Source organism: Pelodiscus sinensis, chromosome 1 (genome assembly GCF_052426305.1).
Source record: "Pelodiscus sinensis isolate ZL-2025 chromosome 1, ASM5242630v1, whole genome shotgun sequence".
Taxonomy (NCBI): Eukaryota; Metazoa; Chordata; order Testudines; family Trionychidae; genus Pelodiscus; species Pelodiscus sinensis.
This window is the reverse complement of record NC_143052.1, coordinates 225,063,242-225,135,330: the sequence shown is the minus strand read 5'-3', so window position 1 is coordinate 225,135,330 and position 72,089 is coordinate 225,063,242.

Here is a 72,089-nt window from a genome sequence, read left to right as displayed (position 1 = left end):
TTACCGCCGTTGACAAAACTGCCACGTTTTGTTGACTTACTGTCAGAACACGGTGGTAGTGTAGATACAGGTATAGTTTTGTTCACAAAAGTCCACTTTTGTCGACAAAACCCTGTAGTCTAGACACACCCTAAGAGACCTAGGAGAGATAGGAGCGACAGGCATCTGTTGATACCATTCAGCCATCGTATTTTAGGTCTTCTGGTTTCATAAGGTTAGAGTCACAGACAATAATTGCATAGACCTTGGTAGGTATTCAGAGCCAAGGGCTAGAGACAGTTTTTTCTCACAAGTACAAAATAATTAGAAATAAAGCACAAAGCAACATTTTAATAAATGAAAAAAGTCCTGGTAGGGCTCAGATCCCAGCTCATTTCCCTCAGTAACTGCCATCACCATTTCTGCTGCCTTTGGGGCAGCAACTGCAAGAGAGCAGCCACCATTGTATCCATGTCTTCTCTTTGGTGAAGGAATGATTAAACACTTCTGCTGCATATGACCCTACAATTGATGGACTTCTGGTTGAGGAAGAGGGTGGAAGCCGATAATCAGAAGAAGGAAGTATCCAAGCTTCCAAGTCCTCTCCTTTTCCCCTCCCATGGGGCTGTGCTGAATGATACCAGGTGGGTGCACTGGATAAACTGAAGTTTGGGCAGAAGTCTGAGCCCCTCTAGCAGGTCACAGCACCCAGTTTCCCTATCCAGAATGGGCAGTGGGAGCTCAGACAGGATGTGGCCTCTCTCTCTTTTTCTCTCTCTCTGGATATGTCTAGACTTTCAGAAGAAGCTTTTCTGGAAGAGATCTTGAGAAAAAACTTCTTCCAAAAGACAGCGTCCACACTGAGAAAGTAAGTCCACACTGAATGAATGTTATCTCGCATGTAAGATGTGATTACCATGGACGGAGTGGCCACCAGGGCACCTGTGCATTCTCCTCTTTCCTCTTCTTGTGAAAGAACTCCCTCTTCCCCATCTGCACGTGCCTTTTTCCTGAAAGAGCTCTTTCAGAAAAAGGCTTCTTCCTCATAGAAAGAGGTTTACCAATGTTGGAAAAACCCCTCAGTTCTTTTGATTGTTCTTTTTTCAAAAGAACGTGATTGCAGTGTGGAAGTAATTGAAGTTGTTTTCAGAAAAACAGCCATTTTTCTGAAAAAACTCTGTAGTGTAGACATACCCTCTCTCTCTCTTTCTCTCTCTCTCTCTCTCTCACACACACACATACACACACACATACATACAAATACACATACAGAAGTGGCAGAAGTTAGTGGAGAAGGCACAATAACACAAAATTCTTGAAAAACGAACATACAATTAAAATTGTAAGAACTAAAACCAATGTAACAGGGAACTACAACTAAACATTCCACCTTAGAAAGTGTTGGGCATCCATTTGAGCGAGTGAGACATGTTTAGTTACAAACCCCTACAAATGGACAAGGATCATTTTGTGCTAATAAGAATACAAAACAAAAAGGGTCCTTTTTCCCTAAGGAGCCTACAATCTATGCTTTATCTAAATTGCTTAAATGCTTTGCCCAGTAAGGGCCAACTACACCAAACAAACAACACGAAGAGATAGGCATTTAAACCCTGATTCTGCAACATTGTGATGTGTGCACAGGCTCTTCTGTGAAATCTCTTCAAAGTCACTGGCGCTCTTCAAAATTGCATGGGTCCAAGCTATGCATTGCAAATTGCAGTTGCAGGGTTTAAAATTGCAGCTTCAGAAAAATTGTATTAATTGATACTATCAAGAAAACTTAAGAGAGGGCAGTAAGCAGAGCAATCTTGCTTCAACCATTCTTAATGTGGTGTTGTAGAACTATGACATTTGGATCATAGGATTTGAATTTTAAACAAGGTTTGAACTGCAAGGCTCCTAAGAATACATATTTTGGCAATAAAACTGGTTAAAATACATACATTATAGAAATTGGTAACATAAAGCACATATATTGTATTTTATATTTCCTTACTAATTCATGCCTATACAAGGTTTCCCTGATAATGTATACCTTCACATGCAACATGGGTAAAATTTCTCTCAGTCATGACACAAGGGTTATTAAATCCAATTTATACCCTATTTTGAGGGATTAAATTGGATTTATGGTACAGAAACCTGGTGCTGTCTCTCTGTAGATACATGTTTTTCAATTCATATGCTTCTTATTCAGACACACAGCCCTTTGTATTTGAGTATCTGAACACAACGCTTTGGCAAGCCATCTGTCAGGTGCAGACCTTAACTTAAAAATGTCATTAGTCAAAGCCCAGACAGACTGGAGGCTTTCCTATGTTCTGACCTGTGCAATGTCCTCTGAGATACATAGCCTTAATATCAGTGTGTATAATCTGTATGAGTAAAAGAGTCATTGCTGAAAATTTGCCTCTATCTATACAGTAATTCTCCCTCTCAATCCACACTGTTAAAATATTCAAACTATGAATGTGTGATTTCTGAAAGCCATGTTTTCATGTACTGTATCTTTTAAAATATATTTAAAACCCTTTATAGTCTATGTAAACATTTTGTTCTTCATATTGTGTTTATTCCTATCAGTGATAAGACATTTGCTTCCCTGAGTCATTTGCAGTGAAATATAACCTATTGCTTTGTCTCAGCATGGGCACATCCATATGAATATAGCATCTCCAAAGTTATCTAATCTCAAAGAACATTCAGTAAAGAACATTCAGCCCAGATATTTGGCCACTATGTCATTCAGATTAATTTAGATCTTCAATTCTCTTGAGAAAACAATCACATTGAAGTCAAACTCCTGAGCAGTTTATTAGTGTTTAAACCACAGGTGCAACAAATCTTTTTAGCCTGGCACAGAAAGATCTTTGAACACATTCTTATTCATTTCAGTTCCAGTAATTGGTTTGTAATAGCAGATTTGGCTAAAATATTCACAAAATCTTGAAAGCAATCAAAAAAATTCAATTTCTGCTATTTAGTTAATGATCCTGCTTAAAGAAAACTCACTGAATTGTAAACCTAAATGATTGTGAATGTAAGACATTTATGTAATTTTACTGTAACATCCAAAGTTGTATATACAGGAGAGTCTTGGAGTCTTGTGCAGAAAAGTTATTATGTTATAATGCTTTTCTTTCCCCTCACTAATCTTATTGGAAAGACCTTACCTTTTGCAATGTTTTTAAGGGATGCCACAGACTCAGAGGTTGCACACAACAGATTTAGTTTCATGGTGAAGGTGTATATAGGGGAAGTAGTTACATTATAGTGTTATCTTTATCTTTAATCTTCTTCTGCAATGTATTTAACAGCAGAGTTTGTCAGACTTTGTACTAGCTACCTTAGGAAAAGGAAAGACATGCAGGCAACTTAGTTATTGATGTTTTCTTTAAAGTGGCAGATATAATGTAAAGAACCAAATAGAAAAACATCTCCGTTTTCTTATTAATAAAGTGGAAATACTATGTAAATTCCTGAAAAATTGTCAATGGAAGAATCCTAAATATAGGGAATTTGCACTTTTCCCCCTTCTTATTAATCTCTGGGACAAATTTTAGTCAAAACCTCTAATTATGAGCATCCAAATTTGCATGAGCAACTCACTAAATCCTAGAAATGGGTTCACAATCTTTTCACTGGAAGCCATTTGACATATGATTACCTACTTAGTAGGTGTATGCCACTTTCTGCACTTGCAATTAGCTACTCAAGCAAAAGTGGCCATGTAAAATTGAGGGCCAGAGCTGAAAAATGGGTACTTCATTGCGGTTGAATCAGGAGGTTGGAGGCAGGTGCATTTGGACCATTGTTTTGTAGCATGTTTTCATTGGGACATGTCACAGAATCATAGAACTAAAAGGAACACCAAGAGGTCAGTCCCCTGCATTCATGGTAGGATCAAGCACCATCTAGACATTCCCTGACAAGTGTTTGTCTAACTTGCTCTTAAAAATCTCCAGTAAAGGTGATTTTATAACCTACATAGGCAATTTATTGCAGTGCTTAACCATCCTGACAGCTAGGAAGTTTTTTTCCACTGACATCCAACTTAAACCTCCCTTGTTGCATTTTAAGACTATTGCTTCTTGTCCTCTCAGAGGTTAAGGAGAATATTTTTCCTCCCATCCCCTTGTAACAAAGTTCAGGTACTTCAAAGCTGTTATGCCACCTCTCAATTTGCTCTTTTGTAGACTAAACAAACCCTATTCGTTCAATCTTTCCTCTTAGGTCATGTTTTCTAGACCTTTAATTATTTATGTTGCTCTTCAGGACTTTTTTCAATTTGTTTACATCTTTCCCAAAATGTGGTGCCCAGAACTAGACAAAATACTCCATTTGAGACCCAATCAACACAGAGTCAAGCAGAATTACTTGTTTATCTTGCTTACACACTTACAACATTCCTGATAATACACACCAGAATGTTTGCTTTTTTAGAAACAGTGTCACATTGTTGACTCATGTTTGTTTTCCACTACGATCTCTAGATCAATTTCCTCAGTAATCATTTCCTATTTTGCATGTTGAAAATGATTGTTCCATCCCAATTGGAGTAATCTGCATTTGTCCTTATTGGATTTCATCCTATTTACTTCAGGCCATTTTTCCAGTTTGTCAAGATTATTTTGAATTGTAATCCCATCCTCCAAAGCTTTTGAAACCCCTCCCCATCCACAGACTTCATAAGTACACTCTGTAAACCTTTATCTAAATAACTGATGAAGATACTAAACAGAACCAGATCCAAAGCTGATTTCTGTGGGACCCCACTTGTTATGCCCAGACAGCATGACTGTGAACCAATGATAAGTATTCTGTGGAAAAGGTTATCCAGCCAGTTACACAGTTACATTATCAGAAAACACCATAACATATCTGCAAATAATTAGAGAAGTTCTTCAAGCTAGAATCCTTGCTCTCCTCTCTGCTGCTAAAATAAGATTGCATACACAGTATTACCATTAGTGGTAACAGTATTATATTAGTGCATAATCATTTATTCATAGATTAGGACCTCACTGTGTAAGGCGCTATACACGCGTTAAAAAGAGAGTGCCTGTCTATAAGGGCTTATGATTTAGATTGCAATGGACACACAACAATGAGAATTAGGGAGGAATGGGAGCATGGAAATTTTTCAATAAAATAAGCATATCTTAACACAATGAACATTAGCCCTGGTTTATCTCCTGCCTTGTCACTATCTGCTGCAAGGTATTGTAGGCATCATGTCAGAGCTGACCTTTAAGAAAAGGTTGGAAGAATAAGGCAATGACCAAACAAATAATTAGGGATTTTTTATCAAGTACACAAAGTAGCATGTGGGGAAAAGCTGTCTGGTAGGTGGTGAAAGCATTGTAAACTATGGCTGGCATGAAAACAAGAATTTTGTTTGTCTGAAAATCTTAAGGTTTTCATACTTGTTTTAGTTACACACTGGAATAAAAAATATATATTTCCATCTCTCTCCTCCACCCTGACAAAAGGGAAAATATCAAGAGAAACACATTCCAGACCAGCTAATGGTTAGGATGCTCACTTGGATGTGGGAGACCTAAGTTCTGTTTGTTTTGGTCAGGCAAAGATACAGGCAAAGATAAACATATATCTTTTCTGTCAAAGACAAATGCCTTAATTACTGAACTGTTATCTGTTCTGGGATGAAGGTCTGTCTCTCTGAATAGAAATTCCATTCTGAATCTGAGATAGTTTTGTCAAAACTGATACATTATCCTGGAAAAATGGTTTAGATGCATTTGTATTTTTAGTAGTAAATATTTTGTCAAAAAAATCCCAACTGACTCTAAATTATAACTTCCCCTATTAGGAACAAGGGTAGCTAAAAAACTGACAATACCTAAGCCCCAGCTCTTGTCTTTAGTCTTTTGAAAATCAAGGAAGCATCCATTGTCTCAATTTTATATATTTGCAAGTAGCATAATGCAATTTGGCCAACATTACTGTGGCTTTCAAAAGTGCTATAAGGACTTTAGCCTCTAATACAAGGATATGAAGAAGAGATCATAAACTCTTCAATCCAATGTGAGAATGATAGAGGAGAACTGTGAAACACAAACCAAAAATGACATAGAGAGTTTTTCTGAGACAGGTCAGAATAAATATATTTCTCCAAGAGACAGAAAAAGAAATACAGCAATTGCCTCTTATTGAAAGAAAGCAAGTTTGTAACTGGTCTTTGGAAACCTCAGAGGGAAAAAAAGAGTATTCTCAATATGTTGGTAACTTTTTTTAACATATTTCAGAACAAAAACTCTGGTAAGCTCAAATACCACATATCTTCTAGATTATGTTAATAAAGAATGACGGTTAAGCCACAAGCCTGGCATTCAGGACACCAGGGTTTATATCCCTGCAGCACTACAGACTTTCTGTGTTACCTTAACCCCAGATTTCCAAAGGTATTAAGGCACTGCTCTGCACAGTATTCCAGTGCCTAACTGATTTAGACGCGTAACATTACATTAAAGTCAACGGGGTTTGTTAAGTAATTTCTGAAAATAAGACATAGCTAGAGCAAGGCGGCTTTCATCTCTGTGTGCTTTATTTCCCCACTTCTTTATCAATGGGATAATAATATTACCTGATATCACATGACTTCTGCCAGTTTCCCCTATCTTTCACATTCAGGCAACTGGGTACCCCTGAACTGATAGTAGTTGTGGAGAATCTCTTCTTCTACGTACACCGAGGATGAAAGTCAATGCTAAGTCATTAGTAGATAACTACAAGGTGGTACTGACCTACTCATCATGAGGACCAGCAAGAGGAAGTCCTAACTCACCCCCAACACCTATTAAAACTGGGGAGGAAGGTAATATGCGCACAGCAGCAGGACAGGTGCCAGTTCTGATCCAATAGTTTGCTCTTCCAAATTCAAGATTATTTGAAGATTTGCTTTGCAGATTCCAGTGGATATCCTACTGTCTACTATTCCTGTCAGCAGTCTTCATCTCCGTGCAAATGGGAAAGGTATACAGAATGGAATAGAAGGAGGCCTATAGCAACAGATCTGTATTACCCATCTCCTTCAGTAGTTTATATTTAATCCAGACCTCTCTGCACTAGGTTTAAGGAATACACACTAAGAACTCTTCTCACACCAAAGGCACTATTTCCTGGAAGTTCCTCTTACCTATCACAACCACCCCTTCTTGCCCATCATCTACAATATCACAAACCCTGGATCTTCATTTTTGTTAAAACACAATTTGAGGTGTAATTCCTTACGTGGGGTTTTACCTAATAATGGCACCTGATGAATATCTTAGTTACACTTCTTACACAGAAAATCAAACTTCAGTAACATATGCTCATAAGAAAGCAATGTAAAAAAGGAGGGGTACAGAGTACAATTCCTGTGGATGTCATTTATATTTTTAAATGAGTCATATGGTGCCTAAATGTTCTATTGATTGTCACATTATGAACACCTGAGACAGAAAGGGGTAATTACTGGATTTCAGCATTTAGGGAAAGCTGGTACACAGTGCATTTGATTTATGTATTATGGTGACAATTTCTGTAACTGTAGAAATTTGGTAATTACTGTTAAAACCATTAATTATCTATTTTTGAAATTTAATAAATGGTAAAGCCATTTACTCATTAACATTTGGAACATGAATAATATATATCCATTATCCCTTTGATGAATCCACTCTAAAGGATCATTTTTCTCTGCAGCTTATACTAAATTCAAGTTGATTCAAGGCTTATATCATTCTTTAAGCAGAGCTACTACTCATCATGAAAAAAAAAAGAAAATGAGTTTTCTAAAATCAATGCTAGTACCTAGGATCTGTCCTAATCGATAAAAATGATGCTGATGTTCCACAGCTCTGCTCAACTAGCAACTAGTCTAAGGGTATGTCTACCGAGAAGATCAAAGCTGCCGCTGTCGATCTGCCTGGGTTCAAATTAGCAGGGCTAGTGAAAACACGCTAATTTAAAATGAGAGGGGCACTCCGGTCAATGCCACAAAGAGTAAGGGTACGTCTACACAGCATCATTATTTCAAAATAACTAGTGTTATTTTGAAATAACTTAGTTCGTGTCTACACAGCAGGCAGTTATTTCGAAATAATGTCAAAATACTGTCAAGCTGAAGGACTTCTTACTCTAACTCCTGTAACCCTCATTGTATAAGGAATAAGGGAAGTCGGAAGAAGAGTGCTCTATTCTGAAATAATATGCTCCCAATTTTGAAATAAGCTATTTTGAAATAAGCTTCAGAATTGACATATCTCAATTTGAGTAGCTTATTTTGAATTAAGTCCTGTTGTATAGATGCACCCTAAGAGAAGTCAAATGGGAGAGTGCTCTCTCTTTGACCTCCTGCCGTGTGGACAGTGCTGAAAGTCAAGTTAAGGTACTTTGACTTCAGCTACGCAATTAACGTAACTGAAGCTGTGTATCTTAATTCAGCCTTATCCTGTAGTGTAGACATACCCTATCAGAGAACACTTTATCATGGATCAGAAGATGTTACTTTAGGATCTAAACCTGTAGCCACACGGTGTGCAGACACTCACAGGATCAGTTCCATAGTTTTACTGTGAACTGAATAATCAGAGAGATAAGATTATTTTGAACTATAGGATAGATCATGTTTTATAAGATCTTGCTAAATTCCTACATAGGCACCCATCACCCTCATAGCTGAGTGCCTCCTGATGATGTAAGTCTTGATTTAGCAAGGTACCTAAGCACATGCCTAAGCATGTTTGTAGTATGGCTGAATGAATAACTGATATTTTGTATATTGGCAGTTCTGAAAAACAGAAAAAAAATTCAGGTGAACCAAAGAACAATATTTACAAGAAATTTGTGCAAAATAGAAGTTATAAAAGATTGTTATTGGTCAAACAAAATGATTTATTTGGCCTGAAATGAAGCTTTTCACTTTGATCTTTGACCTCTTTTAATCATTTTTAAAAATTAAAACGGAGGAAATAAAAGCATAGAATCACAAGCAAACTTAGGTGTGATTTGCACAATAAAGGAGGCATTTGAGGTCTTCCCCTTCTGCTCCAAAGTCCAGGAATTAGGGCAGTCATGTGGGAGGGTGGAGCTCAAAGTGCAAATTTCTTCTTGAAGCTAGAATCTGAACCCCACTTCTCCTGTATTCAGGGTTCTCACATTGTGGATATGCCTATATTGCATCCCTCTGTTGGCAGAGGGATGCAAATTAGGCAGGTCGACATTGCAACTGAGGCAGGGATTTAAATTTGCATAAAAATGGCCATCGCGTTTTGCCGACTCAGCACTTTGTTGTCAAAAAGCAGTAGTACAGAGGGGGATCTGTTAAGAAAAAAAGCTTTTTTCTACAGATACTGTAAACCTCCTTGCAGGAGGCATAAGGGATCTGTCAAAAAAAGGCTTTCTTTCTTGACAGATCCCCCTCTAGACTGCTGCTTTTTGACAACAAAGTGCTGTGTCGGCAAAACAAAGTGGCCATTTTTATGCAAATTAGGTGCAGGATATTTAAATCCCTGCCTCATTTGCAATGTCAACTTGCCTAATCTGCATCCTCTGCTGACAGAGGGATGTAGTCTAGACATTGCCTATGTGTCAGGACCCAAAAGTAGGTCATGACCCTGTTTTAATTGCCAGGGCTGATGTTAGACTTGCTGGGGCGTGAGGCTAAAGCCAAAGCTGAGACTCAGAGTCCAAAGCTGAAGACAGAGCCCTACCACCTGGGGTCAAATCTGAAGCCTGTAGGCCTTTATCCCTTGGGCTTCAGTATTGCCCCCTCTTACCTGTTTTGCCCCCCCCCCCCCCCATGCATCTGATGTTATGGGGATCCAGATTTGTCTTTGGTTTTGGCTACTTCCACTTTGGTGGTGGGGCTTTGGTGGGCCCAGGCTTTCAATCCCCCTTGTGAAATTATGTAGTAATTTTTCTGACCGACAGGATGGTGGTGGAGTAAAATTTGAGAACAGCTGTCTGACATGGTTGCCTTAATTATTAGCCTACTAGGTGTTCCTGGGTAAGTCTCTCAATTACCCCAATTGAAGCTATTCCACTGTACATAAGTAAATACTCATTGTTGTAGGGACTTGTATTGCCATCACTTCCTTTTTGGTTTTGTGAATGGCAATTAAGTACCCTTGTAAATATAACCTGCAATATTGATACATTTCATTCCAAAAATTTCAAAAAGAACTGTTTGAACATTCTGAGGTATTTTATCTTTGACTGAAACAATTAGCTAAAATTAACATAAATTCATAAATTGTTTCAAATCAACAGAATCTGCATTTTTCAGCAAAAAGAGTATGGCTGAAAAATTTCATCTGTCTCTAGAGAACAGAACCATTCAATGGGACTATTCATGTGCTTGAAAGTTATGAACATGATTCAATACCTTGTTGAATCAGTGATGATGATGATGATGAATAAATCTCAATTATCTGCTTATCCCAATCTTCCTAAAAGGTAGGAGTAGGGAAATATTTTTTGTTTGTTTTTGTTTTGTTTTTAGTGTTTGGTGGGTGTATTTGAGAAAGAAATATTTGCTCTTGGATATTTCAGCTGAAATGAGAAAGTGGTGCATTTAGTTCCCATACAGTGAGGTTAATGGATATTCCTATTTTTTTCTAGTAGTGAGTTCCAAACTCTAGGTACAATTTCTGTCATAGCTGTGTCTGCGGCACTCACAAGTCTGTATAACAGTTGTCAATTTTATAGATCTAGTAAAATGTAGCACCTATCAGAAACTATGGTTATGAAGTATGAAACAACCTCTCACAGCCAATTACATGGAACACTTTGAATAAAAGGATAAAGGTCTTTACATGGGAACTGTATATAAATGAGACTTAGAACAGAATGCAGAGCAAGAGAGTCATGAGTTAATAGATTTCCATAGTCATATGTGTAGCTAGCAGCACTAGAGAATTGAAGTGGCTACTTTGGTGCAGTTGCTATAGCATGTATGAAAAATAATAAAAAAAATATAGAAATAGAGACACTTACTAAGGCAAGGAAATTTAGAAATATATAGGTACAATTTTTATATCCTGGCTAACTAAGCTTGTTATGTATAAATATAGCAAATATGAATACATTACCATAAATTATGTCTATTATGTAAGATTTTCAGGGCAGGGACCACTTCTGTCAACTGTAAAACAACAAATAATAAGCAATGGTCAATAAGTAGTGTCCTTTAGACATAGTACAGCATAATTTATTCATAGCCAGACCAGAATGGATTGTTATGTATGAGAGAGATCTATTACACATTCATAAATTCCACAATCTGTATGAAAAATCATTATTTTAAGTTACTGCACAATTTACCTCCTAAAAATTATTATTTATATTGAAACCAAACCAATAAATGTACAATATATTCCAACACATCTTCTCTAAGAATAATACAGCTGCATAATTGCAGTGTTATAGTGAAGCAGTCAAGTTCCTTGACTGGAAACTGACACCACTTTTAAAATAGTAGTGCTCCTGGACATAGGTATAATACTTACATACCAATATAATAGGTGCTTTTTTAGTATGAGGGGACAATGTCTTTATCGAAGCCTTAAGCACTGTTCAATATTTTGACAGACTACTCATCTATTTTAAATCATCTTGTGCAATCACTGTGTGAAACAGTCTCTAGTTAAAAAACAGAGCAATCTGCTGATGGGAAGAAAATGTACTTCAGATTTATAGGTAATAATGTCCAAAGTTTTAGGCTGATTGACTGAAATTGACATTATTCAAAATATGTCAGGACACAATCAAATAGATCAACAGAAGCTTGATTACATTAATGTTACCAATTTTTCTCAGACATGACTAGAACTGAGAGAACTTTTTCGGACAAATAGTTTATTCCCTGAAAAATGCTGTTTCAGTCAATCTGAAAATATTAGCAAATCTGACAGAAATTTGTCAAATAGTTTTACTGGGAGGAGGACAACATTAAGAAGAGAGTTCAGGCTAAAGTCACAAAACCAGGAACAGAGAGGAAGTGGTAAGTTTTAGTTCATGTGCTCTGAAGGTGGGAGACCTAGGGTTCAAACTCTCCATAGAAGTAGGGATGTGAACCTAAGTTTCTCCATTTCATCTAAGTATATTAACCACCAAGTGCTCTAACCACCACCTTATAAGCCTTTTCTCAAACTCTCCCCTTGAAGCCATTCCTCTTTGTCTAAAAAAGATGTTAATGGGTGCAGATTCTTGAAGCTCCCCCATCCCATTTACTTGTTCAAACTGCCATCTTACAGAGTAACTTTTTCTTTCTCTTACCTAATTACTGTTGCAGTATTTTAGGTGGGCTCACATCTCAGATGAGTATCCATATGACTGGGTGAAGTGTTGTAACGAGTGAAGAGGACTTCACAACTGCCACCTCTCCACCATTTTGTGACTCTAGCTCTGTAACCATGCCGAGAAACAAAATATTTTGGGTCAAACAATATGTTTTGTTTGACCCAAAATGAATTTTTTCAATTTTTTTTGCAAAGTGTTTCTGTTGTTCTTTTCCAGAGCTGCAAGAGATCCAAAAAATCTTTCTTCTTTACCCACTGCCTGTAAGTCCAAAAGTTACTATCATATCATACACAAAAATGGGAATGTTTAACTGAACTGTTTAACTTACCCAAATTAGTACTAGCACACTCAAAGCCAACCCTTGTACTAAAATACAACAGTATTTCAGTGTCAGGAAAAATTATAAGGTTTTTTTTAAAGAAAAAAGAGCTTTGGAACCAAGAATATTCAGGAGGATTTGGGGGTTTTTGCTCCTCCTTATACTGCTCATCATGACTGCTATCCTCCAGCACAAAGAAGACAACATTTTTTTAGTATCTCATTCACGCCAAGATAGATAATAAATGGATAGATAGATGATTGTTTATGGTAGAAAACCCCATGCAGGTTGGTTTAACCCTTGATCTCACACATAAACAAAAAATCAGCACTAAAATGTTTCAGATATTTACCAGGGAATAATTTAGAGCCAGCTATCGATCTTCAGGTCCCATCAGCAGCATGAGTGACAGTAGTGAGTATTCTTTTTTAATCAAATTCATAAGATTACTGAATGTAATTACAATAAATGACAAGAGTGAGAGACACTCAAAATTGATATTTCAATTGTACAACTGAATCTTAACAGTTATAAAATACCTATGAAAAACGCATTTCAGTTACCATATCTTAGGATACATCTATACTGCACTGAATAACCCTGCATCTAAACAGGCTGTCCGCTATTTTGAAATATTTTTATGAAATAACGAGTGTGCTATTTCGCTATCCTGGTAAACCTCATTGTGAAAGGGATAAGAGATTACTTGAAATGGTGCTTTTTTTTTTAATTTGGTGCTGTGTGGATGTGCCAAATTTCAAAATATACTACTTTAAAATAGTTTCAAAATAAGATGCACAAATTACTTATCTTATTTTGAGTTCAGGGTGCTGTGTAGATGCACCCTTAGGGTATGTCTACACTACAAAGTTAATTCGAACTAACAGACGTTAGTTCAAATTAACTTTGATAGGCGCTACACATGCAAACCACTAGTTCGAACTTAATTCGAACTACCAGTGCGCTTAATTCGAACAAGGACTAACGCCTAGTTCGAATTAAGTAGTTCGAATTAAGGGCTGTGTAGCAACTTAATTCGAACTAATGGGAGGCTAGCCCTCTCCAGCTTGCCCTGGTGGCCACTCTGGGCACCACCAGGGAAACTTGTCTGCACCCCGGAGCCCTTAAAGGGGCACGGTCTAGCAACGGTGCCCGTGCCAGGTGCAAGCCTGCCAGCACCCAGCCAGCAGACCCTGCACCTGGCACGGCACAAGCCAGCCACCCGCTGCCACCCAGCCCTCCGCCTCTTCCCGGGACCAGGCTGGCAGCTCCCAGGAGCCTGCCCGGGGCCACAAGACGCGGGCACCTGCCTGCTCTAGTGTGGAGCTCGTGGATCTCATCCAGGTTTGGAGGGAAGCCTCCACTGTCCACGACCTCCACACTAGGCTCAGGAAAGTGGCCGTCTAGGGCAGGATAGCTGCCAGCCTGGCTACCCAGGAGCAGGTTTGCATGAAAATCAAGGTGGTCCAGTGAGACCCCCGACCCTGAGCCCTGAGCTTAGAACGTAAGAACATAAGAATGGCCATCCTGGGTCAGACCAAAGGTCCATCTAGCCCAGTAGCCTGTCTGCCAACAGCGGCTAACACTAGGTACCCTGGAGGGAATGGAACGAAGACAATGACCAAGCCATTTGTCTCGTGCCATCCCTCTCCAGCCTTCCACAAACAGAGGCCAGGGACACCATTCCTACCCCCTCGCTAATAGCACTCCATGGACCCAACCTCCATGACTTTATCTAACTTCTCTTTAATCTCTGTTATAGTTCTAGACTTCACAGCCTCCTGCAGCAAGGAGTTCCACTGGTTGACTATTTGCTTTGTGAAAAAGAACTTTCTGTTATTAGTTTGAAGCCTGCTACCCATTCATTTCATTTGGTGTCCTCTAGTCCTTCTATTATGGGACTAATGAAGAACTTTTCTTTATGCACCCACTCCACACCACTCATGCTTTTATAGACCTCTATCATATCCCCCTCAGTATCCTCTTTTCTAAGCTGAAAAGTCCCAGTCTCTTTAGCCTCTCTTCATATGGGACCTGTTCCAAACCCCTGATCATTTTAGTAGCCCTCCCCTCTCCCACCCTCTCTCTTCCCCTCGCCCACCTCCTTTTCCCAGTCTCCCCAAGTTTTGTTCAATAAAGAGAGTTTCTATTTTTGAACACACGTGTCCTTTATTTTGTACATCAGGGAGGGGGGCTTAGGAGGGGTAAGTGGAAGGAGGTGAGGGAGGAATGGGGTATGAGCCCCCGATGGGGAGGACTGGGGTGGCTCTGTGGGCTCCTCGGGGTGGAAGCTCTCCTGCAGCCCCCCAATTGCCCCCTCTCCCCAGATGGCAGCCTGCGGCAAGTGCAGCCGGGCTGATGGCCGAGTGCTGTGATGTGCCGAGTGTGAGCATTCAGGGCACTCCAAGCCGGGACTGCTTTGCTGTCCCTCATCGAGGTAGACAAGCAAGCGGGGAACCCTGAGAACTGTCTGTCTGGGGTGGGAGTCGGGTCCCTTTAAGCACATCCCTCAGCTAGCCTGAGACAGAAGCTCCACGCTCTAAGTCCTAATCTGATGCCCTGCCGGCACTGCTTCCGGTCAGCCTTAATTTCGGTTCAGGGTCGGCTCAATGTGGACATGCTAGTTCGAATTAGCAAAACGCTAATTCGAACTAGTTTTTAGGTAAACCTCATTCTGAATAACATATATGAGTGTAGAATTTAGCCTCTGGAGCTTTATATGTTCACTTCCTTGTAAGTATGCACTAGTTGAACTAGTTCGAATTAGCTTAGTTCGAATTAACTAATTCGAATTAAGTTAGTTCAAATTATTGCTTGTGTAGACATACTTAGAGACTAAACCAGGGGTTCTTAACCAATGAGGTGCACCTCTCCAGGGGAGGTGTGAAGAGGATACAGGGAAGGTGTGTGGTGCCTCCCCGAAAAATGTATCGCAATTGCCTTCTCACTGGATAAAATTCTAAGGTTTAGATTTCTTCATAATTAATATTATGAATTAAAATTATAAACATTAATTTCTTATTAACTTCTAGAGATCGGGACACTACAATAGCAGCACGAATCAATCAGGCCTACGTGGCGACACACTACAATAACAGTACGTGAACATTGCAGAGTTCTTATAGTCCTAGTCACGCCCCTTAGCTTCCTGTCAGATGAGGGGGCGGGGCTAGGCTGTGCACAAAATGGCTCCCGGGGGGGATGAACATGAAGTTCACTTTCAGGGAGAGGTGTGAAGGTAAAAAGATTAAGAACTTCTGGACTAAACAATAGATTTCAGTCTTCAGGATGCATTCAAATGTAATTATGCAATTCTCTACATTTTTATAGTTACTGAATGATCACTGAGCCTTGATTCAGTGCTTCCAGTAGCTGAATAAATCTGTTATAGCCAGTGTTGCTAGTGATTTGAATTCACTTACTGAATGTTCTATTTTACCAAGTTTCCAGAGTAAATCTAAAAATGGTATTTACAGGTAAGTGAACAGGAATGAACAAGGTTACCTACAATAAGACTCTTACTCCAGCCCTTCCAAACCTATTCTCATGTATTCTGTAAATACAATTAAAGAAATACTTACAAGGAAGTGAACATATAAAGCTCCAGAGGCTAAATTCTACACTCATATATGTTATTTAAGCTCCTAGTATTTGAATGGAATGGGAGTTGCACAAACATAGCTAATGTCAGTATTCAAGACAAGTACAGCATTCATTTTATAACTTGCCCTCCACCACATCTGACAACAGCAAATAGGGTTGCCAATTTTCTAATCACAGTAACCCGAACATCTTTGCCTAACTTCCTTCCCCTCTCCTTATGGGAGCCCACACCCCTTTTCTGAGTCCCTACCCACATCATCTCCCATCCCTTCATCACTTGCTATTCCTCCACCCTCATTCACTTTCACTAGGCTGGAGAAGGCAGTTTGAGTGTGGACAGGTGTGGACTGTAGGCTGGAGCTGAGGAGTTCAGAGTGTGGGAGAGAGCTGTTGGCTTAGTCTTGGGCAGGGACTTGGGGTGCAGCTGGGGGTGCAGGATGCAGGCTCTGGGAGGAAGTCTGAGTTTGAGAGAAGAGGCTCCAGGTTGGGGAATGGTAGTAGAGTGTAGGAGAGGGTATGGGGTGCATGCTGTGGTCAGGAGGTACTTACCTTGGGGCACTCCCAATTGGCTGCACACCAGGGTTAAGGGAGACTCTCTTCCTGTCCTTGCCCCATACCTCTCTTGGAAGTGGTGGTCACATCCCTGCAGCTCCTGAGGTTAGGGTCAGGGGGCTCCATGTGCTGCCTGTGCCAGCAAGCACTGTCCCGTTTCCATTGGCCACAATTTCCAACCGATGGGAGCTGCAGAGTCAGCCCTCGGTTGGGGGCAGCGTATGGCGCTCCCTGTCCTCCCCACCAGGGGCCGCAGCTTGTGCCAGCTACTTCTGAAAGTGACATGAGTCCAGAGCAGTCAAGGAGCCTGTCTTAGCCCTTTCAGCACCTCCCAGTTTGCCTTTAGTGACCTCCGAGTGATAGGGCTTGATTCCAGGAGACTTGCAGTGAAACCAGAAGTGTTGGTAATCCTAACAGTGAAAAAAATGGATTTGAATACACACAAAAAAGTTTTCTCTTCTTACCACCTGTCCCCCACATTTACTGTACCCTTGCATTAACTCTTTTTGTTCATCCATACCTACCATGCTGTCTAACCATATTTGCATAAATGCATTCTGGCAAAATCTAAGCAACTATCCATTGTACCCTGAAGGTCCGGGTAGATTGCCCACATTATGTGCATAAACGATGGCATCAGCATTACATGGGACAATGATTCACAAATGTCCTATTACACAGACATCTAAGAGGAAAAAGGACTAGCCAAACTCTCTGCATAGGAATAGTTCAATGTTCACTCTGTGGGTGAGTCTAGACTATAGGTTGTTATTTCTTATAAAACGAGGTTTTCTGCAGTCAAAAAAACTGCCAAATTCTTTCAAAAGTAAATCAAAAGAACTCAGCAGTTTTTTGACAGTGGAAAACCTCGTTTTACACGGAATAATGCCATTTTTTGAAAGTGCTCTTTCGAAAAAAGGTGCTATGTAATGCAAACTGGGCTTGTTCAAAAGAGAGCAACCAACTGCCTGGGTGCTCTCTTTTGAAAAAGTGGCTTGCTTTTTCAAAAGTTCTGGTTGTAGTCTAGATGCTCTTTTTCGAAAGAGGCTTTTTCAAAAGTATCTTTCGAAAGAGGCTTGCAGTCTGGAAGTAGTCTGTGCTACTAAATAAGGAAAAGAATCGCACCCAATTAGTTTTATGAAAACAACCATGTATGCCAAGGATAAACCATTATTCCCTTCAACAATTACTAACAAAATTATTCACCAGAGCAGAATGTTCTGATTAGCAAAATGTTTATGCAGAACTCACTCAATGTTTAAAAGATTTTCCACATAATGGAATGTCCATAAAAAATCATTTTAGAAATTCTGACATTTTCTCTTCTCTTGAAAAATTTCCAAGCTGCTCTAGTACTAACCATGTAAATGTGAAAAAAAACCCTATTTACAGCCAATCAGGGCACTAACCAATTACAAACTCAGTTAAAAGGGGGAGAAGATTCAGCAATAACTTGTTTTTATGTATTTGTGGCAGTGTCTTGAGGCTCCCAATCATGTCTCAGGGTACCATTTTGTACATATAAAAAGATGGCTTAGAATTGGAATATATAAGTAATGATAGGGTATGCATCCTGACAGAAAACAAGCTGTGAGTCTCAGGCAGATGTAAATCCATTCTTCTTTAGAGTCATACATTTTAATGTGAGAAGGACAATTGTGACCATCTAGTCTGACTGTCTGAATAGCACAGGTCATAGTATTATCCTGATTTAATTTCTGACTCAGGTCCAATAGCTGGAGTTGAAATAGATCATATCTTTTAAACTAAAAAAAAAAAAGAATCTACATTTAAAAAAGATCAGTGATGGGGAAACCTCCTTTGTTGGTAAATTATGCCCCTGCTTAATCACATTCATGCTTAAATATGTGTCCGTTATTTCTAAATCTACAAGTGTCTAGATTCAATTTACATACATTGACTCTTGTTATATTTTAATTTGCATGATTGCAAACAAAGTTATCAAATTTTTGTTCTCTGAGTCAGTACTAATAGACTGTGATCAAGTCACCTCTTAACTGTCTTTCTTTTTGATAAGCTAAATAAATTGAGCTCCTGGAGTCTCTAATTATAAGACATGTTTTACAATCCTTTTAATCCTTTCACAACCACCGAAAGGCAAGAGAAATAAAACAGATGGAAGTGACTTAACAGTTACTGTAAACTTTGATTTTCAGAACCTACATTTAGTAACAATATTTTTTCCAGAAGGTGGCCTTTCAGTTTGATCATCACTTTTGAAATGTGAGAGGTGAAATTTCTCAGCCTTTAAAAAGGCAACACAGTTATGCTTCCTTCACCATAGCTATTGCTGTTAAAATAATACATAACAGATTCACCTTGTGATGTTAGTTCATTAATCTCAAGACACACTTGTGTCTCTTCTGTTGTTAAGTATCATTTGCAATTGAGGACTTATTTTAGCAGTTCATATTTATACTTAAAGGAACATTGACAAGGAAAGATTTAACTAGGGTTGACTAAAAAGCAAAGACTAGTCTTCACAAGCTGCTGGGCATTGAAGGAGGAAAATAGTGTTAATACAGTAGGGCTACATTTACACTGCAGGCTTCTTGTGCAAGAATAGCTGTTCTTGTGCAAAAACTTGCGGAGCGTCTATACTGCACGCACGTTCTTGCATAAGTACATTTAAAGTACATTTAAAGTAAAGCATCGGAACAGAGAGCTTCTTGCACAAGAGTTATTCCTCTCCCCACAAGGAATAAGCCCTCATGAGCAAGAGCTCTTGTGCAAGAAGGCAGTGTGAATGGGCAAGGAACCCCTATGGCTAAAATAGCATCAGAGCTTTTTTCCACAAGAAAGCGGCCACACTGCCATGGACGCTCTTGCACAAAAGCACATGGCAGTGTGGACACACTCTTTCACAAGACCTTGTGCGCAAGAACTCTTGGGCAAAACAGTTCTTGCTCAGGAAGCCTGCAGTGTAGACATAGCCTAGGAGATGTTTTGTTCTGAGTAAAGCTTATTTTTTCCATGACAATTGATCTACACTTACAAGAGTGCCATATCTGGTTACAGAATAATAGGTTCTTCTTCAAGGAAGGATAAACAAATGTTTGCATTAAGTAAAACAACAAATTTATCTTTTTTTCTTTATTCAACAAACGGGAAAATCCCATCACCTCAACCATCCCCCAACTTTCACATTCCCCTATAGCCTGCAAAATTAACACAGGCTTTATTTAATCAAGTAGTAATAATAATAAATTATTATGAATAGCAGAACTGATTCTGAAAATCTAAAAAATCCCTTCTACAGAAATATTCCCCATTTTTAGAATGGAACTTAAAATGAAATAATCCCAAAGTTTTATGATCTTTAGACAAGTTTCCCTCTCTTCTTTTCTTGTTTCAGTTTTTTTTGTTTTTGTTTGTTTGTTTGTGTTTTTAGTGGAACGTAAGTGCTAGAGTACCACAAAATAAGTGATTATTCTTTTTCCAACCAGAACGAGAAAGAAAATAACAGGTACATCTCACAGATATTTACCCAAATCAAATGTATTTCATAAATGAAGGTAAAAGGAGCATAGAACCATTTTATGTTTCTTCCATTTTGGGGCATTGGATGGGGAGAATGAGTCACAGTATAATTTGAAGTAGTTTGAAGGCAAACTCTAATTTAATGCCTGGCTGCATACAGTCCTGAGAGCATGTTCTAGTACTTGGAAATTACTGGTGTATAGAGAAGCACTGGACAAATCCATTTGTCCCCTGGGATTGCCTCAATGCTATAGGGAATGTATCTGAGAGCTGAGTTAAAGATACTGATTTAAAGATATTACCACCATCCAAAGGTTTGCTTTGTGCAATGGGAATGCTCAAAAGATTAGATCTGCTGGCTTTATGGATGCTGCATATCACAAGAGAATTGTAGTATGGCAACAATCTGGCCAATTACTTGTTTTTCATTCAGTTTTTCACAATCAGAAACATTATTTTCCATTGGGCTTAGTGGTAGGGTGTTATGTCTGTCCTTCAAAATAATGTACAGATAGGCTACACTGGGTAAAAAATAGTTTAAAAGTCAACAATTTTTTTCTTTTCTGCATTTGTGATATGTTGCTTTGACTGTTAATGGTTTTCAATAACATAAGACTCCAAAGTTTATTGCAATTCCATAGAATTCTCTATCTGCTGAGCAGGGGAGAAAGAATTTACATTTGATGACATTTCTTCCTGGCAGTTACAATGACAAAATCTGAATAAAGTAGAATTTTGATAAGAATGAGAACCCATTTAGGTACCTGTGTGACAATTCTTATTCAGAGGCTCCGGTAAAGATTCAATTTGCATGTGAGCAATAGGAGACAATGAAAAAGAAAAGAATAGTAATATTAAGGGAATGCAATAGAATATTAATGTTGCACTGTAGGTGGGAGCCATTATGGAATGATAAAACTCTGTAGACCTACAGCTCTATAACAGGACATACAAAGCCTTGTTATGTCTAATCTCACTCTGAAATATTCCACCGTGAATCCATTGACTTCTGTGAAATTACATCTACTGTGAATCAGATCAGAATCAGTTACCTTTTGGACATTACATAAATATATAAAAAACTACCAGGCAGCCTTTGTTCTCAAAATTAAGGTTTTTTTAATCTATGGGAAAAGGCAAGATTCCTTCCTTTAGCCCTCCCCACACATTATTTTGATTCTCATGTTGGAGACATTGTAATGCAATTAAGGTTGTGTCTAACAAATCCTTTTCACAGTAGCCCAGCTTGGAAGGGGTTGATTTTTTATCAGTAATGTTGTTAAACGTAAATTTCATTGTAGAATTAAAATTAAAATTTTTAATTGACTATAATTGTCTATAACTGAAATGTACAGATATTCAGATTTTTGTTAGATTACCTAACTTTGATTTAAAGATATATACTTTATATATTTTGACATAGAATGTTGACAACATGTATTTGAATTATTATGAAACTTAACTTTTGAAGCTCTCTACTGACTATTATTAAATAATTGTCTGACTCTTCTTCCTCATTTTCTGTTCCCTTGTAATTCTCAGAATTCTGAAAATTTAAATTGAAGAACTTTCTTAAAATGTATAATGTTATTCAACTGTGAAAATTTGAATCAATACAAATAAAAAATCTTAAAAATAAACTTTATAGCTTTTTAAATGTATACAAATATTATGCAAAACATAAGTATAAGGATTAAGTGCAGACGCGTTGTTTTATTATTTATCTTTTAAATATATTCAAATATAAGCAAAAGAGAACAATGATTTATTATTAAATGGCCTGACCCAATATGCTCTGTGCACACAGTACTACCTAAGGCTATGTCTAGACTGCAAGCCTCTTTCGAAAGAGGCTCTTTCAAAAGATACTTTCAAAAGAGCCTCTTTCGAAAGAGCGCGTCTAGACTGCACGCGGAACTTTCGAAAAAGCAAGCCGCTTTTTCGAAAGAAAGCACCCAGTGAGTCTGGATGCTCTCTTTCTAAAAAGCCTGTTTGCTTTCAAGAACGCCTTCTTTCGAAAGAAGGCGTTCTTCCTCGTGGAATTAGGTTTACCACCGTCGAAAGAAAAGCCGAGTTCTTTCAATTTAATTTCGAAAGAACGCGGCTGCAGTCTAGACGCAGGTGAAGTTTTTTCGAAAAAAGTAGCCTTTTTTTGAAAAAACCCCTGAGTCTGGACACAGCCTAAGGGAATGGCTACACAGCAGTGTTATTTTGGAATAACATCAGTTATTCCGAAAAAACATATTGCATGTCTACACTGCAAGCCTGTTATATCAAAATAAATTTGAAATAATGGGGTTCTTATGCCGGCTTCTGTAAACCTCACTGCATACAGAACGGAAGTTGGAAGAAGTGTGCTCCATTTCAATATAAGTGCAGTATATATGTTCCCAAATTCAAAATAAGCTATTTCAATTTAAGCTACATAATTAACATAGCTCAAGTTGTGCAGTTTATTATGATTTTAGCACTGCTGTGTAGAAATGAACCAAGAGTCTCATGGTTTAGGGGCCCAACCATGCAAACAACAAAGCAGACAAGTAATTTTTTGAATGTAAGTAGTAGCACTGAGTTCACAGGGAAAAAATATGCATAATCTTAACTGTTTGCAGGACCTCACGGGCTTTGTTTAACCTTTAATTAATTTTTCCTCTGTGGTGGTCAGGAAAAACAAAACATTTCATATTTAAATTATAAACTCTGAATTTTTGAAAGCTTAATTCTCAATATGCTAAAGTTAAAGGCTATTTTTTCTACCTATCTCCAATAGCTGAGCTGTGCCAACCAAAAAGAACTCAATCTGGAGGCTTTGCAAGCATACTCAAAGTTAATAATAACCATATATTAGCTTCTGTCCCCCCTGCCACTTTCACATTCTCTCTTTTTCCACCCCACCATCTCCAAATCCAATCAATCATAGAGATTTCCAGAAAGCCTCAGTTTGTAAGGTACCTGGAAGCTTTACAAAGAGCTTGAGAATATCAGATTTTTTAAAAAAATGTCCCAGGCTATACTTTAGTTACTTTTAGTTACTTTTGTTTCTAACGTAACTATACAGTATATGAGAATCATGGTGGTTTAATTTCAAATTAGTTTTTATTGTATAAATATTTTAGCAACTTTTTTAAAATTAGAGTTTTACAATAGGATGAGTCTTATTAAATCTAGTCTCAGAGACTGTTTTCTGAATAATGCCTAAGCCCTCAAAAGGATTTCTTTATCTGGTCTGAGCAGCTCTTAGCCACCAAATGGCAACAATAAAAGGTTCTACTCCAAGCATATATCAAAGGTCTGAAAGTCAGCAGTGATTCACCTCTAATTTCACTGCAAGGAAATTACCAGCTGAATTCAGATTTCTAATGTCACATTTGGGTCATGAGAAGCAACAGTCATTTGACAAGGCTGTATATAGCCAAGTGGCCTGTCTTAAAAATATCTATGCATTTGCAAGATAAGCATCAACAATGGCCAAAAAAGACAGAAATACAAACTATTTTTCAAGCTTTGTAAAAGAAAAAAAAGAAAAAAAGATTAAATGGCTGTAGGAAATTGTTACTCCTTTACCCTCTGTGAATATAGAAAAAGATGGTTTATCTAATCAAGCTGTCCAGGCTGGAAAAAATTCCTTTTTTTCTTTGAAAGGAACCTATTGTTCTTGTCATTTTTTCACATTTAAAAGACTTACAGGGGAAAAAAATGTTTACAAAAGTACATCAAAATGCCAAGGCGGGTTTAATTAAAGTGTATTCCCTTCTGGGGGCGAAAGTAGTGGCTTTCCAGAAATATGCAGCCATGAATTAAAAATATTTGTAATGGTGAAAAAAATGGAACAAATGCATCTTTTGCATATGCCAAGTAGGCAATCTGCATAAGAATGGCTTGGTAAAATCATATTTAAATTAATTGTTTTGCTACTTGTATTAAAGCTAAAATAGGAGAAAAGCTATTTGGCTTGTCCCTGATAGCTTTCTAAATTGTACAGAGGGTTATCACAGAGTTCCATAAGGTAATTCATTGTCTTTGAGAAATAGAAGTATGTCATTCAGATAGTCAATAATCAGTTGTGAAAAGTGAATATCCATTCCCTACATAGGAAGTCTTCTTGCCTTGATAGTTTGTGTTTTATATATTACCATTTGATATAGAATAGTATCCTCCAATTCCAAAGAGAATCAAAGAAGCAAGAGTCTTGTCTCTAATGTGTATACATATATTTGTGTCAGGCCCATCATCGTGGCTCCTAGACACTTAATGCACTTAATGTTGACACAAATATTTTGGATTCATTTTCCCCATGTCATCAAACAGAGGAATATATATACAAACATGTTGCTGGTTTTGTATCATTAGCTCTTTGTGTGATACAATATCCCTTAATCATTGCCTCATATGCTATTGGTGCCATTCTGAGTAGAAGTCGTGTAGGGAAACTATTTCCCCAAGACCCTATTTACTTATTTATGTTTTCAAATATTTATTATTAATAGTAGTAATGATAGTAGTTATAATAATAATTGAAATAATAATAGTAATAATAATAGAAATAATAAAAAGTAAACAAAACATGTAGTAAACTCTAATTTTTCCTAATCTGCCTTTCCTCACTTCTGACACAGCACGACCAGCAGGCATTTCATAGTTAAAGCCATTTTCTGCTCATCAGACAAAGGGCAGAAACAACATATGTGGGCTATATAGGTAAGTGTACTATCTACCTTTAAAATGGTTTAACATGTTCTTCCTCCCTGCTTTTAGTGTTGCTATCTTATTGTTTCTCAGAGGGGTAGCCATGTTAGTATGTAACTGCTATTTCAAAGTTGAAACCACAGTCTAGACTGAGGTTTACAGGATCTTTTGAAAAAGTGCCCTGTTTTCGAAAGAAGCACATCTAGACTGCGGTTTCAATTTCGAAATAGCGCTTTTTCGAAAGAGCGCCATAACATGATTATGCAAATGAAGCATGGAATATTTAAATCCCGGCTTTATTTCACTTTCAAAGTGCTTCATTTGCATCCCTCTGCCGACAGAGGAATGTAGTCTAGACATACCCAACATGAAAAGCTGTTAAATAATGTCCTCTCAGTAATTTGGAAGTGCTTGTAAAAATAAATTACTCCCTGCCCCCCCAATTTAAAAATTGGTAGAGCAGGTGAATTATAAGAGGAAAAGTTGCAATCAATAATGATCCAAGCAAACAAAAATATATGTATGTTTTTGTTTATTTTTATTCCTATGCCATTATTCACACATATAATGTTCAGCACATGCATAAGTGTTAACAGGCTAACATACCACTTCCTACCATATTGATTATTATTATCTGAGGGTACCTCTACACAGCAATGTTATTTCGGAATAACTGATGTCAGTTATTCTGAAATAATATAGGGTACGTTGTACACTACAAGCCTTTGTTTTGAAATAATGTCGAGCTGGAGGACTTTGTACTCTGACTCATTGAAACCCTCATTTCATGCAGAGTAAGGGAAGTCAAAGGAAGAGTGTTCTTCCTTTGAGTTCCTGCTGTATAGACAACACCTAAAGCCAAGAGAAGCTATTTCTACTTAAGCTACGCAATTGACATAGCTGAAGTTGCGTAGCTTAATTTGACTTTAGCCCTGTTGTATAGACGCACCCTCATTGTTTATTTGTATTCACTCCTTCATGTGCTGTATCCACCTGTGTTCATTGGATATAGACTGAAAGCACATAGGAGCATGGACCATCTTTTTGTTCTGTTTGTACAGCAGCAACATGATGAGGTCCTAGTCTACGGCTAGAGTTGGTAGGTATTCTGGTAATACAAATAAATAATAAAGATTAATTTTCATCTTAGTGTACAAGGTTCTTAGGCATTTGTACAGCTGCATGTAAAATCCTCTTTTGTGCAGGCAGAAGCATTTTACATATCCTGCTGATTGTTCCTGAAACATGCTATAGTTTTTATATAATCCCTCTAAGCAACTGTTATTTAAAGGCAATATATAATTGATTTCCCATGCAAATTGCTTTTTTTGTGTGTAAATTCCTTTTTGTAGATAAAATCATGGTTTTGTTTCATCCTTCACTAATACCAAAGTTCCACTAATTCCAATTGTAACAATCTTCCCTTCCTTCCCTGGGCTTTTTAGCAGCATTTTTCTTCAAACAAGATTTAAACTGTGTTTTACAATATTTTGCAGTGAACACTGTGTTTTATCTTTGCTGTATAGTCGATAACCCAAAATGTAATGCTTGAGCCCTCAAGCCTGCTATCTTCCCTAACAGTATCTATGGTCATGAAGACAGGCCTGTTATTGCCAATACAGAAACAGAATATGTTGTGCTAGTTTTCTTTTAAGTGTGATTCCATTTTGACTTTCTGACATTGCTTCAAAATGGTACCAATTCATATCATACCAGAAGGAGAAATGCTTTAGACTCAGTAAAGGCAATTCCACCCATTAAGACCTCAACCTGTCTGTCTGTCTGTCTGTCTGTCTGACTCTCTCTCTCTCTCTCTCTCTGGGTATGTCTACACTACCCCGCTAGTTCGAACTAGCGGGGTAATGTATGCATACCGCACTTGCTAATGAAGCCCGGGATTTGAATTTCCCGGGCTTCATTAGCATAAGCGGGGAGCCGCCATTTTTAAATCCCCGCTGCTTCGAACCCCGTGTAGCGCGGCTACACGGGGCTCGAACTAGGTAGTTCGGACTAGGGTCCTATTCCGAACTACCGTTACTCCTCGTGAAACGAGGTGTACCGGTAGTTCGGAATAGGCACCCTAGTCCGAACTACCTAGTTCGAGCCCCGTGTAGCCGCGCTACACGGGGTTCGAAGCAGCGGGGATTTAAAAATGGCGGCTCCCCGCTTATGCTAATGAAGCCCGGGAAATTCAAATCCCGGGCTTCATTAGCAAGTGCGGTATGCATACATTACCCTCCTAGTTCGAACTAGGAGGGTACTGTAGACATACCCTCTCTCTCAGAATTACACTTGAGTCCCCAAAGGCAGAAGTGAAAGGGGACTGGTGTGGTGCACTGATAAGAACCAGCTGTCAGACCAGCGCACATATTGTTGACATTTTTCTCACCCCTGTCAACAGACCAGTTGGTAGGGTCTGGAAGGACTACCATGTTTCATTGCCCGTGGCAAAAGGGGCAGTGACATTAAGGTACTGCTGCAGCAGCACTGCCAGACCCTATTTGCAGGATCTCCAATAGGGGGGAGAAAAGGGCAGCTGTCCCAGGGCCCCAGTAGAACATCTATGATTAATAATGATCCAAGCAAAAAATTCAAATGCGTCTGTGGTTCTTGGCTATTGTGGCAGCAGCCAGGAGCTCGGGTCCTTCAAATCACCATGAAGGCTCCCGGGCTCTTGATTTCCATCACTGCATCCCTGGGCTTCCTGCCATCACACATGAAGCATTGCCCTTTCAGGAGCATAGAGCTGCACTCCACCCATGCTAAGGTCACTGAGCCTGGTGCAGAGCATGCCAGTAAGTCCCTGCATCTACTTTTAGCCCTGCCCCAAGGCCAACAATATAATTGTTTCTGATAGAAACCTCTAAATCAGGGCCGGCCCACAACATTTTGACATTTGGGGTGGGGAGCTCAAATGACACCCCCATACCTCTCACTTGGGCCAAAACATTGAAAGGTCTCAATTCTGCCTTCTTCCTGTTCTACTCCTCTCATGGTACTGCAGAGAGAATACATATGCACCAGCAGCAGACACAATTTTCTACATTCTGGGTCCTAGTGGCACCGCCCCCAGGCCCACAGTTTGGCACCTGAGGCGGTCGCCTCAGTTTGCCTCATGGTAAGGCCACCCCTGCTCTAAATGCAACACTTCCACATTCTGGCCTGTCACAGCACCTCCAGTGATTGATGTAGAAGTCATATAGGTGGTTAGTGGTTTGGAGACTAACATGCTAAAAGCAAATGTGTCTCCTGTGGATTTCATTCAGATACAGAATATGAAGGTACATGGCCATATAGCCCTTTGAATACAGATTTGTGCTAGGCGCTAACTAGGCGTCATCTTTTCTAGGGTTCAATTATTTATATTTGTATTACTCAACTACAGGTGCTCATCCAGGGCTATTAAGTGTCATTCCTCGTTTGTGTCAGGCCTTTTTCACATTTTTTCTATTTTGTTTTCTATTGAGAATCCCTTAAGCCTTTTTCTAGTTCTGGTACAATATTACTGGGTCTACCAACAAAGTTTAATTTTTAGAAATTAAGTCCCTTTTTTTCTGTTTTGTAACTGCCGCATTTTCTTGGATCTGAAATTAGCTGATTTTCTTATTTTAAATCATTTATCAACTAGATAGCCAGCTCTTTTAAGGATATATGGAGCTTTCTGGTGCCCTTGCCAGAGGATAACATGGCTGGCAAAAAATGTAGTCAATTAAGCTTGTTTCTGGATGTAATTTAAGGCACTGGTGGGAATGGAAGTGATTGTATATGCTAATGAGGAAATTAACCATGCACCCAATTTGCCTATATTTTCATTTTGCTCCTCCACCAGCTAAAAATGATTAGATTTTTAGCACATGCAGCAATCAACAATCTCAATTAGAGTATGACTTGTGCTGCATCTTATTGATTGTGCACGCTTGTAGGAACCAAACAAGTCATGATTCAGTCTGGTATCTGCTGGTAAACACTAAACACATGCATAAGTAATCTGTGTCTGCTCAGCAATATACAAGTTGCAATAGCAGATTACAACTTTAGATGCCTATGCTTTGCAAACTTAGGCAAGCTGTGTGATTCAGAGATGCCAAGCACAAGTGTTCAAAACCATAAGTAAGGCTACAAAAATCATGAGATCTAAAAAATAAGTAAATAAATTTGAGGTCACTTCTTCTTGGCTTTTGATTTTTTTAAGCATTTAGGATGCATTTGCCTTATTTTACCAGCTGCACTCTTCATTCATGAGCACTCGAACTTACCCTTAAAATCAATCAAACAAAAGATGAAATTCTCACATAATCATATGATCCCAGGTGCTGGGGCTTTAAAATGATCACCAAATATCACAATATCCCTCATCAAATCGCGAGAGTTGGTAGATTTGCAACTAAGCTGCAGTACTGTTGATTGAGTGTTGTTTGATTATTATGCATATGCCTTAACACGGGAAACAAAGGCTTGAAGGTGAGTAATGTCAGTGATCAGATTTTAAATTAGTGTGTAAAACGGGCTTTCAAAATCCCTCTTTTTAGTAGTATTAATTTGTAAAAGGACTGATTTCAGTTTGGCAATGTCCCAGTGCAGTTCCTAATGGAGTGACCTGGAATTTTCCACACATGGCAGAAACTGAGACCAAGGATAGATACCAGGAATAAATCACATAGGGAGGTTATGGAATCTCCATCACTCGAGAGTTTTAAGAGCAGGTTAGACAACACCTTCCAGGAATGGTTTAGAATAGATAGTATTTAGTTCTGACTTGAGTGCAGAGGTTTGTATCACCTATTTAGAATCCTTCCAATTTAGGATTCTGTGATCCTGTGTGTTAGCTCCCTATGCTAAGCACTCCGTCCCACTGTGTATTTAGCTGTGACACTTCAGCACCTGCTCTAGACCTACAGACAAGCTCTGTGGATGTCAAAAGCTTGTCATTCCAGTAACAAAATATGGTCCAATAAAAGATGTTATCTCACCTACTCTGTCTCCTTGGCTTCTCATTGTTGTTTGTTCTCTATGTCCTTGGGTATTTATAATAAAGTATTCAAATCGGAGAGGGTATGTATACACTAGCCCCCTAGTTCGAACTACGGAGGCTAATGTAGGCATTCATAGTTGCAAATGAAGCCCAGGATTTAAATATCCCAGGATTTATTTGCATCTTCCCGTCCGGGCACCATTTTTAAATCCCCCTAGTCCGAACTAACTGCCTGCGGCTACACGCAGCAGTCAAACGTTAACTCGAACTAAGTCCTTAGTTCGAGTTAACTGTTACACCTCATTACATGAGGTGTGACAGTTAACTTGAACTAAGGACTTAGTTCGAGTTAACGTTTGACTGCCGCATGTAGCCATGGGCAGTTAATTCAAACTAGAGGGATTTAAAAATGGCGCCCAGATGGGAAGATGCAAATAAAGTCTGGGATATTTAAATCCCGGGCTTCATTTTCAACTTTGAATGCTTACATTATCCTTCCTGGTTCTAATTAGGGGGCTAGTGTAGACATACCCAGAGAGACAAAGAACTGGTAAAAGAACTGATTGAACCTATTATGCACTATAAACTAAATGCTGTATGTTTGTAACTTCTGTAGTTAGGTGTCATCACAGTTTCATGATGGAAGTGAAACAGAGGCACCAATATCTATACCAAAAGCAATGGGCAGACTTTCTGTTTTTATTAGACATTAACAATGATTTAAATCTGTCTTGGATACAAATCCAAAAATAAACGTATATGGGTCCAATTAGCCAAACTTTGGATGGTTATTTCTTAAATACGCCCCGCCCCCATCAGCATTAAAAATGTTGCTTTCTCTTCTTAGACTGATGCCCTTACAGAAACAGTTCCTACTCTGTCCTTCTACCAACTATTGTCTTTTCTAACACCATGATACCTTTTTTGTCCCCTGCGTGAGGTTCCCTACCCATTGGTAGTCCCAAGATATACTGCTTTGTTCATCACCTGACAGTGTTGGCAAGACACTCTGCTCATCCTCTCATTTATATTGGTGGGAGAGGGCAACTAGTAAGAATCTTCCTCTAATTCCCAGTTCCCAGTGTGACATTTTCTGGGGTATTCTTTATTAACCTGCATGAAACTTGGAGGAAAGAGCACAGATTGCAAGTAGGAGGAGTTTTGACCTGGCACCCAGAAGTCTATAATAGAGCTAGACTGCTAGTTGCTGTAGAAGCATTTTTATAGATAGTTCACTAATAAACAGTTAAGTTGCACAGGCATGGAATCCTTTCAAGTTATTACCCAGCATGAGGTACATGAAACAGCCTCAACTTTCACCCCACACAGTGCAGAGTACAGAGATCCTGAGAATACTTTACTAGCCACTGCTGGCTTTATAAAAGTAAAAACACTACATTGAATCATACAGTTGTCTCCATAATCTCTTTTCTCCAAAACATGAACTTTCAGACTCAGATTAACCTTTTCCCCATGCTTTTACTCCCCCTCCCATGCAATGAGGATGTACTTTTGTTGTAACATGCTCATAATTTTCACTCTCTTTGAAGGTTCCTGAAAGAGAATCCTTTAATCTTTTGACACATCTTCTTGGAGTTGCATTTAAATGTGCTGCATCTTGACATTTTACATTTTAAATTACTTTTTCATGCCATTTAAATGATTTTAATGAGGTGTCCACATTCAGAGAATAAAAAGTCCATAGAACATCAAGTTCCTTCCTGTCCTTCCTTTCCCTCCCCATTAATCAGGAGCACTTATTTAACCAGCCTTTGCCATAATGGAAAATAAGCATATACAAAATAGCACTTTGAGCACATCAAAAAGATGTTGGAGTATAAAACTAGCAACCTAATCCTTATTTTGATCCTCTAGGCAGAACAATGTCTATGTTTTCCTACAACAACTAGCATAACAGGGACCAGAACCTTCCCGAAGTCTCTGCTACATAAAATAAAGAAGCATTAAGAAGGTAAGTAATATAATACAGAATTGTTAAATATACAAGTAAGTAGTGTTCTATACACCATTGAGATTTTCAGCAGTTTAACTGGAATAATTTTTAAAGCTTCTCTGGTAAAATGATGGTTTCTCCACCCATTCTGTCATTTTTTCTTCCCTCTCTGCTTTCTCCTATGCTCATGCTCTTCTCTCCCTGACATCTTAATCTTAACCCTTCCCTCTCTGCTATCCTTTCTCACTTTTTGCTCACAGAATTTGTTTCCATGTTTGTCCCTGTTGCTGGTCTCCATCTTCAAATGCTTCTTAGATGGAGCCCTGCTATTTTATTTCCATCATCCAACCAATTCTGCCTCTAATGTGGAGAAGGATCACATTGGCTCCCCAGTCCTACTGTCCCTGCTGAGACCTACTAGACTACATGCCTCTGTCACCAGAGGCATGTAGATTAGGCTACCAGACATAGGAAAATGAAGCGGCGGTTTAAATAATCGCCGCTTCATATAAATTTACATGGCTGCCGTGCTGAGCCGACAAACAGCTGATCAGCGCGGCAGCCATGTAAATTTATATGAAGCGGCGATTATTTAAACCGCCACTTCATTTTCCTATGTCTGGTAGCCTAATCTACATGCCTCTGGTGACAGAGGCATGTAGTCTAGACATACTGTAAGCCACAGAGAGGTGCTAAGCTGAGTAACATCCTTCCTCGTCTGAAAATCAGCATTTCATTACTTGTTCAAAAATTTGCTGCTTTGTCAAGAGTCCCCTCAGGACTACACAGAAGATTTCAGCAGAGATATAAAGCCAAGGCCAATGTGTGACACAAAAAACACACAAACAGACACAAAGGAGGGTGCTTGCCAAAGAAGGAACAGTACAGAAAAGGGAACTTGTTTATACCAAGGCTATCCCAGGGAAATGGTTTAATACTCACCAATGCCCCCATCATATCTTGTTGCTAAGTCAAAATAATTTCTACAATATTTGAAAATAATTGCTACATTTCAGGCATGAGAGCAATTTTTTTGAATATTTATCAAGCCCCATTTAAAAAAATATCCCACATAATCTTGCTCATTTTATTTTTGCCAAATTTCCTAAGTGAATGTCTATATTTCTTGCATATACAATGCACAATTTATGGGTGTTGTAACTCCATAAAGAGCTCAAGATTGCTGCAAAATACTTCCTCCAAATATTTTGGATTCCTCCAGTGCTTGAGATATGCCAGATAACTCTTTTGATCTGAAATGTAACTCTATTCCCTTCATTTTCTGTATCCATTCTGTTTGCATTAATGTGAAATGCTGTAATTGAGGCTTTTCTGCTACTTTGTTTCAATATTTTGGTAACTAGTTGCCGATTTTATAGTCTGTTCCCTTGTCAAATTTATTTATATTTTTGTCTGATAAGTTTAAGCAATAATACTTGATGTGAAGAATTATCATGTGATCTGGTATACTTGTGACATAATGGGTCCCAAAGCTAATCTGACTGATCTATTTGTCACAGCTACTTATGGTGCTTCTCCTTGATATCAAATGTCATTCGTCTTATGCTGCATTTGTTATTATATTTCTATGATGTCTGACTGAATTTTCCTTTTCACCAGTATCATTGGGTAATGTCTTCTGGAATTTCTAATCTAGGTACATGTGTTCGAAAATTTGTCATGATGTATAATGTAAGATTTGGATCCATTTTTGGCTGATGTGGGTCAGACTTTGTCATTCTTTATTAAAGATGCTTCAGTGTTGATCTTCTTCTGTAGCTATTCAAACAGAACTGTTTTATTATTTTACAAGGTATTTTCCCCCAGAGCTTTAGAGAAACTGCTGCCTTCATTCTTCTAAGATAATGAATCCAGAATGCAATTAGTTTGTCACATTAAAGACAAAAGGATAATTTATGGAATCAGCTTCACAATAGTAAATCATAAGAATGTAAGAACTAGGGATGTGAATGGGTAACTGGTTAATGATAACGAGTAATGTTTACTGGGTAAAGGTTTACTGTTACTTGGGTGCAACCCCCTGCCTATGGCCTTTTGCAGGTAGAGGGCTGGTGCAGCTGCGGGGAGCTGCCAGCTCCTAGCCCATGTGTGGAGGGGTTTCCAGCCCCTCACAAAGCTGCTGACTCCTGGCCTATGTGGGCTGGGAGCCAGCGGTCGAGTGCAGGGCCAGAAGCAGACAGATTGGAGCAGCCAACATTTGCCTGCACCTTTTTAACTAGTTAACACGTTAAACTTAACATCTAACTAGTTAACTAATCAATTGGGATTTTACATCCCTAATAGGAACATAAAAATGCAGAATAACATTCCTGACATCAAGTGCTAAATTGAAATGTTTTAATCTATAAAGTCATAAATATCTTGGGACTTGGTTACCTGAAAAGGTGTCTGTGTTAGTGACATTCTGTCCTGACTGAGATGAGAAGAGACACTCAGCTTAAAGCACCCTCTGTATAAATAAGAAGGAGCTTCTGGCTGGCAGCGTATTTTCTGTAAGGACTGGTCTGTTTCAGACTGTGCTCCCTCCCTGAGCACAGTTCAGTTAATTTTCCAGGCATTTGGAAAAGCCCTTCTTTTCCCTTCTTTTCTTTAAGCCTGTTGAGGAAGATGATAGGCTGAGTTGTGTGTATTCATGGGCAGATCTTTGTCTGGTTTTGTGATTTTTAACCTCTGGGATAGGTGTCCACTGCCTTAGATTGGTTAATTGCTGATAGCAATGATTCTGGATTTAACCATGGTGTACCAAAGAATAGAATTTAACTCAGAGTAAGTTCACCGTACATGTGGGTCTCTTTTAAACCCATAAACTGACAACAGAAGAGAATTTCATATGAATGACAGTTTATTTCCAAAAGAGACAGAATGCTGAAAAAGCCCATTGTGAACACACTGGGTAAGTCTAGACTACAGGCTTCTGTCGACAAAGAGCGTCTAGACTACATCCAGTTCTGTCGACAAAGCAAGTTGCTTTGTCAACATGAGAGTGTAAACGCAAAGGACAGTGTAGATGCAATAACGCCTTCGATCAACAGAACTCTGTCGACAAAAGGTGTTATTCCTCGTAGAATGAAGTTTACCGCCGTTGGCAAAACTGCATGCTGGGACTTTCTTCCCTGGCCACCACATGAATGTCTGGGACATGGACATGCTTGTATGCCTGGTGGGGGATGCGACCTATCCCCTGCAGCTGTGTCTCATGAAGCCATACACCAGCCACCTCAACCCCTCACGACTGGCATTTAATGCCAGTCTGAACAGGGCCCACATGGTGGTCAAGGGTGCTTTCAGACACCTGAAGGCACATTATTGATGCCTCCACACTTGCCTGGACCTCGGGAAGCACAACATCCCACATGTGGTGGCTTCATGCTGTGTTTTGCATAAAGTGTGTGAGAGGAAGGGGGAGGCCTTCCTGCCAGGGTGGGGGGAAGAGGCAGACTGCTTAGCCAGGGCCTACGAGCAGCCATGCACGGCTGCTATATGGCAGGCCCATCAGGAGCCTGTGCACATCCTGGAAGCCCTGAGGGAGAGCTTCTCTCCAGAGGAGCAGTGACACTGTCACCTGGGCCACCCCACTAGGGGCTTCTGCTTCACCTCTCACTGCCATCCCTCCACTTACTTCTCCCTTCCCCCCTTCCTCCCTTTCCCAACAAAAAAATAAAAACACTTTTGTTTTGAACAACAAAACAGTCTATATTTTCCACAACTGGGGGGGGTGTCAATCAAACTGGGGCGAGAGAGGGAAAACAACCCAGGAGAGAGGAGGAAAGAAGGTGGAAGAAGGGGGGTGGTGAGAATCTTGGAGGAGGCAGGAAGGAGCTGGAAGAGAGAGGAAGCGGGAGGAGAGACTCGGAGCTCAGGGTAGGAGTGATGCCAGGCTCTGTGGATCCCACTGCCGTGGATGTGGGGACCTTGGCATCCACGGAGGAGTGGGGTGCGGAGGAGGTCGAGAGAGAAGCGGAAGGGGGAGCAGGAGTGGGAGAAGGCATGATAGCAGAAGATGGAGCAGAGGCTGGAGTGGGAGAAGGCAGCATGCTCTGCTCCAGGGTATGCACATCATTGCAGAGGGAGTGGCCCTGCAGAAGCAGCTCCCACCAACTCTCCTGCCATAGCTGCAGGTCCTTCTCCACCCAGTTCGCAGTGCTACCAGGTGCTGTTGCTGGTACTTGTTCATTGGATGTGCGCCTGTGGAAGCCTCGGGTGCGGGAGGATGTCTCAGGTGGTGTGGACCGCCCTCCACTCGAAGCTGGTCTGGCTGTGGAAAACAAAGTCAGATGGTCAGTCATCCTAGGGGACATAGTGCCTGAAGCCCAGCATCCCTTTGCAAGCCGAGAGCGACAGTTCTTGGCACCATGACAACCGATGTGCTTGGAGCCAGGCCATGTGCACTATGGCCAGTGGCCCATGATGTCCCCAGGAGTGGGGGCTGCCCTGAGACTGTGGGCATGCCTGTGTGCCAGGTGTGGGAGTGCTGAGTGTGTGTGTGTGTCCCCTGCCTTCTTCTAGCGGTGGCTTGTGGAAGGAGGGTGTCTCACCCAGGGCTCAGAAGCATGGAAAGTCTCTCCAGACACCCTGTGTTTAATAGCCCAAAGGTCCTCTGTCACAGCCTGCTGGGGCCATGTACCCAAGAGTGGCATGGCACATGCTGCCACCTGCACAGGTTGCTGCATGATCTGCAGCCAGCAAGGGCCAAGCATGGAGTGCCTAGCTCCCACCCCACCACCTGCATGAAGAAAAAGTGCTGACACTCACATGATGTTCCTTCCCCAACCTCGGACAATACCTGGGAGATGTCCACAGGGAGGCCTTGGGGCTCCTGAATCACCTGTGTGCTCAGGATGGCCTCATCCAGGTCCTGAGCCTTCTCCTCCCCATTATCTGTGTCTCTAGAGAGGACAATGACAGGCATCTCCAGCCCAGAGTCTATAACTAGGAAGGAAGGAACTACCCCACCCCCCATGACGTAGTCGAGCTCCTTAAAGTAAGGGCAGGTGTTTGGCTCTGCCCCAGATCAGGAGCTGTCCTCCTTGGCTCTGGCATAAGCCTGGCAGAGCTCCTTGACCTTCTTCCACACCTGTTCTTGGGTGCATATGTGGCCTTTGCTCCCTAGAACCTGTCTGCCATGCGGCCATAGACGTCTGCCTTCCTGCATCTGGTGCAGAGATCCTGGAGGTTTGTCTCGTCCCCCCAAAACTCAGTAAGATCCAGGACCTCTGTACCAGACCAGGAAGGCACAAGTTGCTTGCAACCCCTCGCAGGCTCTGGAGCTGGCACCATCAATCTGGCTCATCTTGGTCCTAAATGCTGTAAGGGGCAGCTGCAGGGTGAGACAGGACTGTCAGGCCTACACAGCCCCTATTCCAAAATATTTATTTCAGAATAGGTGCTATTCCTAGTAGAATAAGGTTTATAGAACTTGAAATAAGCTGTCTGCTATTTCAAAATTATTTTGAAATAGCAGTTTGGTTGTGTGGATGCTCACAAAGTTATTTCAGAAAAGTGGTCTCTATTCCAAATAACTCTGCTGTGTAGACATACCTTTGCTGTAGAGATGTTGGAAGCTGACTGAGAATAGGTGTCAGAGGTGCTTTTAGTTGTTCAGACATCAGAAGCCATGGAACAGCGGTGCGAGGTTGGTGAGTTAAGAATAGGAGAGGGTATTTTGCATAAGTATCTGAGAATTGGCAGGAATGGGGATTTTCTACCATCTACCATATGTGGCCTTAGATGTTGCTCCAAGCCCTTCTGAGTCCTGCTCTGTCCCATTCTTCCTATGTATCTTAAAAAGACAGCAACATCAATCAGTCCCCACAATATTGCATTATTAGAGCACTGTCTCTCACTTCTCCCCTAGATCCAGCTATAGAATCATAGAATACTAGGACTGGAAGGGACCTCAAGAGGTCATTGAGCCCAGTCCCCTGCCCCCATGGCAGGACCAAATACTGTCTAGACCATCCTGATAGACATTTATCTAACCTACTCTTAAATATTTCCACAGATGGGGATTCCACAACCTCCCTGGGCAATTTATTCCAGTGTTTAACTACCCTGACAGTTAGGAACTTTTTCCTAATGTCCAACCTAAACCTCCCTTGCTGCAGTTTAAGCCCATTGCTTCTTGTTCTATCCTCAGAGGCCAAGATGAACAAGTTTTCTCCCTCCTCCTTATGACACCCTTTTAGAGACCTGAAAACGGCTATCGTGTCCCCCCTCAGTCTTCTCTTTTCTAAACTAAACAAACCCAATTCTTTCAGCCTTCCTTGATAGGCCATGTTCTCTAGACCTTTAATCATTCTTGTTGCTCTTCTCTGGGCCCTCTCCAATTTCTCTTGAAATGCAGTGTCCAGAATTGGACACGATACTCCAACTGAGGCCTAATCAGCGCAGTGTAGAGTGGAAGAATGACTTCTCGTGTCTTGCTCACAACACACCTGTTAATTCATCCCAGAATCAGGTTTGCTTTTTTTTTGCAACAGCATCACACTGCTGACTCATATTCAGCTTGTGGTCCACTATAACCCCTAGATCCCTTTCTGCAGTACTCCTTCCTAGACAGTCGCTTCCCATTCTGTATGTGTGAAACTGATTGTTCCTTCCTAAGTGGAGCACTTTGCATTTGTCTTTATTAAACTTCATCCTGTTTACCTCAGACCATTTCTCCAATTTGTCCAGATTATTTTGAATTGTGACCCTATCCTCCAATATTTTCTTCTACTTATATTTTCTTCTACTACCCTAAGTAATACCTCTTTCTTTATGGTAACTCATACCCCCATAATCCTTAACTGTTTCATTGAAAGAATATTTACCACCTCTCCTCCCTTCCATGACTGGATTCACTAGACTGTTTCTCCACTTTTATTAATCTATTTGTTCTGCCATATTTACTTCACCGAAATCATGGAAATCACAAGAGTCATAAAACTGTTGCAGGTTTGGGATGTTAAATATTGGTTAATTAAATAGTCCCTGGGCAGCCCCTGTCTGAGGCGGGGAGGAGGGGTCTGAGTTCCCAGACCTGGCATGAACCGGCACTGAGCTGGGCTGCCTGCCCGCCTGGCTCCTAACATACTTTAAATGCAGATCCTCAGCGGCGGTAGGTGCAGGATCCAGTGCAAGCTGGGATTGAGCTGGGCTGCTGACCAATCTGCTAAAAAATGTACTGGCAAGGGGTGGAGGTGGGGGAAATGCTTGTAGTTTATGGTATTAACCGATAAGCTTTTGCTTATCGGTTAATTGGTTAATCTACTACATTATTAAATCCCTATTGCAGAGTGGATTACTTTTGAGCAAGTCACATCCCTTCTTTGTGCCTTTTATTTCCCATCTTTAAAATGGGAAAGACAACACCAATCTCCAATGTAAAGTCCTTTGACATCTAACAGTAAAAATGTAGAGTTATTATTGTTATTATTATTGTTATTATTATATTCTATTCACTTTACTGGACCTATGCACCTGACTAAAGTTAAGCAGATGCTTAAATCTTTTCCTTAGCTGGAGCTGTAGTTCATATTTTAGGTTTGTGCATAAGGCTACGTCTAGATTGCAGGCTTCTTTTGGAAGAAGCTTTTCCGGAAGAGATCATCCGAAAAACTTCTTCCAAAATAACTGCCAAAGCACACTGAAAAAGCGATCTGCTTTTTCTAAAGATAGCATCCACAATGAATGAATGCTAGCTCACATTTAAGCTGTGATTACTATGGATGGAGTGGCCACCTAGGGCACCAGTGCTTTTTCCTCTTTCCTCTTCTTTCGAAAAGAACGGCTGTTTTTCTGAAAAAACTGTGTAGTATAGACATAGACTAAGTAACTTGAATTATAAAATTATAAATTAATGAGAAATGATTCTTTATCACCTTCATTGAGATTATACACATTAGTTATGTTTCAGTTTTGTAATTATAAATCATTTAAAGATGGGGCAAGTAAAGAATAATTCAGCATCCTTATTTCGACATTAACAGGGATTTATTTTGGTTGGTTTATTTTTTAGGATTTTGCATTGTGATTGTGACCAATGTAATATGAGGTTTATATACTGCAATTTGACAGTTATTTTAGAATGCTTTAATAAGTATAATTTCCTTTTTGGTTGAATTTTGTTTTAAATAATGTGTTAACGTTGCTCTGTTTGAGTTTGGATTGAGCAATAGTCAAGGCATACAAAACTAAGCTGGATGTAGCACTGGAATATGATCTAACACCTTGTGCTTTATAATTGATTTTGCTTCTATTTGCATTGACATCTCCTTTTGACATAACAACAAGGATTCACTTGACTAACAATGAAGTTGCTAAATCATTATATTATGACCTTCAACTCCACTAACACAGTTCCTCCGCTGAATCTCCATTTGCAATTGCATCAGCATTTCACAAACAAATATCTGTTAAGAGAAATGCAAAGATCTATATTTTTTCTAAGTTTGTTTAGTTTCATAGCTATTTGAATCATGGTAATTTTTTTATTCTAATAAATGGCTTAATGAAAACCCTGGTTAAATTTACTATGATGCGTAAGTTGTATTTTTTAATATTACTGTATATGGATTCAAGTGTCTATTATCCTTCTTTGATATTCCTCAGCCACAGTTGACAGTAAGCTCTATTGGTCTGGATAACATGCAACCAAGAGTTTTCAAAGAGCTGGACAAGAAGATCTCTGGATCATTAATGTTAATTTTCAATGTCTTCCAGCATGAGGGAAGTTCCAAAAGACTGGGAGAAAAAGCCACTGTAATGATATTTTAAAAGGGAAATGGCATGACTCAAGTGACTATTGGTTTTTCAGCTTGACATTGTTCCCAGGCAAAATCACATAATGGCTGATCTAGGACTCAAAGAATTAAAGGAGGGTAATATAATGCCAATCAATTCAGATTTATGGAAAATAAATCCTGTCAAAATACCTTTATATAATTTTTTGATGAGGATTCCCATTTGGTTGATAAAGGTGACCCTATTGATGTAAGGTACTTAGAATTCTGTGAGGCATTTGAATGGCTATCATATGACATTTTGTTTAAGAAACTAGAAAAATACAAAAGCAACATGACACAAATTAAATGGATTAAAAACTCTTTAACTGAGAGGTTTCAAGATGTATTTTGAATATGCAGTCATAATCAAATGGGTGTCTTTCTCGTGGAGTCCTGCAGACTCTAGTTTATTTTAACATTTTTATGAATGACCTAGAGCAAAATGTAAAATCACTGATAGTTTAAACATGAAAAAGACTGGGAAAATGACAAATAAAAAAGAAGATGGGTCTCTGTTACCAAGTGATCTGGATCACTTAGGGTATGTCTAGACTGCATCCCTCTGTCACCAGAGGGATGCAGATTTGGGAGGTCGACATTGAAAATGAGGCAGGGATTTAAATATCCCTTGACTAATTTGCATAAAAATGGCCACCACATTTTGCCGACAACACTTTGTCAGCAAAAAGTGGCAGTCTAGAGGGGGATCTGTGGAGAAAGAAAGCCTTTTTCGACAGATCCCTTATGCCTCCTGCAAGGAGGTTTACAGGATCTGTCGAAAAAGGCTTTCTTTCTCGACAGATTCCCCTCTAGACTGACACTTTTTGCTGACAAAGTGCTGAGTTGGCAAAACGCGGCGGCCATTTTTATGCAAATTAGTCAAGGGATATTTAAATCCCTGCCTCATTTGCAATGTTGACCTGCCTAATCTGCATCCCTGTGCTGACAGAGGGATGCAGTCTAGACATACCCTTTGTAAATAGGTGCAAGTGAATAATATCTTCAAATGTGAATTCCTCTAAGACAAAGAACTCAAGGAATACTTAGAAGATAAGAGACTCTATACTGGGAAATAGTGAGTCTGAAAAAGAATTCTAGGTCATCCTGGATAATCAATTGAACATGTGGTGGATGGTGAGAAGGCTAGGTCAGTATGAGGTGTGAGAAGCTTTTTACAGCATTTGGGCCTAATCATTATGCTGGATGATGTCATTACACAGCACGAAGAAATAAAATATGAAATTAAACTCCTCCAATGACTAATTTTGTATTATAAGTGCAGTAGTTTTATATTATAAGTGCAGAAGAGACAGATTTGTATTTTGTATTATAAGTGCAGAAGAGACAGACACACCCACAACAGAATAATGCAGCATTCTTCTCCTATGTGGAAAACTTAAATTCAAACCCTTTCACCTCATCATGCAAAGGGGGCAATTTAATTTTAGTTTCCCAAATACCTGATGAATGTCCTAAACACTAGGGGATGGGGATGCTGCAGAAATTCAACTTGGCTGTGTCTACACTGGCATGAATTTCCGGAAATGCTTAAAACGGAATACTATTCCGTTTTCAGTTTTTCCGGAAAAGGAGCGTCTACATTGGCAGGCTGCTTTTCCGGAAAGCCCTTATTCTGGAAAAGCGGCTGATTTTCCGGAATAAGTGGCCCAGTGTAGACACAGCCCTTAAGTTACATTGACTTCAGCTATGCTACGCTAGTCCCTACTATTTCTGCACTCCATCCATTCCTGGACCTTCAACATCCAGTGACAACTCAGTCCATCTATCTGCTAAGTCCCTTCCTTCAATTACCAATGATTCTATTCATCTCCCCTACTCTGATGGGCTTCTAGAAACTTTTAACCTTTTTTGCTAGGTAGTATGATATAAATCTTGAAGTTCTCATCAGTTCTGTTCTAAAATTTTGGAGTAGAGCCTGATGTTTCTAGTAACTGATATTTTTAATAATAATTATGTAAATATTTTATGATGATAGAAAATTCAGTGAAGGAAACACCATTCAGCTCCCCATGCTTCAAGCCTCATTTTCATTTTAAAAAATCACAAAACACTAGCTAATATTTTTTTTCTTTATAGAAGCGCAACCAACCTCCAAGCCTATCCAGAGAAGTCTGAATTATATTCACACAGATATTATAGCTCCTATTGCAGTTAATTCTATTAAAGTTAATTCATATTTAGGATGGGAAACTCTAGATAAAGTTTTTTGACCTGGTCCTGTATCACTTACATCCCAAAATATGTCTAACCAAATATAGCAGGGAAAAAAGTCTGACTACTGAAAGCCAAAAAATAGTTGCAATGGAATTGACATTTCATAGATATAAAGAAAATGTAATATGGATGTAAATCCCACTCTTTCCTGCAGTGAATGTATTATAACTTACTTGCCCTTTCCTCTTCCTCTTCTGTGGTGTTCACAGAAATAGCATTTAACAGTTCCTTTTCTTGAATATTTCCTCCTCTTTTTGTGCAATCTGTCTGGTACTCACTATTAACATTGGTGTAGGCCAGGGGTGGTCAATAATTTTGGACTGGGGACCACTTCTGAAATTTTTGAAGTGGTCCCAGGCTGCTCTGGAAGGCGCATTGTGCAGGCAGAAGGGATGGGGCCAGGACAATGTGGGTAAGGGAGTGTGTGAAGTCTTTGTGCTTCCCCTCCAGAAAGAACCAGCAGCTGTTCTGAACAACTGGTGGTTCCCTCTAGGTGCCTGCGCCCCTGGCAGTGAGAAGAGATTTCACACAAACCCCTCCTGCCCCCAAATCAATCAGGGCCTGGGGGAAGGAGGGAGCATGTGAAGTCTGTCCCCACCTTGCAAGGGAGCACCACACTTAGAGTCACCCACCAGCAAAGCAGCAGCTGGAGGTTGATTCTAAGTGCCGAGCCCCTTGCAGGGTGGGAGGAAACTTCGCGTGCTCCTCCTGCCCCAGATCAATCAGGGTTTGGGGGTGAGAAGAGTGCGTGAAGTCTTCTCCTGCCCTGCCCCCATCCTTCAAGAAGTGTGCAGCACTTCTAAGCACTGCACACTCCTTGCAGAGCAGGGGCAGGGAGGTAGGAGACTTCATGTGCTTTCCCCCACCCCCAGGCCCTGATTGGCATGGGACCAGGGGTAGTGTGAAGTCTCTTGCTCCCTGCCCTCCGGACCACGGCACTTAGAGTCAATTGCCAGGGTTGACTCTAAGCGTTGTGCACTCCCCAGTCCCTAGTCCCTGACTGTAGGCTTTAAAAAAAAACTGTACAGACGTGGTTTTGAATATGATATTGAAAAATGTGAATTTGGTACTGTAAAGTACAACAACTGTGTCACAGATTGCAGACAGCCGCAAGACAGCTCCCAAGGGCCATACCAAACAGATGTCTGAAAGTGTTATCTTTTAATAGCCAAGATGAGTGCTATCTTTATTCGTTTGGTTACTGAAGCTACATTTAGCGTAATAGAATTACACAGGTTAATATCTTTTCTGCAAGATCCAGGCAACCTGTTCTGTTATCGACTTCTGTTCTTTCCTCTCAGATAGCTACATGGAAACCACAGCGGTAGAGTTATAACTGGTAACACAGGTTGCAATTCAGGTTGCCCAGCACTTTCCTTGGAGGTAGAGATGAGTAAGTGCTGTGGGGGCAGGGATCATTGTATTGTTCTTTGTACGTCCAGTGCCTAGCATAATGTGGCCTTGGTCAGTGTTCCCTGCAAGCTGTGTGTTTGGGTGGACACCCAGGAGAGATTTAGGTGCTTCTCAGCTGATTAGTAGAGCACCCACAGATGCCCACAGCTGGCAGCATGTGTTTCTACTTACCTCAGTGCACATAACAAACTTTATTCAACACATGCATGGAAAAAAAATTAGAGGGAACTTTGCTCCTGGTCTCTGACTAGGTCTTTGAGAAAACAACGAGAAGTCCTGTGGAAACTTAAGACTAATCAGATTTTTTAGGACACAAGCTTTTGTGGATAAAACCCACTTCATCAGATGAATTGGAGTGGAGTTTACAAAGGCATTGGTGTTTATAAGGACAACAAAAGAAAGGGGGCACTTGTGTAAATGAGGCTAATCAAGTCAGGGTGGAAGTGGCTCATTCACAGCAGTTGATGTGGAGATGTGGCTATCAAGAGAGAACATTGTCTTTGTAATGAATTAATTAGTTAAAATCCTTATTCAGTCCTAAAGTCTTCCAGGATCAAAGGAAACACACAAAAATAAATAACAAGAGGATACTGTTTTCAATGACTTATAGCTGCGCCAGACATAAACCATTTGGGCTGAAATTTTCCCTGCCAGATGTCTGCCTGGGCTGACTTAAAGTTTCAGGTAACATAGTTCAGACAATTTTTAAAATGATTTATGGAAACATACTTTGTATTGCCTATGTTTAAAGAAAAATCTTATGACTGTTTCATGGAGGAGCTCTAGTTTTTCTAATCTTTGCACAAGAGATTTGAAAATTGGCCAACATAGGAGGTGTCATGCTGGTATTAGGTGTATGCCTGGTAGTGTCTCTGTGAAAATTCATCCAAATATTCATCCAAAATCCAAAGTTTTGAGCCTTTGAAACATTTTATACATATTCAATAGTGAGCCTGGCAGCCAACTCTTTGAATACCCTGTCTACACTGAGTATGCTTCATCCCTTCAAAGCTCGTATATATGCAATAAATAATGCCTAGCGCCACTGATTAACTGATGAGTATAAAAGGAAATATGCAATCGCTGACCACGCCTTGAGTGACATGCATCCTGTGAACTGAATGAGGCAGAATTCCAGTATATCTTAATGCATATGAATAAAGGGAGGTAAACTAAGGCTGCACAGGCAACTTTAATTTAGTCACTTCATATTTTTCAATGCTTGGTATTGCATTGCAAATGTAACATTTAATAAATATACATTGCATATCTATGTATCGACAAAATGATGCCTTATTTAAGAATGTTGTTCTTTCTTCAAAAATATTTCATATTCTAAAATGCAGTGCTTGGAACTAATTAGGTGTAAGTAGTTACCATAATTTGATTACATTTCCCTAATAACTGTAGCTGGAAAAAAACATGTTACTTTTTGAGAAGTGTAACTAATATTGGTAACTCATTACATCCTCCTCTAGAATGAACTTGTGACTCCTATTTATTTCCCTGTGAAAGGAGAAAGTACAAAGCAATAATTGACCAAATCAGATTTAATGACTTGTAAAACCGCAAAGTCCTGAAAGCATTTCAGTTATAATACATAACCTAGGTAAAAGAAAACTAGTGGTTAACTTGTCAAAAACATAATTTGCAGATATTTATAAATCTCACCCCAGTAATATATAATCCTAACTACTAAATTATTAAAGAAACATTGAAAAATATGTCAAATTTGTCAACTCATCATTTTTATTTATGTTAATGTGTTTGCACCAAAAACGTGGAATAAGACAAAAGAAAAGAACATCATGGCATAAATATACTGTTTATTTCAATATAGTTAGTACAGTAAACTTCCGATAATCCGGCACCTTTAGGACCCGGGGGTGCCGGATTATCAGATATGCCGAACTACCAGAAGGGGGGGCTATGAGGGGTCTGGAGTGGGGTGGGAGGGAATGCCCCCCCAGACCCCTCATAGCCCCCCCTTACGATAGTCCGGCTCTGCCCCAGGCGTCCCTGATTCAGCTGCTGCTGGTCAGTTTCAGCAGCAGCTGAATCGGGGATGCCTGCAATAGAGCAGCTGGGGTGCTGCCAGGGGCGGCACTACGGCACCAACCCAGCAGCACTCCAGCTGCTCTTGGGGATACCTGGGACAGAGCAGCTGGGGTACTGCCCGGTTGGTCCTGTAGCGCTGCCCCTCGGGGCTGCAGGACCAACCCGGCAGCACCCCAGCTGCTCTTGGGGATGCTTGGGGCAGAGCAGCTGGAGTGCTGCTGGGTTGGTCCCGCAGTGCCAAAGGACGGCGCTGCAGTACCAACCTGGCAGGACCCCAGCTGCTCTGCTCCAGGCGTCCGGATTCAGCCGCTGCTGAAACAGATCAGCGGCTGATTCTAGGAAGCCCGGGGCGGCGCTACGAGACCAACCCCGCAGCACCCCAGCTGCTCTGCCCCAGGTGTCCGGATTCAGCCTGCTGGTGAAACTGACGCTGCTGGTCAGTTTCAGCAGCAGCTGAATACCGACGCCTGGGACAAAGCAACTGGGGTGCTGCCGGGTTGGTCCCATAGCGCCACCCCTCGGCGCTGTGGGACCAACCCGGCAGCATCCTGGAATCAGCCGCTGATCTGTTTCAGCAGCGGCTGAATCAGGGACCCCTGAGGCAAAGCAGGTGGGGTCCTGCCAGGTTGGTTCCGCAGCGCCGTCCTTTGGCGCTGCGGGACCAACCCGGCAGCACTCCAGCTGCTCTGCCTCAGGCGTCCCCAAGAGCAGCTGGGGTGCTGCCGGGTTGGTCCTGCAGCCCCAAGGGGCAGCGCTACGAGACCAACCCAGCAGTACCCCAGCTGCTCTGCTCCCGGCTTCCCCGATTCAGCTGCTGGTCAGTTTCAACAGCAGCTGAATGGGGGAAGCCTGTCCGGCTACCCCAGCACTCTTCTGGGTTCCTGATGGTGCCGGACCATCAGGAGTCCCAAAGCATTGGATGCCAGACTAATGGAGTTTTACTGTACAATGTTTCTTGCAAAATCAAAAATATTTCATGGTCCTTTGATTATATTGTGTAATAAAGGTTCAAACAGTGAAATACATCAACAATATATGAAGCCAAATAACAGTGAAGGAAAAACTTGTACCCATATTAATGCTTGTGTGCAGTCTTTATGAGGCTAACCTCATCACTCATGTAATTGTTCAAATATGTAAAGAGAATAAGAAAATATGAAAGTTCCCCTCCCTGTCTCAGGGTAAGAAGTATGGTCACATCAAAGGGGAGTGACCAGATCTTGGGAGTGGGAGAAAAGAGCTTGTGCCCAAACTTGCTGGAGCCTACCTCATTCTTCTGCCTCAGATTCAACATGGTACCATAGCTGTCTAGGAGGGTATGTCTACACTACAGCACTAATTCGAACTAACTTAATTCGAATTAGTTAATTCAAACTAAGCTAATTCGAACTAGCATGTTCACATTGAGTGGACCCTGAACCGATGTTAAGGATGGCCGGAAGCAGTGCCGGCAGGGCATCAGATTAGGACTTAGAGCGTGGAGCTGCTGTCTCAGTTTAGCCGAGGGCTGTGCTTAAAGGGACCCGACCCCCACCCCGAACAGACAGTTTTCAGGGGTTCCCCGCTCTCTTGTCTAACTCGATGAAGGACAGCAAAGCAGTCCTGGCTTGGAGTGCCCTGAATGCCCACACTCGGCACATCACAGCACTCGGCCATCAGCCCGGCTGCACTTGCCGCAGGCTGCCATCCAGGGCGGGGGTCAATCGGGAGGCTGCAGGACAGCTTCCACCCCGAGGAGCCCGCAGAACCACCCCAGTCCTCCCCATTGGGGGCTCGTACCCCATTCCTCTCTCACCTCCTTCCACTAACCCTTCCCTAGCTCCCCTTCCTGATGTAAAAAATAAAGGATATGTGTGTTCAAAAATAGAAACTCTCTTTATTTAACAAAACTGGGGGGAGGGGATTAACCTCTGGGGAGACTGGGAAAAGGAGGTCGGAGAGGGGAAGGGGAAACCTGGGAGGAGGGAGCTGGAAGGGGGAAGCCAGGGGAAGAAGGAGGAGGAGAAGTATCAAACTATGGTACGCCATATCTTCAGTACTGTGTACAGATGTGGTCTCCTTACCCCAGAAAAGATGTTTTGGCCTTGGAAAAGGTTCAGAAAAGGGCAACTAAAATGATCAGGGGTTGGGAACAGGTCCCATATGAAGAGAGGCTAAAGAGACTGGGACTTTTCAGCTTATAAAAGACGAGACTGAGGGGGGATAGGATAGAGGTCTATAAAAGCATGAGTGGGGTGGAGAGGGTGCATCAAGAAAAGTTCTTCATTAGTTCCCATAATAGAAGGACTAGAGGACACCAAATGAAATGAATGTGTAGCAGGCTTCAAACTAATAACAGAAAGTTCTTCTTCACAAAGCAAATAGTCAACCTGTGGAACTCCTTGCTGCAGGAGGCTGTGAAGGCTAGAACTATAACAGAGTTTAAAGAGAAGTTAGATAAAGTCATGGAGGTTGGGTCCATGGAGTGCTATTAGCCAGGGGGTAGAAATGGTGTCCCTGGCCTCTGTTTGTGGAAGGCTGGAGATGGATGGCACGAGACAAATGGCTTGTTCATTGTCTTCGGTCCATCCCCTCCAGGGTACCTAGTGTGGGCCGCTGTTGGCAGAAAGGCTATTGGGCTAGATGGACCTTTGGTCTGACCCAGTACGGCCATTCTTATGTTCTTATGTTCTAAGCTCAGGGCTCAGGGTCGGGGGTCTCACTGGACCACCTTGATTTTCATGCAAACCTGCTCCTGGGTGGCCAGGCTGGCAGCTATCCTGCCCTAGACGGCCACTTTCCTGTGCCTAGTGCGGAGGTCATGGATGAGGTCCACGATGTCCGCACTAGACCAGGTGGGCGCCCGCCTCTTGCGGCCCTGAGCAGGCTCTTGGGAGCCGCCAGCCTGGTCCCGGGAAGAGGCAGAGGGCTGGGTGGCAGCGGGTGGCTGGTGCAGGGTCTGCTGGCTGGGTGCTGGCAGGCTTGCACCTGGCACGGGCACCATAGCCAGACCGTGCCCCTTTAAGGGCTCCAGGGCCAGGAGGGGGCAGACAAGTTTCCCTGGTGGTGCCCAGAGTGGTCGAACTAGCAGTTCGAACTAGCGGTTTGTATGTGTAGTGCCTATTAAAGTTAATTCGAACTAACAGCCGTAGTTTAGTGTAGTGTAGACATACCTGAAGAGATGCTTCTCAGGCTAGCACAAGCCAGTGAGAGAGGGATTAAGGAAAGTGGTTGGCTCTCAAGGCCCCTCTCTCAGTTTAAAGCCTTCCAAGGTGACTCAAAATGCAGGACAATGTAGCACTTTAAAGACTAACAAGATGGTTTATTAGATGATGAGCTTTCGTGGGCCAGACCCACTTCCTCAGATCAAATAGTGGAAGAAAGTTGTCACAACCATATATACCAAAGGATACAATTAAAAAAATGAACAAATATGAAAAGGACAAATCACATTGCAGAACAGAAGGGGGTGCGGGGGGGGGGGAGGGGGAGGAAGGAAGGTAAGTGTCTGTGAATTGCTGATATTAAAGGTAGGGAGAGTGGGATGTTTGTGAGTTAATGGTATTACAGGTGATAATTGGGGAAACTGTCTTGGTAATGGGTGAGAAAGTTGTTAAGTCCTTGTTGGCAAGTGTTGAATTTTAACATTTGAACTTTCTCACCCATTACCAAGACAGTTTCCCCAATTATCACCTGTAATACCATTAACTCACAAACATCCCACTCTCCCTACCTTTAATATCAGCAATTCACAGACACTTACCTTCCTTCCTCCCCCTTCCCACCCCCCCGCATCCCCCTTCTGTTCTGCAATGTGATTTGTCCTTTTCATATTTGTTCATTTTTTTTAATTGTATCCTTTGGTATATATGGTTGTGACTACTTTCTTCCACTATTTGATCTGAGGAAGTGGGTCTGGCCCACGAAAGCTCATCATCTAATAAACCATCTTGTTAGTCTTTAAAGTGCTACATTGTCCTGCATTTTGCTTCAACTACCCCAGACTAACACGGCTACATTTCTATCACTATTCTACATGCAAGGCACTACATTTAGCCGTTTGGAATGGAAATCCATCAACCATATGAAGAAACTCGCACAGATACAGACAGACATCATCTTTCTATCCAAGTGCAAGAAAATGGACATCGTACCCAAAGGACTGAAAGTGAACAATCCACTAAGATCAACATACTTCACTGACTACAGTGAAAGACTCTGCCTCACACTATCCAAGAAATTAAGAAACCACCTGATAAGTATTTTATACAAGAAACAGAAAACCATCAAGAATGACATTTCTAACTTAGATCGTCTCATCTCAAGACAAACATCCACACCAACTGACACCTTGCAAGACTTTTGTTCCACCAGACAAGAAATCTACTATACACACTTCTATTCCCTACAACAAAGAAAAGACAATAAATTTTCTAACCTGCTCCATACCACTGGCTACAACAGCAACTGCCTCAACCCACCGGATAATATTGTTAACCTCTCCAGCTACAAACTCAATCCAGCAGAAGAGTCTGTCTTGTCCCGGGGTCTCTCTTTCTGCCCCACATCCCCCACAAACTGGATACAATTTTGTGGTGACCTTGAGGCTTTTTTTCGCCGCCTCCGTCTCCGAGAATATTTCCAAACCACCACTGAACATCAATCTGACCTACCAGATCCCCCCTACCAACACCAAAGGAAAAATAATTCTATATGGACTCCCCCTGACGGTCGGAATTACAATCTGGATTTCTATATACACAGCTTCCGCAACAACGCACAGACTGACATTATTCGCAAACGACAACAAGCGACACACAATCTTAGCCGCGCTGAACACCATGCCATCCAGAGTCTCAAAAACAACCTGGACATTGTAATCAAACCAGCTGACAAAGGGGGTGCTGTGGTCATTATGAATAAGGCCGACTATTACCAGGAGGCAACCAGACAACTCTCGAACACCACATTTTACAAACCTCTCCCCTCTGACCCCACCTTGGACTACCAAAAGAAACTACACTGTCTCCTTAAAAGCCTCCCCACTGCTACTCGGGAACAAATCCTCACAGAATCACCTTCTGACCCCCGACCAGGATTGTTCTATCTACTTCCCAAGATCCATAAACCTGGGCACCCCGGACGTCCCATCATCTCTGGTATTGGCACGCTCACTACTGGTCTATCCAGCTATGTAGACACTCTTCTCAAACCCTTCGTAACCAATACCCCCAGCTATCTCCGAGACACTACTGACTTCCTAAGGAAACTACAAAACATCGATAACCTCCCCAATAATACCATCCTTGCCACCATGGATGTAGAAGCTCTATATACCAACATCCCACATGAAGACGGATTACAAGCAATTAGAAACACTATCCCAGAGGACACTACTGCCAACCTGATAGCAGACCTATGTAACTTTGTTCTCACCCACAATTATTTCCAGTTTGAGAACAACTTATACCTCCAGATCAGCGGCACAGCCATGGGTACACGCATGGCCCCACAGTATGCTAACATCTTTATGGCTGACCTAGAACAACGTTTCCTCAACTCCCGTCCCCTTTCACCCCTCCTCTACCTACGGTACATCGATGACATCTTTATGATCTGGACACATGGCCAAGAAACACTGGAGATATTCCACAGAGATTTCAACAACCTACACCCCACCATCAACCTCAGCCTGGACCATTCTACACGAGAGATCCACTTCCTGGACACCACCGTACAAATCAACAATGGAAAATTAGACACCACTCTCTACAGAAAACCCACCGACTCATACAGTTACCTACATGCATCCAGCTCCCATCCAGAACACACCACACGATCCATCGTCTATAGCCAAGCCCTTCGATACAACCGCATCTGCTCTAACCCCACTGACAGAGACCAGAAGCTTCAGGATCTCTACCAAGCATTTATAAATCTCAACTACCCACCCAGAGAAATAAAAAAGCAAATTGAAAGAGCCAGACGAATACCTAGAAACCATCTACTTCAAGACAGACCCAAGAAAACCAACAATAGAACACCACTTGTCATCACCTACAACCCCCAACTAAAACCTGTCCAACACATTATCAATAAACTACAGCCTATATTGGAACAGGATACCATACTCAAAGAGGCTCTGGGAGACAGACCCATAGTCTCATATAGACAACCACCTAACCTCAAGATGATTCTTACCAACCACCACAGGACATACCACACTAATACCAACCCTGGTACCTTCCCTTGCAACAAACCCCGTTGCCAGCTTTGTCCACATATTCATTCTGCTGATACCATTATTGGACCTAACCAAGTAAGTTATAAGATCAAGAACACATATTCCTGCGCATCCAGAAATATAATCTATGCTATCATGTGCCGAAAGTGTCCGTCTGCTACGTACATTGGACAAACATCTCAGACACTTCGCCAAAGGATTAATGCCCACAAAACAGATATCAGACAAGATCACAAAGAGAAAACAGTTTCTTGCCACTTTAACCAGAAAGGACACTCTCTAAATGACTTAGCCACCTGCATTCTGCTACAAAGACCTTTTATATCTGCACTTGAAAGGGAATCCTCTGAACTGTCATTCATGTTAAAATTCGACACTTATCACCAAGGACTTAACAAGACTTTGAACTTTCTCACCCATTACCAAGACAGTTTCCCCAATTATCACCTGTAATACCATTAACTCACAAACATCCCACTCTCCCTACCTTTAATATCAGCAATTCACAGACACTTACCTTCCTTCCTCCCCCTTCCCACCCCCCCGCATCCCCCTTCTGTTCTGCAATGTGATTTGTCCTTTTCATATTTGTTCATTTTTTTTAATTGTATCCTTTGGTATATATGGTTGTGACTACTTTCTTCCACTATTTGATCTGAGGAAGTGGGTCTGGCCCACGAAAGCTCATCATCTAATAAACCATCTTGTTAGTCTTTAAAGTGCTACATTGTCCTGAATTTTAACATGAATGACAGTTCAGAGGATTCCCTTTCAAGTGCAGATATAAAAGGTCTTTGTAGCAGAATGCAGGTGGCTAAGTCATTTAGAGAGTGTCCTTTCTGGTTAAAGTGGCAAGAAACTGTTTTCTCTTTGTGATCTTGTCTGATATCTGTTTTGTGGGCATTAATCCTTTGGCGAAGTGTCTGAGATGTTTTTTTAATTGTATCCTTTGGTATATATGCATTTTGCTTCAACTACCCCAGACTAACACGGCTACATTTCTATCACTATTCCAAGGTGACTGGCTTTCTTAGCATGACTACTATCCCATCCTCCCTCTCTCCTGTTATTCAGGTTTCAGGTATATCTAGCTAAATTTTCAGGATGCAGTGGGTCTGTCCAATTGACTGCTTTGGGGAATTAAGAAGGTTTGTTTTTCTTATTGGTCCAAATCAGCAGGAGTCCTGAGCAGCGTTCCCTCTAAGATTTCCCATCTATGAATGGAGTGAGTTTTGTCTTGTGCTCTGATATTGCAGTCATGTGTGCTTGTTCAGATATGTGCCACCGTGGCACCTATCAGTTACTAACAATATATATATTGCTAGTGCGCGCTGTGTAACAGGGCAGATAATGGGGCAGGAGCTAATGCATTTAAACAGTAAGTGGAGCTTTCTTCCATAACAACTTTTATATATATAAAAAGTTGTTATGGAAGAAAGCCCCACTTACTGTGAAGATACACTAGCTTCTGCCCCATCTTCTGCCCTGTTACACAGCCAGCACCTCCTCCACTGTCCCCTGCCAGTCACACAGCCCTAATTCCTGGTGGCAGCAACCGCCCACCAGCCCCAGACCCCATGACCCCAACTCCCAGGAGCAGCACCTTCTCGCCAGCCCCATGGACCCAATCCCAGGCAGCAGCAGCTGCCCACCACATGGCCTTGGCCCTGGTGGCAGCCACCTGCCAACATGGCTTGGGCCCTGGCAGCAGCCAGAGCTGCCACTTCCTTCCATGATCATGAGCCTGGTCCAACCCACCACACAGCCACTGCTGCCACTGCCACAGCAATGGCAGCAGACAGAACCCCAGGTCCTTTAAATCACCAGCGGAACACCCTAGCTGGCACACGTCAGACAATCCGTCAGGATGGCTGAGGGAGGCTTGTATCCAGCCCCTTCTGACCAAGGGCTCATCCCTTCCTAGGGCCCACTCCATTGTCCAGGGCCCAGCATAGGCTGTTGGCCACACTGTATGTGATTTGTCTCTTTTAATGTCATTTTACAGTAATATATTTAATATCTTGTGATTGTATTATTTGGATTACAGAAACACCTGAAGGGCACCAATAGACATGGCTATTTCCCTGGTCAGGCACTCTCGGGACCTGTCCGGTCCCAAAGGATGGAGTTTGCAGAATACTCACCGGTTATAAATTGCCATAGTCCCACTGAGATCAATGGAATGATGATGATTTATTACAGTGAGGATCGGGACTGAAGTATCAAAGCACTCTTTATAGAGAAAGGGAAACTTTGGCACTTAGTTGTAACATCACTTATCTATGTTTCGATAAGCATGTCAATGACGCTGCTGGAAAAAGAATAAGAAACTATTAGCCCTTACAAATTGTGAAATATGCAACTTTCATCTGTTATAACTTTGTACCTGTAAATGACCTTTCAGGTCTAAAGAATCTTGCTGAGCAGACATTCAAGAGGTGGTCAGCTGAATTCAGCTGAAAGTTAAGTTTAATGTGTGTTGATGTCTCTATCTCTGTCTCTGTCATATAAAGCCATATAAGTCCTGCTTCAGAAAAAAATTCCTAATCAGGTTAACATTTAAGAATGGGCTTAGTGTTTTCCTGGATCAAGTCCTTACCCTTATGAAGAGACATGATTTTTGTAATTGTTTCAATATGTTCATTTTTATGCTTTTTTCTCCCCTAGATTTGACTCAAATGTTGAACTAACGTCTTGAATAATATCAAGTTTGATTTGTGCTAACAAATGTTCATTAGGACTCTAACTACCCAACTTCCTGCACAAACATCTTTGCAAGTAACTAGAGTTCCATAGTTGGTTTAAATGGTCATTCCACAGGCTTCAAACAAAGTCATGCTGCTAAAATCTGGCTCAAGATTTCTGAGACAAACCCACTTCTCAGTACCTAGCCCCAGTATCTCATGTGCAAAACAGATGTGTGCGCTAAGGGAAAAGGTTTCCTCCCCATGCCTGCACAATAGAAGTGAAACTTGAATCCTCCAGTGAGTGTACCCTTATGGCTGACCTAGTGTTTGTGGTTCTAGCTCTCTTCATTTGAAAGTGTGGATCTGGCCCTGTCCCTTAAACATCACCTACAAACTTCTGCACAGAGCGTTCTATAGAGTTGGGCTCCAAACTGCTTAGGTTTGTACACTCACTACATGACTCTTTCCAGGCTTGGTCTCCTTTTCCATCCCTAGTTCCATTTCACTCACAGAGGTACTGAAATTCTTATAGCCTGGAGTGGGACTACATTGAATCTACCTGATCTGGCTTCCAGCAGAGCCAACTGAACTGTTCTTCATTTTAAATGTGACCATCGTATCCGAGACCAGGAAGATTCTTGCATTTCTGTGTACATTTCTAAATTTTTCTCTTCATTACAATATGAGTAATGATTTAATAAATGTGCTATAAAATATGTAATGATTGTTTGGGTAAAATGAAGACACCAACAGGTCACATTACCAGATTGTACTTGATATGTAAATTTAAAAAAACTGTCCTCTTCATTGGCCGCAGGACATAAATAGAGTCATTAAAGGTCAGAAGCGACCCTCACATCTCTAGTCTGATCTCCTGATCGCCAACAAAAATCTGAAAGAACATAAAAAAAAATCACAAATGTAAAATGTATTATAGCTTTGTAGCCTAGTCTAGCAGAATAGGGGGGAAAATTACTTGCGGCAGAGAAAGGAACTCAAATCTGCATGCCTGTGGCTATGATGCTTTAATTCAGAACTTAAAATAACCACTCAGCTCTTTTCTACCGGTTAAGTATGTTTTTTGTGATATTAATTTAGCAGGAAAAATGATGATGAAATTATAAGAAGTGAATGTGTTTCTCAAGAAATTACATTAACAGACAAATGAAAGATGAATGCCTTTGTTCTAAGGCTTAATATCTTGTGCCCATGAAATACTTTTGTAAAAGTCATTTTTAGTTAGTCAGTAAAATGCCAAAGAACACAGGTACAATGTATTCAGTTTGCAGTTTCCCTCTTGTAGAAGAGTTGCTGCATTGTCTAAAACATTAACTTTTTAGAAGAGACTTTTCATGTATATATCACATTGAGCTGCTAGGTATTTGTGTTGGATTTAAATCAATAATCATACTAAGTCATGAAAAAATTGTGCCATATGTAGGACTCCTATTTGTTAAAATTTAATCTAGTGAAATAATGTAACAGTGAGCTCCAGAATAAACGTGGTATAAAATCAAACCATAAAGTAGTGCCAGATGCACAGTTTTCAATCTTAAACTAGCACAGTAACAGTGGTAAGCAAGGGATCTTATGGAATCCAAAATCTCACTTATAGGGGAAAATGAGTGCACAAAACATTCACACTGCAACTCCCATGAAGCAGTGAGGCATCACAGGGACATGCGAAGAAACTAAACACCTTTGGTCCCTTTGACAAATCAAAATATTTTCATTTGAGAATATCAAAATATTTTGTTTAGATAAAAATGTTTTCCCATTTGCAAAAAAAAAAAAAAAAAAAATCGGAGAATGTTTTGTTTCACACACACAATGAATATTTAAAGTCTCCATTCCAATTCTGGGCAGAAACAAATGTCAAAACATTGAAATGTCTCCTGAGAGAGACGTTCCTCTTTCCACTCAGCTCTGTGTGTATGTACAGCATCAAGCTCCAATTTCACTGGAGGCCTTTAATTGCAACCATAATATTATTACCTGGGGTTCTTTCAACTGAAAGCTCTTGGTAACTTTACTCTGTGTGAGTTGGTGTCAGGAAATAAATCAAGGAAGACACAGATGTCTGATCTATGGATGGCTAGCACAAGCAGGACAGCACACAGGTGTTTTCACTTAAAGCTAAACTTGACCTAGTCTCAAGAACTTGTGCATATACACAACAGGTTAGCAAAAAAAACCCCAACCCTCAATAATTACTGAAGCTGGGTGTGGCTCTTGAGTTACACAATGAGAGTCTTCAATGGCCAATCTTTCGTCTGCTGGTGGGGACCACAAGATGTGTTCAGCGAGAGAGTCCCTGAGGAGGCCCTCTCAAGAAGTTCAACTACCAAAACTTTTCTTCAATATTTATTCCTTAGTATTATAATAACTTTTGAAGAAAACTTGTTAAGCGACCAATTTTAAAGGTGAGGCAAAGGATTGGCTTCTGATCATCAGTTAGCCAGATGTATGTTTTTCAAACTTTGCATGCCTTTGGGCCCTGATTAATATATCCCTGAGGGCACAAAGGCAAGCTTCTTGTTTTCCAAATACACAGCTCAGCAGTTTCAACAAAGATCTCATCATCAGGAAAGATGCAGGGAGATGCTGCCTTTTCTGTGGAACCCAAACCTCCAGCCCTCCTGTCTTGATCATGCTAAGGCTGCTGCATGGGCTCCCTGAGGGTACATCTACACTGCAGCACTATTTTGGTATCCCAAAATAGCTATTCTGTGTCTTGACAGCATGCCCTTTATTTTGAAATAACTTTAGAAATAACGGGCACTCTATTACGACTTCCCTGTAAACCTTGTTCCATGAGGATTAAGGGACATTTCGTAATAGCGGTTTATTTAGAAATTGGCACTGTGTAATTTTGAAATTAACTTGAAATAAGCTATGCAATTTACATAGCTCAAATTGCGTAGTTTGTTTCAAGATAAGGGTGAAGTGTAGACGCATCTTGAGACCGTACTAGCTTTGCTACTTTTAGCAATAAGCAGTAGTGTTTCAGGTCCTTTATAGGTTTGCCAACATTTTCCGATAGAAAACTACTAATAATTAATAATTATAAGACTAATAGCTCACATCATTAACAGAGCAGAAAAATAATTGGGGGTGAGGTGTTAGTAAAGAAAGGAGCTGTGAAATACTTTGAAGTAAGGATCAGAAACTAGCATTTGAACCTGCAAATGAGAGCCAGTGGAGGAATTCCATAGCAACTGAGGTAAAATGATGGGGCTTCATCGATGAGCAAAAGATAATTTTAGCAGCTTCATTTTGGTCTTAGACAAGAGATGTATGGGGGTTACTACCGAGGTTTTTAGAAAGTGACTTAAGTAATCAAGGTGGCAAATGACCAGAGCCCACGCTGAGACTAAAAGGAAGGGTTGAATATTTGAAAGGCTGTGGAATAAGAAATATCAAGGTTTACTCTTATAATTGAACAGAGAACAAGAGAGAAGAGTTGATAACTTCCAGGACAAACCTGGATAACAGGGAGCTGGTGGTGTTTTCAACACCTGAATGAAAAGAGAGGAGTGGGCTTAGAGGAAAGTTAAGTTGCAAGCATGTTTAGCTTGAGCTGCCATTGAGCTATTCCAAGAGGAAATGTCAGTAACAGACTGAGAGGGAAATTAGGCCCAGAGACTTGGAAATCAGATTTGAGAGGATCTGAGATGGAATTAGTGGAGAGGATGTCAGAGCAATGGCTTTAATTGGGCTGATCAATGACTTTGGAGAGCAAGATGGCAGATGGAAAGAATAGGTAGGCTCAAGGGGATTTTTAATTTTGTTTATATCGGCTGGGAAATTAGAGTATGATTGTATTTAATAAAGAAAGATAAGAGAAAGATACTGAAAGCTAAGCAAAAGGATGAGAGAGAAGAAAACAGAGGTGAAAAATAAAGAACAGGTCTGCCAGGTTGGGGAGAAGAAAAGGGCATAATAATTTCCATATTATTTTGATGTCAGTTTCAGCCTCTTAAAATGCATAAAATTCTTCTTGTAAACATATTCCCATGGAAAAGTATTCTGAGCTCTGTTACATCCATGTAAACATGGTTTAAATTCACTAACTATAATAGAGTTGCCCTGGATTTACATCAATGTAGCTAAGATCACAAAGAGTACTAACTTTCTAATCACACTTATTAAGTGTTCCACGTGCTACAAATAAATTATTTTCAAAGAGAACGTTTTCTCTTCTATATTTGAGAATAGCTGCAAGAACAAACATGCCTCCAAAATTTATTTTGAGTGTTAAACTTTAGACATTATTACTTTAACTATATCTTCCTGGAAAAGCTATCCTCATTGAGGTAGGCAGCTCTGGCCAGGCAAACTCTCAGGCTGAGGCCTTGCTTCCAAAGCCCTAGGGTATTGGACTGCAGGGAGGCAGCCAGGGCAGGAGGAGACAGCCAATGATGAGTGATAATTTCACACTGTAGTTTGCCCCTGGAGTAGGGGCTAGATGACAACCTGTAGTGAGTCACTGATGCAAGGTGGGATGGGGTTCCCTGTGAGGGAAAGGTAAAGTGTAGGGGTACCGTGCGCCGGGAGAGATATGTGGCCTGAAGTAGCACAAAAGAAGACAGATAACTGAGAGCGAGACACCAGTCAACAGGGGACATTCCAGGGATTGAAGAGCTAATTCTTGGACAGACCAGCAGGCTGTGCAATGCCACTGAGTCACAAACAGCTATAGGCAATCAATACCATGGCTTGCTTCACTTTCTGAAAGCCACCAGAATGGGGAATCCTGCACCGAAGATGTCTTGGTGATGCAAACCAACTGGCCTGCCAAGTGTTATCTGACAGAGACCAAACATTGGTGAATGCTAATGAAATATAGTCTTTCAGCTCATTCCCATGGCCCTTATTTCAAGTAGGCTACGTCTACACTAGCCACAATTTCCGGAAAAGGGATGCAAATCAGGTAAGTCAGGATAGGGAAATCCGCGGGGGATTTAAATATTCCCCGCGGATTTAAATAAACATGTCCGCCGCTTTTTTTCCGGCTTGGGGCTTTATAAATTTATTTATAAAGGGCTTTATTCTGGATGATCGCACCAGTCTAGATGCTTTTTTTCCAGCTTTTCCCCAAGCCGGAAAAAAAGCGGCGGACATGTTTATTTAAATCCGCGAGAGATATTTAAATCCCCCGCGGATTTCCCTATCCTGACTTACCCGATTTGCATCCCTTTTCCGGAAATTGTGGCCAGTGTAGACATAGCCGTAGTGTTTCCACAGAGCACTACTTGCAATATTCACTCTTTCATTGGAAACTGCAGGAAAAAGTGTCCTTGACCAGGATCTGGGTGGTCATGTCCAGAATTTTGAGCAAACGTCAGGTCTAGTGATTAGGAAAGGCATCATTAGTCAGAAATCAGAGCCCAAGGTTAGAGCCCAGGAGTCAGAGCTGGAATCGGAGCCAAAGGTGAGGATCAGATGGAAAAGCAAGTAGGATGGTACAGCACAGCAAAATAATTATAGTTGCTACAGTGTATGAGAAAGACACAGGAGGAGCAGAATGTGGTGCTGTTGGATGGCCCTATGCCAGCAGCTCCTCCAGCATGACTGCACCATCCCTATCCCTTCCATACAGCATTTCCTCTGTTTGTACATGAGCCCAGATAGGGTACAGGGCTGAGGGCAGTACAGCTGCACCGGTGGAGCTATTGGCATGGGGCTACCTGTGTTCTGTTCCTTTCCCCACTGTAGTTCTCAGGAGAGTCCTGCAGTTCATGGCTGTCCCAGAAACCACAACAGGGAAAGGAGCAGAATGCAGCAGTTCCTCCGGCATAGCTATACCACCCACAATCCTCCAATCCTGCTCCCCACTCCCAGTCCTGTTCTCTGGCAGAGCTGCTGTACAGACTCCAGACAGACACAGCTGTAGGGAAGTGCTGGGGCAGTAGAACTGCACAGAAGGAGCTGCCAGTGGGCCCATTTTATGATCCCTTTACCACCACCATGGTTCCAAAGTCTTCAGCCCAGCAGGAGAGGGACTGAGCCCTCTCTCCCCACGTCACATGGGACAGATCATAGGGAGAGGATGTACAAGGGTGTGTATGGAAGAGTCATGTGGACGGGCACATTGGATGGTCATCTGAAACCTCCTCTGGTAACTGATATCACTTTCCTGTACCTGAAAGAAGTGAATTCCACTTTTCCCACTGGCACTGGGTTTCCTGGCATGAGGCAAGACAGGAGCTAGCCAAGGGAAGAGCAGGGCTGCAAACAAATTCTCACGGCCATGGACAAATGCTTTGAGCAGCTACTGAGTTTCTACTACTGATAGACTTAAAATCCCATCTGCTGATTCTTCCTACCAGTCAGGTGGAGTAGCCAATCTGACAGCTTTCTGCAGGGTAGCTGCACTCGCTTGATTGCTCAGGAACTGCTCCACTGCCATCCCTGATTCCTGACCAAAGGAGGAGGAGAACCACAGTCAGCTCTCTCTAGTGAAGCCCAGCTGCTCTATGAATGAAAAGATGCAAATTGAAATACTTTGTATGCAAAACAGTGACTCAAGCCCTGTAGTATTTTTTGGAGAACAATTTGGATTATACAGCTGTACTAGAATTCACTTCATGAAAAAAAAAATAGCATAAAGCATAAAAGAAGTCAAACTGTTCCAGCTAGTAAAAATAATAGTCAGAAAGGTATTTTGTTCACCACTTGTCTTCAGTGGATGGATTTAAACAGTGAAAATGGAATGAGATGGGAAGAGGGAAAAGCAGCAAGAAGACTGTTTTTATTATTATTATTACTATTATTTGTTTCCTTAATGTTTGGCAATACTCCCATCCACAAATTGTCAGACATTGGAATGGTATTTTCTGGGACTTACTGCACACAGTTACAACCTCAGTTTATAATCATAGGTGATGAATCCAGGGAAGCATCAATAATCATTTTGGAGATTATTAGCTATGACAAATAAGCTATGTAAATCTGCCAGTTCCACAGCCTCACCGCTATTGTAAGTAGGGAGCTTCTCTTAGTAAACAAAAGGATGGTTTCTTTGCAGCTATAGATTTGTCTTTGTGTAAGTATTCCTCCATTTTACGTGCCGATTGATTTTGTCTGATTACTGTCTTAGCAGTTGATAAGAATCCTGCACAACCCATCCTTTATTGTTACTGTAGGTGGTAAACTGAAATTACTTTTTGCTGCTATGGTAACCCGGTTTTATAAAAATGCCCCATTTTCCCCTTTCATACTAAATTTGCTCACCATGGAGGGGGAGGGTATAGAGAAGAAAACTGATAACAAAAGAAAAACCTGAGCTTCAAATAAAATGAAAGCTGATGATAAAATATGATTCTTACATATCAAATAGCACAATTTCAGGACAGATTCATATAAATTCTCAGGCAAAATTCCCATTGATTTCAGTATTAAAGATTCAAATTAACTTGTAATTTCAAAGGAAAGTGCCACTACTTCAATAATTTGGATAAAAATGCCACTCACCACTAAGCTATCAACAAAAGTATGAAACAGTGTAAGACTAGCACCAACACCAATAGGTTTAAAATTATCTGAAAGCACTAGTAACCTTATTGACTGCACCTGAATGGGTTGTGGCCAAGAGAAGGGGGACGGACTTAAAAAAGAATAGGTCAGTTCAGAGGGGATGAGCCTCAGGGGAAGATGTAGTGAATGCCGAGAAATTGAAAAGTCTGCTTCTGAGGTGACCCTGAAGGAAGTTCAGAAGCTGGTGAGGGACAATGGCCTGCCTGAAACCCTAGGAAAGGGGGAGAATTGTGCCAGCCTTAGACTGGAGTGAAGCATGAGACCTTGAGGACAGATGTGAGGACATTGTATTAGAGCTGAGGCTTGCCTTTGAAGGAAGCGAGGGAGGACAGGAAGCCGGCTGAACCCAACTGGGGCTGAAGATTCAGTTGCTGTTATATTTCTGTTGGACTGATTAAAGGACTTTGTGAAAGGGTGGAAACACAATAAGACGTAGCTGGAGAGTAGAATCATGAGAAGAGGTGGACCACTGGAAGGTCAGAACAGATGTTACCGAGGATACCGGAAGGGGAAAAAGATATTGTGCTATATCAGGGTTTGGAAATCTCTGGCCCACAGGCTGCATGCAGTTCATCATGGTTAGCTGCTGGCAGACCACCAGATGCATTGTTTACCTGAGTAGCCACAGGTACGCCTGCTCACAGCTCCCACAGCTGCCGTTTCCCTGTTCCCTCCCAATGGGAGCTGTGGAAAATGGAGACCCAGCCTGCGCCGTTTCCCACAGCTCCCATGGGCCAAGAACAGTGAACTACTGCCAACAGGAGCTGTGAGCGGCTATGCATGTGGACACTCAGTAAAAAAAGCATGTGGTGACCCACTGGAAGCTAACCCCGATGAAGTGCATGTGGCCGGCATGCCAAAATATTCTTACCCCAATGCTATGCTATTATGATACGGCATGCCCAGACATAAGGGACATGAAGAGGATAAGTGAAAACAAGTATTGGAAAACAGGAAAACTCCTGTTAAAATTGATCAATATCTTAACAGAAGAGAAAAAGTACATACATCCTAAAGGATTTTAGATACTGATCACTAAAAATAGAAAACGGAAGGAAAAAGCAAGAGTTTTTCTTTTTCCTTTCTAAACATTTTTCTGTCTTATTTATAAAATATGACAAACTTTTACTCTTATGCAAATGATAAAAGCAGGGCATTTACAATTGCATTACAAGAATATTAAGGTTCCAAAATTAAGCACTCAGAAGTTAGGAAAGCCTGAATTAAGTTTGTGCACTGCATATAATGTTGAGCTTTAATTAATATTAGAAACTATGTAGCCTGGAATAACAAATGGAGTCCTTCCATGTTCACCACCAATATCTTTTTTCCTTCACAATCAAGTTTCATACTAAGTTATGTCAGACAAAATAGCCTAGTTGACAACTGTAAATATCTTCTTCTAAGTTTTGGAAAGTAAATCTCCATGCCAGTATCACTAGATTTTTTAAGCATTTTTCAACATTACTGTCAATTTAGTGGCAATAGCTCCTCGGCTGCGTCTAGACTGGCATGATTTTATGGAAATACTTTTAATGGAAAAGTTTTTCCATTAAAAGTATTTCCGCAAAAGAGTGTCTAGATTGGCACGGATGCTTTTGCGCAAAAAGTGATTTTGCACAAAAGTATCCGTGCCCAGTATAGACGTGCTTTTGCGCAAGAAATCTCCGATGGCCATTTTAGCCATTGGGCTTTCTTGCGCAAAAAATTAAGGTGCCTGTCTACACTGGCCCTCTTGCGCAAGTATTCTTGCGCAAGAGGACTTACCCCTGAGCAGAAGCGTCAAAGTATTTGTGCAAGAAGCACTGAATTCTTACATTAGAACATCCGTGCTCTTGCACAAATTCAAGAAGCCAGTGTAGACAGCTGGCAGGTTTTTGCACAAAAGCAGCCACTTTTGCGCAAAATCTTGCCAGTCTACATGCACCCCTACAGAATAGAGCCATAGTAAAGGCAGTCTGACTATGTTGCATCCATTAACTTCTCTGAGACAGATTCCAGAATCTCTGGGTAATCTCCAGCTCTTCCTGTCAAAGGAAGGGCTTCCTTTGACTTCAATAGACGTTGGATCAGGCTCTGAACTTCAATGGGCTTTGGATCAGAATTCACTTGTGGCAGTCTGTGAAAATCAATATGTTGTTTAAAACACATGCAAGACTATCCAGAAATACTATGAGATATCAGGAGTTCTAGAAGTGTGTAGATGATGTTCAGTTATACATCTATTCCAAGGGAGATTTAGGTTAGACTTTAGCAAAATCTTCCTAATTAAAAAAGTAGTTAAGCTCTGGAATGTGCTTCCAAGAGAAATTCCAGTCCCCATCATTGGAGGTTTCCAAGAACAAGTTTGACAAACATGTGTGAGGACTTGCTTTACTCAGACCTGCTTCAGCCCAGGTATGACCTTTGGAAGCCCCTTCTATGCCTACATTTTTTTATAATGCAATTGTTCTTAATTGATACATGGCTTAATACTAATATGAGAGGTCTTGGGAGAAATAAGCAGACAGGCAAATGGCATCTTGTCACACTGTGTGGGTATGAAACTTCCTGATGCATGTGTGCTACAATTTTTCCAATATATAGCAGTCCTCCCACTTAAGGAATAAAGGGTGATGTGTACCCACATCCTGTTCTTCAAGCATTCCACTATCTCGCTCTACAGTCAAAACACTTTGCCCTAATCATACAGCCTGGCTATTTCCAAATAAATATAAAGACAGGTGTGATTTTTGGCTTCCATCCTGCAGTCTTATTCAGGAAGCACTCTCACTGAATTCAACTCTTTTCCTCTTCTCATTCTAGCCAAGAATTATGTGTAAGTGTGGTTGTTGCCATGTAAAGGAATTTAATGTGAACCATTTTGTGGATTTCAGTTCACACAAGTCCATCTTTTGAGTTCTATTTTGAAAATAGACAAAGTTTGACAAAATTTGTTCCACACTAATACAAAACCCATCAGTTTTGACAAAACTTCCATTGGGAATTTTTTTCCAGTTCAGATGACAGAGAGCAAGAGACCTCCAGAATAATCAAGTGGTTAGGACACTCACTTGGGACTGTATAATATTTTTTAATTCACATTGTTATAAGCATCTGTAGGAAACTAATCTCTGTAGTTTCTGGGTACCTGTTTACGAGGCTTACTTTGAGTAATTGCCATTAAAAAAATAGGAACAATCTACAAATTGCATATGATCTGCAGGGCTAACAAAATTAGGACCAGCAAAACATCCTAAACCCTAAACCCTTCATTTTCCCACCAATAGCCCTTAAAGATGTCCAGAAGAGAAGGAAAGAATCCAGACTCCATTCTCATTACTAGTTTGATTCCCTGCTGAGGCAGACAATAAGAATTTCAGTTCCATTTTGATGGTCACTTTTACATGTCAATACCTGTTGTGAGGAACCAGGGCACAAACTTAGTTCTATGTAAGCCACTTGGGTGCTACTAGCAGATGATGATGAATTCCGAGAGCATAGCATGGACTGGATTTGAGCCCATGATTTGAATAACATAAATAATCTATTATTTATAATCTGAATTAGCTAGGCCCATTAACTCTTTTCAGCCAAAGAAACTGTGGATAAAGTAATGTTCTGGATATTATTTCATCTGTTAATTTTTCCTACTCTGCACCAACATAAGTGGAAGCAGAGTCAACCATCACAATTTTTGTGTAACATCAGGGACTATTTAATTGGTATTCTGCATTTTCAGAATAATTTTCATTGGGGAATTAAACAGAATAACATTTGAAGCACACACTATTTCAGATGAGTTTGAACAGAGATAAAAAGGGGGGACTTTCAGAATTTATAACAGAAAAAGGAAGAAGAAAAAAAAGTACCTGTCAATTGTAGTGTTTGTGCTAATGTAGCTGAGTGAGCTGGAAGTGTCCCATACTTATTTTTGATGTTAATGAGGTGATGTCTGTAAGGAAAACTGGTTTTATAATGGGCCATCGAGTTCAAATCTTTGTTCAGTTCAATTTGCATATGAACAAAGAACTTCTCTCTCTAGTTGGCTTGTGAAATTCTTTGGAAAAGAATGGCTACTTTTAAATCCATTAATGAGTGTCAGGTAGGTTAAAATGTTCCCCTACAGGTTTTTCTCTGTTACCATTTCTAATATCTGATTTGTGACCATTTATCCTTTGTCACAGGGACTGTCCAGTTTGGCCAATATACATGGCAGAGAGACATTGCTGGCACTTGATGGCATATATCACATTAGAGAATGTGCAGTTGTATGAGCCTCTGATGTTGTGGTTTATGTGGTTAGGTCCTGTGACTGTGTCACTTGTATAGATGTGTGGACAGAGTTGGCAATGGAGTTTATTGCAGGGGTAGGTTCCTGGGAGAGTGTGTCTGAAGTGTGATGATGAAGAACATTTTGCCCACAAAAGCTTATGATACTATATATATTTTTCTTAGTCTCTAAGGTGCCACCGGACCACTCATTGTTTTTAAAGTTACAGACTAAACACGGCTACCCTCTCTGAGGGTACGTCTAGACTACCGCGTTTTGTCGACGGAAGTTTTGTCGACAGATACTGTCGACAAAACTTCCGTCGACAATTTGCGTCCAGACACATGGAGTTCTGTTGACAAATCAAGCCGCTTTGTCGACAGAACTCCGTAGTCTGGACGCAGTGTTACAGGCAATAACACCTTCTGTCGACAGAGTTCTGTCGACAGAAAGTGTTATGCCTCGTAAAATGAGGTATACCAGCGTCGACAAAACCGCGGAGTTCTGTCGACGTTATGTCGACAGAACTCCGCGGTAGTGTAGACGCTGGTATTGTTTTGTCGACAAAAGTCCACTTTTGTCGACAAAACTAGGTAGTCTAGACACACCCTGAGAGAGAGAAAGAGAGAGAGAAAAACCCTGTCACTACTGACCACAGACAGAAATGAGATGTTAATGAGAACACTGAAGTCAAAGAATGAGACAAAATCATTATGAAACCAAGCAATCTTTTCAGACTGTAATAGAGAGTTATATGCAGTTCATATTGAGCAGAATGGGATTTTTTCCTATATAATTCAGAGCATAATTTGCCACACAGTGCAGGAACTTTCAGGTCTTTAAACTATTTTTTTTCTTTCTGGCCTAGGAAATCAGCTATTAAAATCAAATGCAATATTATATATAAAAAACCATGTCAGAGATTAATTATCTCTTTGATGAAATCTACATGAACTATGAAATGGAATCCTCCATTAAAAGTAACTAGCACAAGTATAACTACAATCCCCATTGTGGGGTTTTTTTAAATGTTTTATGTTTACCTAAATCCCTGTTGGTGTCCCTTCTTAGACTCTGAATTTTTCAAGGTGCCTAAGGGTAAAAGCATATATATATTTGAATTTTGCCTGAGCCAAGTGTCAGTGACAAATTGCTTACTTGAAAATACGTTTTTTTCCTGGTCATTGTGATATTGCTTTTTTTCCTTACAACACTAGACATTAATACATAAATCCCCAATCCTGCAGTGACTTATTATACATATGCACGTTTGACCAAATCAATAGAGCTAACTATGTGCTTCAAGTTAAATACAATTTCCCTTTAGTCTGAAACTTATAGTACATATAATAGTTCCTATTTTCTGTCTTAACATTTCTTACAATAAACATAATTAACACAAGTTCATATATCTACTCACAAGAACAGATAAAGATGCAGTGAAAAATGTTGGAGGAAAATAACCTTTGAGTTTAGATATTACCCAGAGGCTCTGACATCCATGTTGGATCAGATTTCATATGTAACCCTCTCCTGTTCACTTGCCCAGAGTGAGGTTATTCAGCATAAGGGAAGCCTTGTGACTTCTTACACAACTGTGAAAGACTGGGCCTGAGACTCCTTGGTGAGCTCTGCGTTGTGTATTAGTGTGTGTCCACCTCAGATGAGCCCCATTCAAAGAAACCACCAGGGCCAGGCTTTATTCTGTAAAAAACACAAAACAGGATCACAGATCAGCAACCCCCTCCTCTCTGCATGCAGCCTACATGCTGCTTCCACCTCAGTCCCTGCTGAGACCCTGCTGGCAGCAAAAGGTACATCCTGGCAGGAACCAGAAACTTCTCTCAACATGCTGCAGTTTGTAGTCCACAACTTGTAGTTCCCAAGGCTGCTGCTGAAGCACCCGGACTTTGGGCTACGCATACATCATGGCTAACTAGTCACGATAAATATTTTTGTAATGACCACTTCTAGAGAATTTTTCTTCTATGTACTCATCTACTAGATTCTGTAACCAACTCAGTCTGAAACAAACAAACAAATAAAAGCCTTAAATCACATTAAACCAAATGTGATTATTTAATAAAACAAAGGCTTAGTGTCAGAAGTTTCTTCTTTTGTGTTTCATTTCCCCTTTTCTCCTGTGTGTGATGTTGCTTCTCTGAGAGCTGCAGACAAACTGAAATGCCCATTTAAAACTCTCTCTCATAATCTGATGCTAGCACAGAAAGTGGCACCTGCTGACTCCCAGGGTAGAACAGTGGCTGTAGTTTGCAGACTGAAACAGCTGGTACCACCATTTAACACAATCAAGATTTACATTTAAGGTACATTTTGCATTATATTAGGTTTCAGTAACTACCTTTCATCATGTGACCATCTGTTTTTATAGCTGCAATTTTTCTTGTCCCTTGGGGACATTACTCAAAGAAATTGAAATAAGCCATGCTGTGCATTGTGTAGCAAATCCTTAGATGAACAGAAAGGAAACAATCGTCTAGGAAACAAATAGGCAGAGGTAAAAAACCCAAAACTGTTGTCATTTTTTCATTTTTTTTGTTTCATTGGTTTGGTGAATTATGTGCTAATATCTTGTACCATAAGTAGAGGTGGGCAAGGAAACATTTAAACAATTCAAGATTTTGAAAAATTTCCCATTCTGCATCAGGCAAACTTTTCAAAGTTTTTTATTACTATTATTATTACTATTTATTAGAAAGACACCCCTCCCCAATAACAAGAATATCTAGTAGCCCTTTGATTACGGCATTCATATGGGAGTTCTGAGTTCAAGTCCTGGATCCAAAATAGACACAGCAAGGATTTTTTGAAACTGGGTTTCCCATATCCCAGGTCAATGCACTAACCACTAAACTATAGGCTATTCTGGGATCTGTCTGTCTTTCTGTGTCTCTTTTAGACAACAAATTCCATCCTGGGCTTAAGAAACCTTCCCTAGTTGAAGTAGTTGCATTGAAACTTGTACTTTCATGTGAAAAAAATTAAGGTTTCTTCAAAATCAGGATTTTTTAATGAAAAGTCACTTATACAGAAGATTCCCTACCAGCTCTCACTATACCTCAGTGAAAGCCCTGATCTTTCATTCCTTATGCACCCTAACTGATGTCACTATAAACACTTTGCAAATCACAATTCAAAATCAAGGCTTTAGACCAAGAATGGGCAAATGCCAGCCCGCGGGCCAGATCTGGTCGGCCAAAGATAGCCTGGCAACCCCCGCCCCCCGCCCACCATTGTATTTACATGCACCTCTGCTGGTAAAGGAAATCTTAGCTCCCATTGGTTGTGGATCACCATTCCCAGCCAATGGGGGCTGTAATCACCTGTACCTGTAGAGATACAGGTAAATATAGTGGAAGTGGCCCACAAGGGACTAACCCTGGTCAACTGCTGCTGTTTTATTGCCCACCTCTGCCATAGACTGTAAACATTTTGGGGGCAAGGAAACTCTTTTCATTGTATATACACACATTGCCCAGAACTATGGAGCCCCTCTTCTTGACTGAGGCCTTTAGGTGCTAAGACAATGTAACTATTTTATGGTATTAACAAAAAATAAGTAAACGCATGCTGTGAAAAATGTTGTTCTTGCAATATTTCTAGGCTGACTTCTGTCAGGGTATAGCAAAAGTCTAATAAATATAGGGGCTCATATTTGTAGGGGAAAAAAAGGATTGGGGTAAAATTTTGAATTAGTCTGTGCTTATTTAAATAGACCCTTCAAATACTAGAGATTCTCCTCTCATTAAAAACTACTCACTTTAGCCTACTTTAGGAAGAGCCCTGTGATTAGACATGATCATATGACATATATCTGAGGATAAGTAGTAAATATAAGGTCTACATTAAAAGTAGGCAACTACTTTAACTTGTAGTGCTACATTTTTCCAAATGGGTACAACAGGAATTCATTACCTCCAACAATCTAAGTTCCCAATCAGTGATTATTCATTCATGTTTTAAAAATTAGTCACGTGCATAAGTACTTTGCTGATTGGGGCCTAAAAGATCAAATATCCATAGAATAATTCAACATTTTAACACATACCACAGATTAATTCTGGGATTCATAACCATAAGGATGATTACAATTCAGTTTATAAAAGATCACAGAAATCATGTAAAAACATAGCCTTACCTACATAAAACCATTTCACTCTTACAACAGTCTTAGACAAAAGCACAACCATAACTGACTGAGACTAATTATAATAGGAACATAACCTTTTGGACAATCAAGATAATTATGTTAATCAGTGTATTGCAACTGTATGCTATATTGCTTTCACATTATATGAATATTTTTATAAGCATTTTCCTTAAATCTTTACCATTTGGTACTGCATTCCCATAATTCTGTGTTATTTTATATATAGCAATAACCAATCACATTTTTTATTAGCCTAGCTATTAAAATAGTCACAGGCCCCCTACAATTTCTATAAATCTATTATGTAGAACCTTGTTTCTATCTAGAATTACATTTATTAAGGTGCTTTCCTGTTATAGCACTAACATCTGTACTATGTATTAAATTACATTAAGCAAACTACAAAAAGCAGACTTTTAAAGATGAATGGTATACTTAGAAGGACATGTTTTCAAAACGCAGCTTCATATTGCAGACTGATCTGTATGTTGGGTCTATGGCTGTGGAAATAAGGGGAAATTTTTTAGGATTAGGATCAGGCATTGAGTAGTAAAATATTAGATGTATCAGAATCCAGAGAAGTTTGGGCCATGGTAATGAGCAATCTTCCATCTAATTTCTTTCATCCATGTGCAGAATAAATGTTATTATGTTTACTAAGGCATGTGTGGATGTGCACCACCAATAGGCTGCCAGCTATGGGCACTCTGCTAAACATTTGGGTGTCACTTTGAATTTCTCCTGGGTGGTTGCCCAAACACTCAACTTACAGGGAACAACAGCAGTGAGAAAAGAGGACTATAAAATCAGAGTTCACAGAGCTTTACTACAACAAAACTCAAATTCT